Source organism: Centroberyx affinis, unplaced genomic scaffold (genome assembly GCF_046629955.1).
Source record: "Centroberyx affinis isolate AG114_WGS23_722 - 3 ecotype Tasmania unplaced genomic scaffold, CSIRO-AGI_Caff_v1 ptg000378l_1, whole genome shotgun sequence".
Taxonomy (NCBI): Eukaryota; Metazoa; Chordata; class Actinopteri; order Beryciformes; family Berycidae; genus Centroberyx; species Centroberyx affinis.
In genome coordinates this window covers 1-72,089 of record NW_027279047.1, presented here as the reverse complement: position 1 = coordinate 72,089, position 72,089 = coordinate 1, and the positions used below count along the sequence as shown (strand labels likewise).

Sequence of the window (72,089 nt, the reverse complement as noted above, 5' to 3'; positions counted from 1 at the left end):
TGACTGAGTCAGTTGTGGCTGATGTGCTGTCATGACAGAAAGCCTTCATAGCCAGGAAGGAGTCTTTCACACTGCAAGAAGTATGACAATTAATCCATCAATCTATACATCAATCAATCCTATCATCCTTCCCTCTATCCATCAATCAAGCACCTGTCCAACCATTTGCTTTGTCTGCTAACACACACACAGACACACACACTTACTGAGAGCTGGTGGCGTAGGAGTCCTCCAGGTGGCTCATGGTGAGGAAGGGATGCTGCAGAGCGTCGCCGGGCGTGGCTCTCCGCTCAGCATCAACCTCCATCATCCATTCCATGAGGCCTGCGAACGCCCACACATCCTTACCCTCAACTGCCTCGTCTGGGTAGAGCTGGATTTAGAAACAAAGTCAATGACAGTTCAGCCAAATTCACTTCACAACTCACGGAAACAAAGCAAATAAAGTCTATTAAGTAGTGCTATTATCTATCTATCTATTGATCTATCTAATTGGTAATGATAGCAAATGTTACAAGACTTGTCAAGTTCCAAATGAAAGGAAGGAAGGAAATCTTTTTTATACAAGAAAACAGGGACCACCTACGTGTAGCAATTCACCCAGCCGATCGAAGATGTTCGTCCTGTTCTCTGTGGACTCAATGCCCATCTCACAGGTGAACATCTCTGGTGTCTAAAGAAACACAGAATATATATGAGATACTTCTTCACACATGTTTTAACAATTTTAAAAGGATTGTTGGATCTTCTGGAAAAACAAACACCCTGTCCAGACAGAGCCAAAGCAGGAGGATGTCACAATACCTTCAGCCTCCAGACCCCTCCACGGCCACGTCTGAAGAACCAGCGGGTGTAGAGACCAGCATCCAGCAGGTGCTGGTCTGGGAGTCCCTGTGCCTCTACAATGAATCTGATCTGGAAAGACAATACAGCATCACATTAGCCTACATTCTACATCACATCTTCACATGGGTGTGGAGACTTGTCTGTGGTGGAAACCACCTTAGAGTTACTGTAGAGTAAATCAAATGTAGGTATATTATATTACTTACTGCGTCATATTCATTGTTAGACATGTACAGGTCATGACCCAGGAACATGTAGGCCATGATGCACCCGAGGGCCCACATGTCAATAGCCTCGGTGGCTCGGAGGCCCAAGAGGACCTCTGGAGCCCTGAGGGTGGAAGACAAGAGCCAAACATAAGAAATGTTACTGAGATTTGAAGACCAAGAATACAACATCTGACATGGTACCAATCCAGACACAGGACCACACTATATCAGCACTAAACGTCACACCAACTGTGAATTACAGTCAAATTCAACATTTTTCCTAGAAGCTACAGAGGAATGACGGAACCTCAGCTATTCATTTACAGTATAGGAAACTCTCAGTAGAACATACCTGTACCACAGAGACTGGAAGATCTCTCCAGGCCTCACTGTGGAGGCAGGAGTGGCCAGACCAAAGTCAATGAGTTTGACTCTGAAGGGCTGATCCACACAGTTCACCAGCATGATGTTGTCTGGCTTGAGGTCTGCGTGGATCAGCCCTATTGACTTTAAGCCTGCAAAAGCCTGGGCCAGCTGCTTCAGGACCGGTCTGATTTCAACGAGAGACAGGGGCTGGTTTCTCTCCTCCATGAAGGCCTCGAGGCTCTTGTCCAGCATCTCAAACACTAGACAGGGGTGTCCTCGGTGCAGGAAACACTCGTGCCACTGCACCAAGTGACACTTGTCTGCATCCAAGATGCGGATTGTTTCCAGCATGGCTCGCTGGGGAGAAAAGATGAGAAGTTAGCCAGGTTCATTGGCTAGGTATAAACATTTCATGATACACATTTTAATAGACCAAGCAAAATTTGAAACATGCTATCCAAAACTTTCATGAGCGTTATCCTCAAAAAGAATAAAAGCATCTCGAACACTAGACAGGGGTGTCCTCGGTGCAGGAAACACTCGTGCCACTGCACCAAGTGACACTTGTCTGCATCCAAGATGCGGATTGTTTCCAGCATGGCCCGCTGGGGAGAGAAGATGAGAAGTTAGCCAGGTTCATTGGCTAGGTATAAACACTTCATGATACACATTTTAATAGACCAAGCAAAATTTGAAACATGTTACCCAAAACTTTCATGAGCGTTATCATCAAAAAGAATAAAATGATCTACCTCTTCGTTGAAGTCCTGCAGGGCTTCGGCCCCCCTCCTGAGGACCTTCACAGCCACTGTTGTGGCCGTGTCCGTCTTCAGGCACTGGGCCACTTTGCCGAAACACCCCTCTCCCCTGAACACCTGAACCAGGTAGTCACATGAAGCGCTAGACAGCACTTCACCCTGGACTACCTGGAATTCCTCAGGTGCCGGGAGGAGAGGGGGGGTCTGGAAGTTCCCAGGAGCCAGAGAGGAAGGTGTCAGGAGTGTCTCCCGTGGGAGAACTGGTGAACCCGGGGGGAATATTTGTAAAAAGCAGTCGTTACATTCAGAGTCATGCAGTCAACACAACACATACAAACACACAACTAAACCATTAATTATGTGAATTTAAATACTTGCTTATCAGTCTAAGACTATATGAAGTAGACACATGTATCAACTGCAGAAGATACTCTGAGCATTTTAATGAGGAGCATTCCCAAAGAATAATACAAGAGGCAACGGAAGCTGAACAAGAAAATACAGTCTTGGTACTTCTGTACACCATCAAACAATTGTAAGAATATTTATATATAGACTGTGGTGTGTGTGTGTGTGTGTGTGTGTGCGCGCGTCTGTATGTATGTCCATTTGTCCGTATGTGTGTGTGTGTGTTTGTCTCTGTGTGTGTATGAACATGTCTGTGTATGTTTACAATTCCCCATTTGGCAGATGTTAAGTCTCACTCACCTGTCCTGCTCCGGTCTTCCGAGTCCTGCTGGATTCCATGTGGATTCCACATGGTCCGTGTGTTGTTGTCAACAGTGTTTGTACCGACATCCATACGTGAAGTTTCCATGTTTGTTGGTCTTCATGTGTTGGTGGAATAACACGTTTCCAACTCAGTGTCCACTTATCCAGGAGTCTGTTGTTGTGACTTCATAGTGAGATATAGAACATTAGCAGCTCCATCCTCAAAGGGCCTACAGACTGATTCTTGTCCTCAGTGATGTCATCATCTTGCCCTTTCCTATCTAAAATAATTTCTCTATGGGGAAAATGAATGGGGTTTTCATAAATTTGTGCCTGTCACAGTCTGATTTTTAAACTTGGACATTTTCACCAACATACATTTATGTTTCTAATGGCACTGGATCCATTGAATTGTGTAACTGTTTTTTAGTGTGTGTGTGTGTGTGTGTGTGTGACACTCCCTGTCATTGGATTGGATTGAAATATATTTTTGTGAACTAAAGTTACTTAGAGGAAGTTGAAACTATGTAAAAGATGTAAAAAGATCAGTTTACATCACTCCTACATGTTCAGTCAGACTCCTGTCTGCCAGAGACTAGTCTGGACCTAAAGCCCAGGTTGCTCAGCAGTGTGAGAATCAGGTTTTATCCAGGAAGTGGAGTTACCAATGTACAAAAGCACAAGCAGGATATTGAGCGGCTGAACGCAATGTGAGTGTGTTCTGCAGGAAGCCTTCACAGTGGTCAGAATGAAGGAATAAACAAATAAAAAAATACATTGATCTCTTTTATAGTCACAATATTGTAGTTGTGTGTTGCAGTAGTTTACAGAGTCTTAGAGTCCTACTTCGGTCTCAAGTGAGATTTTGAACAGTTGAAGACTGAAACATTTTATGAAGGAACAATCAGTAATATTTTACTGGCTGGTTGTACAAATTGAACATAATATATCAGCAGTGTTGTTGATCAGTGCCAGTCACTCCACTGTTACCTCAATGGCTGCTGAGATTTCAAGCTTTCTAAACAAGCAGTCAGGTCCGTTCTCTCTGTTTTGGTGGAAATTCTCCACACACACCCTGAAAGAAGTTCTCTTTCAGGTTCATGTGCACAACCATGGAAGAATGAACCGCAGTGAAGCCTAAAAATTCCACAATGACAAAGTCCGCTCCAAAACCCGAGTGAACATTGCTGTAGCCTCCAAAGCCTCATCTTTTTTACTGTTGTCCTTGTAGACACAATGCTGACATCTCACTGTACTTTTCCACATCAGGAATTAACTTTATATCTTCAGTCTTCTTCACTTTCTCCCTTTCTTCACAGACTCACATATCAAAGCAGTCACGTTTATTTGTTTAGGATTTTTCTCAGCCAGAGTCGTGACTGGTCAGGCAATCATTAGGAAAGCCTATGGGACCTAATTGTCTTTTTCTTTCTCTCTCTATCTCTCTCTCCATTTAAATAAGAACATAGGCCTAAATTAATTAAGTGGCCTATAAATATAAACATGTATCCTTGTTTATTTTTGTGGCAATTCAATGACACACACAATTTTCAAAGTCAAGTGATAATTCAAAACCAGATAAGATCATCATCCTACAATGTGTTGCATTTAAAACTTGCATCAGTGCACAACTTGCATCATGCTCATGAATCAAAAACAACAGTGAAGACACTGGTAAGTGCTTCTGTGGTGATATAAGGTGATATAATGCAGATACTGTATGTCCATCTACAGTGTGTTTTCATGGTGCTTTCCTGTGAAATACGCATGCGCTGCACAGAGAACATAGACTAGATGCCAAAACTGGTGCTGCAGGTTGCGAGGTGTGAACAGTCTGACTCATTAACATGGGCAGCCAAAGGAAACGCTTCGGTGCCGTTCCGCCTCCAGTCTGAACCAGGCCTACCAGCTCCGCGGGACTGCATTTTGTTGAAGCGTCCCTGCCAGGAATCTAACTCGGGTGTCCCAATTGAAAGTCTGCAATCTAACTCCCACGTGGCCAAAAGTGGTGAACAGAGCAACCGGCCAACCAAACAATGCGATCATAAAGCCCCTGCTGTCTAAAACCAGCATTCTTTCTACCCGATATCATCATCAATGGGCTAGAAACCCAGGGCTTGTTTCTAGGATAGATTGTCATCTTTTTAATTGAATTCATCAAGTCTTCGCAAAACGATAAATAACAGCACAGGCTATCTCTGAGCTCCCCATCACTAATCAATTGATTCCTGAAACAGAGCCAACTGCGCATTCATTTGCATCGCTGCAATGCCAGGGAGCTGTCACCGGTCCGGACCATAATCTGCCACACTGTAGGCTTCCCCCTCTAGAGCAACAGATGGGGAGCAGATGTAATGTTGTGGTCCAATGACCCAAATGAGGCTCTAGCCACCAATTCATAATCTCCCTTGATAGAGCCATTACAAAGGTCCCATGTCGTGAAGGGCAAGTGACAGGCCAAAACTGGATTGGAAAAAAAAAAAGAATTGGAAAACTGAAACTTTTTCAACGTCACGCAGCCATTACACTGTTCCCGGTGTCAGGAAGACAGTTCGCTGTTTCTGAATCACTGAAATTTTAGTTGGCAGCAGTCTCGGCATCAGCTTTAGGCTGAATGTAAACAATAGTGACAAATAACTGAGGGAATTCCCCGGGGGGAATAATGGTGCTGGTAGTGAATGGAGCTAAATGTCAGGAAGACAAACCGGCTCACGCTCCGTTACATGGCTGAACCGTCTGCGATTAAGATGCTGCCGTTGCGTTGAAGCAAACGCCAAATGTCGTTTTTGTTGGGTGTCTATCTCCAAAATGTCAACTTTTCAGCAAGTAAGAAAAACAGCTTTATTTTTAGCTTAATGACCATGCAGTTTTGAAGCTAATGGCTTTTGAAAGGGTTTCATTCGCCCAAGAGGTTGGAGAATCTTCTCAACCGGTAGAGGAGCATGTAATCCTTCACTTGTGGTGACAATCTGAAAATCACAAAGTTGGTATTACGAGGTTTTCACATGACAACAGCGATATGCAAAAGCCTCGCACCATGTATTTATGGTTTTGAATCATGACTCACGACCTTCATCGCATCTCCCACAGTGTCTCCCATCTTATTACCTCTCCACCGTCCATTGTTTATTACACCGAAATGCCATAAAAATATAATAATAAATAATATTATTAAAAGCATCCATGGATAAAGGCTATTAAAGGGACGCTACAAACACAGCCTGTCTTGCTGATATAATTAAAATTTCATAAAGGTGCAGTGACTGAAGCCAAGTGAATTACATTAATCAAAAGCTTTCAGTGGATTTATGGAAATGCATTGTGCCCGGTGACAGTTTCCTCTGTGACTAATGTAGTACTTATCTATGCAGACATTTCCTGAGAGGAGGCCATCTGCTGTCAGGTGAAAACCACAGGCCTCCAGTTTTGCTCATTTTTATGTTTGTATTGGAATTGGAGGAAAATATATGACCCGTGGGTTTATGGCGCCGCTTCAGCAGCACCGCTATATGGTGATTTGTTGCTTTGTTTGTGCCGTGCGCCCTGCTTAGGGGAATTACGGTATGCACTCATACACAGAGGTGTAAAGTAACGAAGTACAAGTACTCTCGTTACTGTACTTGAGTAGTTTTTTTGAGGGTTTGTACTTTTTAAAGTATTTTTATAATGCTCTACTTTTACTCGAGTAATTTAAATAATAGATATTCTACTTCGCTACTTTTAAATGTACATTCTGTTACTGAGTAAATTCAGATTTTTGTTTTGCACACCGCACTATGAAAACATTGGGACTGCTCGCTAACAGGTCCAGAATCACTTAGGGCGCCCAAACTGGTGGCTCGTTAGTGCAGTGGCCAATGAAATTAAATCGCGCTCAAGATTGGCCAATTGAATTAGACAGGCGTAGACGATCCACAAAATTGTAATGATCCCCATCGTAACATTAGTTCAGAAATCTCAGTTGCATTTGACACTGCTGGTAACGTGCTGGATGTGTGAAATGTAATGATTAGGGTAAATAATTAAAATATAAAACATTTTTAAAGTAACGCAAATGTACTTTTACTTTTTACTTTTAAATAGGCTACTTTTTTACTCTTACTTGAGTCATTTCCTGGACTAGTAATTTTACTTGTACTTGAGTTAATTTTCACTAAAGTAACACTTGTACTTCAGTAGGATTTGTCAGTACTCTTTCCACCTCTGCTCATACACCAGAAAGTACGGTAGAAGTCAAACAAACAAGGATTGCGGGCTCTTCTAAGACGGCTATTCCCAAAGTGGGGTACGCGTACCCCCAGGGGTACTCGCAGTTGCGTCGGGGGTACGCCAAAAAAAAATCTGTAGTACCCACACTTTAAAAAAACCACTTCAGTCACAGTAATTAACAGTCGGCAGTCGCATGATCTTTAGCAGTGTTTTTTTTTCCCACCCACATTCTGTGAAGACCCGCCCCTACTCTGCCTCTGATTGGCTCTGACCCTGATCCATCTCACTCCTCATGCCTAAACCTAACCAACCAAATATGAGAGGGCTTTTTACAAGGCTGAATAAAGAGCAAAATTGTTAATAACACTGTCATGTCTTCATATAGGCCTACTTTATGTTTGTTATACCGTAAAACTTCAATTAAAAGCTGAGTCCCAATTAAACGCTGAGTCCCTTTTACTGGCCGGGTGTGGCTGCACGTTTTGACAAATAAAGGCCAGTCTCAATTAGAAGCCGGTTGCCATTGACGCTGCAAAGCAGTTTTTTTTTTTTTTTACTTGCACTCAAACGTCAGTCACATTTGTTGATCGCCATGGCGGCACAGAGAAAAAAGTAGGCTACGATCTGAAATTCAAGCTGTCAGTTGTCAAATTTGCTGAACAAAACTCAGGAGAAGCAGCGGCAAGACATTCCTCTTCGGCTTTCATCCTTTCTAGGCTACCGGTATTTTGATACGGGGCTCTCTCTCTCTCTCTCTCTCTGCTCTCTGTGCTTTAGAACATAACTGCTGTGAAACAATCAGAAAATAACATTTCATTTCTCTGATTCACCTGCTTTCTCGCTACTACTGCTCCCTCTCTTTCTAGCTCGCTCGACCACCGCTTCTCTCTCTTTCTCTCTCTCTCTCTCTCTCTATCTCTCTCTCTCTCGGAGTGATATCAAATGAATGATTCATAATTAATATGTTATTCGATAGCCTAATTTTTATACAAGTAATATTCATACCGGTTTAAATAAACAATTTGATAGTATTTCCCATCTTTGCTGAGCAAGAGGTTTGTGCAAAAGGAATTAAAGGCCTGTCCCAAATATAGGTCGGTTGAGTTCAGTGTTTGAAGCAAATAAAAGCCCGGGCTATTAATTGAAGTTTTATGGTACTTCCTTTTTGTAGCAGGCTTACAAACATGGCAAAATGTATGAGAGTTGGCCGTCTGTGGGGATAGAGGGGGTACACAGCAGGAGGTTGAATGTTTGAGGGGGTACAGGACTTTAAAAAGTTTGGGAACCACTGTTCTAAGACAACCCTGGGTAACTTGTGAGTCACTCTGCAAGTACTGTACAGTGCTGTTTCCTTGTGGCATATACAGTATGTGTCAAATACAGACAGGCTGCCCTCACTGTGCCCTCTGTTCCAAACCCTTATGGGCACTGCCAGACTTCTAAACAGGGGGAAAAAAGGGAGAAATTTTGATTATACATACAACAAAGCTGAAACATTGAAAGACAAAGAGATGAGTCATGTTTCTGTGCTTTCTTTCTAACGCTGGGTCCACAGAAGTCTGTAGACCTAACCATGTGGCTGGGTAATATGTGACATTCCCATCTAAACAAATGTGCGTTTTGCTGCTCTCTATCACTGATTGATATAACACAATAGGGATTCAACCTACAGCCAGTTCATGAAAGCTTTTACATTTGTTGTTCTAAACAGCCGGTGTCTGGTAGGACCTCTGATGATGCGTTTTATGCTTCCAGTTTGTTTGGAATAAACAGAATAAGAAGAACTGGGTAGTTAGCATGAGCAGTGATAGCCACCATGGCTGAACAGGCAAAGAAAAGAGAAACTCAAACAGAAAATCCAAGGAACAAGACGTTACAGTGCTGGACACACTGTTTGATTGACAGGTGATCTCCGGGAAGAGCAGTGCAGAAACACCACAGCGATGAGCGCTGAGCAACAAAGATGGAGACAAAATAAAATAGAGGATCTAAGTGGTTTTGTTGTTCTGCCACCACTTCCCTGAGCACCGCTAGACTTTAATGTCTGACTATCACTGGCTTGAAACCTGGATTTTATTATTTCATGGAAAGCAGGAATCCACATTCCTACAGTATTCTCTCTTTATTGCCATGTCTTAACACTACAAGAAAATCAATATGTATCTTGAGAGCTACATTGCTTTTATTTGACCAGGGGGACATATTGGTTGATGTTGATGTTGACTCGGCTTGCCTTCATCACGTTGAAAAGTTGGCCGTAGCTTAAAGGACTGCACCGACTTTTTGGGAGTTTAGTCCATTATTGGTCACCTTACCCAATATCTGATGAGGGTCGTGTAGTTCTTTAACTGTTGGATGATGTCACCTGTCAGCAGTCTATCACATATTATAGGCATTGATAAAAAATATTGCATTGCTGCAACAGGAGTTAGACAGCAGGAGTCAGACAGCAGAGAAATAGAGGAGAGACAGGGGAAACAGCAGCAAAGGATATATCAGACCTCAAGGCCAGACAGTAACTCTGCTTTTTTTGGAGGTGACTAAACCAGCCTTGGCTGGTTTAGTCATGGCTAAACTCCTCGCTCATCCCTTTGGTATCTTTGGTATAAAGCATCACGGAGCGGCCGGGTTGGTAAACATGAGCGTGCTGTGAGCAGTTTACTGATGTCACCTCAAGGGGATTTCTGGGTATTGAAGTTCTCCTTCAAACAGTCGGGGCCACCAACGTACAAAGCCGCCTAGTCCATCTTGAAATTGCGATGCTCGTTTCCATTATCTGCGTTTTCGCTCCACTGCTCATGTATTGCACACCTGTTCAGGTAATGGGAGATGAATGACTTCGACTTTATTGAAAGATAATCCGAGTCCTGCCATCTCCTACCTATGCACCTCGACTCTATTATGCACAAATTGAGGCGGGAGAGGTAGTCAGTGGACCAGCCAAGGCTTCATCAGTCATCTCACACAGTGTCCCTCACTACATTTCTCTCATTCTTTTTGCATTATGCTGCCAGAACAGATGATTTGTCAGCCAGGCTAAAGTGTCAAACAAATAGAAATTTTTTAATCTCCTGTTATAAATATTTCTAAGTCGGCCTTGGTCCTGGCAAGGCCCACACTACTACATTAGTGTTGATTTGACAAGCATTTGGCCCTGCTGTGGAAAATGCGCTACTGTGAGCAGGGAGTAAAACAGCAGTAAATATCCAGACTTAAATCAAGAAGTAATTGTAAATGGGTTTTTTTGTTGGTTTGTTTTATGCTGCGTAGATGCAAGAGGGGTGGGGTTTAACACATAGGCAGGGATGTTTATTTTCAACCTGCCATCATTTCATAGCATACATCAAAGTAAGTATCAAACTAGTGGTATCAAGCTGTAAGTTATATGTCAGGTTCTTTTAATGAAAAATAAATGAAATACTCCTATGGTTGTTTGCCTTATTAACTGGAGGTCATAATTTACCAACCTTTTTTATTTACCACTACATCATTTAGTACGCTTTTCTAGTAGATTGTCATCTCACCTGACACCATGTGACTTGCCCCCATGTGCTAAGCCCACCCTTGTTGCACATATGCCATGCAAACTAAACCAAATAAATGTTTTGCAAATACTTCTTTACCCCCCGATTCCATTTGGAAATATCACTAGAGCAGCATGCAGCCAGGCTTTGGCAGAGAGTGTGTGTTTTCAGAGATGACAGCGCTGGCGCCGTCCTCTAAACTCTGCTGTGGGGGGGGGGGGCAAGTATTGAGAAGACAGAGGGAGAGACGCAAGGAGAGCAAAGGCACACAGCGGCCGACTTCTGCATGTCGCACATCCTCCTGTCATCTCCGCGTCTTCCTCGCATCCCTCCGTCCTCCTCCTCCTCCTCCTCCTCCTCTTCTTCTCCGCTACAAGCTCAGATTAAATAATAAAAGCAGCGATGCACTCAGCCTGCAGCGGCTGCCCGGCCTGACGTGACAGATGCAATTGCCCGTTGTTGTCTGAGACCACAGAATAATAAAGCACCACCCCTGTCACTGGGACTCGTCTCTTTTTTGGCCTTCCTTCTAACTCTCCTTGATGACAAACTCCCCGTGGCTCAATTCATCCTCATTGTCTCTTTATTTTATTCCTTTCTTTCTTCCATTCTTTCTCTGCCTTTTGTTTGCAGTTATCTGACCCGCTTTTCCGCGCTGGCTTTCTGCGTGTCTCCACCATTTTAGAATTCAAAGAGCGTCCGATGGAGGCATGGGCGTCTCGCTACAGAGCAAAGTCAAAGGTCCCCCGGCAGGCTTATCAAAACACACGCTTTTATTGTTTCTCGTCATCGTAGTTTCCTAGGTAGCAGTTGCCAGTGATTTCTCCAGAGGAGCGGCTGGCTGCAAATGCCAACATCAACATCACGGACACAGAATTTGTATGAAAAAGGGCCAAGAAACAACCACATTCATTCCACAGAACATCAGAGTGTACAGGGGCACGATACTAGCATTGCCGTGATGTCACATGCATTTCCAGTATTATGGTGCTTTATATACACAGATCACTGGATGCAGCTGTCTGCAGAATATTGTGATTGGATCAACCATTTCAAACAAATGTCTAAATGGTGATTTCCCAAGTTGAGATAGAAGAGTATGCAAGTCATGCACACACATTCATCCACGTGTAAAATAAGCATTAGGGGGGTTGAATGAAGATATACTGACAGATAATTGGATCCATGTAGTGTGTATTTTTTTCCTTTCCAAATGAATACAATGGTTAATTATTCATACATAATTTACACCGCATTGATTATTCAAATAGTCCTTGCACACAAGGGAGTTGCAGGCTTATTTTCCACTTATGATGAACTTCCAGTAACTGTGACTGATAACTGTATTATAAGTCCAACAACATGTGTTGGGGAAACGTACAAGACATCATTTCCTGTGCGTTCCTTGGCCGATTTCTCCATTACCACACAAACAAGGCAGATAAATAAAAAACAATTTGTGAGGAGATGATTACCATTTTCCATCTCGTATTTGATTACAAGTCCACACCGGTAGCTAACTTCCAACTGGGCTTCCTCCAATTATCTCCTGGCCAACCTGCCAGCTCATTACAACGGGGCTCCAATTGGACATCATCCCAAGACAATACCCCGGGCAGGAAGTAAAGAAAATTTGGGTTTGATTGGGTTTTTGGAGGCCGATACCGATACTGATATTTTTGGATTGAGGTAGCCAATAGATGATATTTTGTATTTTGACCATTTTAAGTTTAACTTTATTTATTTATATAGCATCATGCATACATAGAATGTAACTCAAAGTGTTTTACATAGAATGCATGGAAGGCAATGTTAATTAAAAGCTAAGTTAAAAAGGTAGGTTTTGAGCTCACTCAACTCGCCTGTTTGATATCTATTGATAGAGCATTCCACAAGCATAACTAAAGAAAGCTGCTACCCTGATCTTTTTATGAGTGCGGTTGTGAACGGTCAACAAGCCAACATTTGAGGACATGAGGGCTCATGCAGGGATGTAAGGTATAGTCCGGGCCTAAGCCTTTAAAGGCTTTGTAATCAATTAAAAGGACTTTAAAGTCGATCCTAAAAGCCACAGGGAGCCAGTGTAGTGTAGCTAGAACTGGAGTGATGTGCTCTCTCTTTGTTTTAAGAGCCTAGCAGCAGAGTTCTGAATCAGCTGTAGTCTGTCAATTGACAGTAAAAAGCGCATTGCAATGATCAAGTCTGCTTAATATATAGCCATGGATAAGTTTTTCAGCATCTTGCCAGGTTAGGAATGACCGTACTCTGGCAATATTTCTGAGATGCAAGAATGCTGTCTTTGTCACCTTGTTTATGTGGCACGCAAAACTTCTTATCTTAGTCAGAGTCTAAGATAACACCCAGGCCTGTTACTTCCAGCTTGACCTGGGAAGTCAAATTTCCAAGTCTACTAAATTTATTGATTGCAAATAGGCAGGAGGTCAGGGAACTTAAAGCATCTGCATCTGACAGCTCGACAGAGACGTACAATTGCGTGTCATCGGCATAAGGGAAGCATATATAGTGAGAAGAGTAGCGGACCAAGGCAGCTTCCTTGTGCAACACCAAAGGATATGTCATACCTGTCTGCCCCAAGACAAACAAAGAATTTCCCTCCTGTAATATATGAACGGAACCAATTTAGAACACAATCAAAAAAACCTACCCAGTGCTCTAGGTGATTTATGAGAATATTGTTAACCCTGTTAAAAACCTTCTTAGAAATGATAGTTGGAAGGGGATCAAGATGGCAGGAGGAGGAATTGCTCTGAGCTACTATCTTATAATCTATCTTTTGTTCTGTGTCAAACAAAAAAAGCCTCTGAAACAGCATCTGGTTCATGAGACACTAAAATTCTCAGTTGAAAATTCATTTAGGTGGGTTAGCTGTTTCTTAAGGGGAAAAAAACACCCTCGGATACTCTTACGCTCTTAGATCAATCTGTGATGTTCAGTGCATTCCAGGAGTCGTTTTGTGAAGTGCTGTAATTTACCTTTTTGGTGTACCCACTTTCCCTCAACCTGCTTCCTCTGCTTTTACTTCAGTGAGTGATCTCCTGCGTTGGGGACTGACTTTTAGCAACCCCCCAGAGAAGGAACGTGAACGTTTCTGTCAATCAAAGGTCCGCGTATGGCAGGAGTATTCAGAGAGGGCCGAGAATCTGCAGGTTTTCGTTCCAACCAAAGACTACAGCAGGTGGTTTCCTGAGTAGTTCCTCCTCTTTGGTTGAAGGTGTACGAATCAATGAAATAACCTGCTCTCATCCTTGGTTGGAATGGAAACCTGCAGCCGTCTATGACACACGGCTGAATCCCCCTGGCTTATGGGCGTATAAAGCCGACTAGTTCGGGAACAGTGGGGCATGGCTGTGATTGTGATTGGTCCATTGAGTCTATGGGCAGTGGAGAAATTGGTCTCTGCCTCTTCTGTGATGGATTTCTCCCTGTGTGATTGTTGAACATCTAACTCTCACGGTTCAATTCATCCTAATTTTTTTGGAGAGCCTCTTTCTTTCTTTCTTTCTTTCTTTCTTTCTTTCTTTCTTTATTTCTTTCTTTCTTTCTCTGCCTTTTTGTTTGCAGTATCTGCCCTACTATTCCGCACTCGCTTTTTGCATGTCTCCACCATTTTAGAATTCAAAGAGCGTACTGATGGAGGCATGGGTGTCTCGCTGCAGAGCAAGTCAAAGGTTTTCTCCCTTGTATGATTGTTGAACGTCGGTGCAAAATGTTGAGTCTAGAAAGAAGCCCTTGCTCTTTGATTCTAAGGGACTGACACCAAAAGCTGACATTTACTAGCTGAAAAATAGGTCCAGAAATGCATTGGGTTGCTCCTTTGCAGGGTGAGGCACGTTTCACTGCAGGTTTTACAGACTGACATCTCTGAAGCTGTTGAGTAAAATCCTATCACACCACACTGGAATGATTCCTCTGGTCAGACACCTGACATAGAATAATAATAAAAAAACATGAATGCATTGTGTGAAATTGGATCAAAATGGCACGTTGGAATTAGGGTTCGACCATCATATCGACTTGGACTAGCCGTGGTCACAGATGAACCTCCATCATATCAGAGGTGGACGACACTGACTGGCCACTATATGATTTTTATTAAAAGGCCAGTATCGGCAGACCGATATATGCTGATATGGCGATATATGTGGTATTTGAAGAAGTGCGTATGCTGATGAGGGTAAGTAGAATAATATGACCCTAATTGGTACTTGGGCTGATAGGTGGGTAGACAGTAAATTCCCAGAAAAAGAAGGGTGTGTACTCCTAATTGTGTATGCCCTATTGGTGAACTCAATGAGATTTGAAATCTATTAAATAAAACAAGGCGTGTATTTTGTTGAAAGATGGGAAGGTATTAAAGGCAGAAGGTTGAAGACAGACAATCAGAGTAATCAGACAGATAATAAGCATGCCTTATCTCTCTCTCTGTTGCTCATTCTTTCCTCCTCTAACAATGCAAAAATGTCCATCATAATGAGTCATGTAATCTTATTTTTGAATTTTCTGGAATCAAGATTCATTTTCTTGATACTGGTGGAGTGGTTCTTCTCATCGCGTTGGCAGATATTTGGGGAAATTTTGATTTTATGACTGAATATGAGACCAAATGATGGACTTTTTTTCCCCCAGCAAATGACTTTCAGGATTTTTTTTTCGGAGATTGACGTTTGTAGTCAAAACAAAAGATCACTGTTTTGCAGATGAGCAGATTTAACAGATATATATGATATTCAGCGTTATATGTGTGAATGGACGGATGCAACCAGCCGTCTCCCTTGCGTTCTTGCTGTAAATGAGAATGTGTTCTTCCACCTGCCAAATCAAATAAGAGTTAATCATTTTGGAGTCACTGAAATGCCTTTTGTCTGTGTGCTTGTCTGTTCTTGCCATCTTATCATCCATACACCACCTACTGTTTTGCTTCATCACACACACATCACTTCATCAGAGAAATGAGGCTGGGGGTTTTGTTCCTTGCGTAAAAACTCAGCAAGATCAAACCTCGAGAAATCGGAAATAGTCTTAAAGGAGGGGCACGGATTATTAAATTGATGGACCTGGATGGATTCAATTGATTTGGCATCCCGGAGAAGTGAAAAGTGCTTTCCAGGTTGTCAATTTTAATCACACACAAATGAGATATAAACAGAGCTAATAAATCATATTCCCCCCTTTATTGATTACTGAACTGACAAAAACAGATCAGACACCTGGAGGACGCGTACGCCGGTGGTAAATGGAGTCTAAATTGTGCTTCACTTATCATCCACGCCTCTTTCTTCTCTCCCAGGAAATCTCTTCAAATGAGTCAAGAAAGACAATTAAAAGAGTGTCTCACTGGTGCTTAGAAACAATTTATTTAGGCAATCAAGCTGTTTTCCTGTGAGTGGAATTGAGCGAGGGCGTTCCTCCATCCTCAACCCGCTCATTTTTACCATTCGGAAAAAAGTTAAATCATGGTGGTGGAAATCTGTTCCTCCCTCACCACATGCATTACGTTAAGTGAGAATAAGAGGTGGAGATCAGCAGCAGAGGAGACATCGCCTATTTACATATTCAAACAAACAGACCATCTTCTGCAAATGCATACTAAGGATTGTATACCAGCATTGGATGATTGTGTATATGCGATTGAATGGCTTTCACTCCCTCATTCACACAGATGGGGAAAAAAAATTACCAGCAATTTACTCTCTCTCTCTCTCTCTCTCTCTCTCTCTCTCTCTCTCTCTCTCTCAAACAACTAATGCAATGTATTGTAATCCATACAAAGCGAAAGAGCTCTCTCCCCTCCTGGAGCCACCTTTCCGGAGAAATAAACATTTCATAATAATCATCTCCAATCTGTCACCCAGCGCCTATTAGTTCAATAATGTCAGTGTGTGTTTTATCTGCTGCAGAGAACACAGCCGATCTACTGCTGGCAAGTTAAAATCTGCAAAAAGAAATATTTTTCAGGAAAGGCATACTCTGTTTCTTCACTGACAATCATTTTTGTATGGTAATGCTGCTCTTGGGGAAGAAATAGTGTATTTAATGCATTTTTCACGCTACCCTACTATTAGTCTATTGTACACAGGGTACACAGTCCTGTGGTCATCTACAGCAGTGGTCCTCAAAGTGGGGCCCCAGGGGTCCTTGAAGGCATTCCAGGGGGTCCCAACAAAATTAATAATAGTTTAAGAAGAATAATTTTATTTCACTATTATTTAATTCACTAGAAATATCCCAATTACAGGATATATAAAACTGACTGTCTTCCAGTATGGGTCCCTGTGACAAAATCTCATCAAATGGGGGTCTGTGGCCCTACTATGGCCCTATTATGTGTCTATTTAGGGGTCCATAGCATGGAAATGTATGAGAGCCCTGATCTACTGGTGATTAAAGCCCTACACTTGTTGTGTTGCGTCCCTCCAGCCTCCTCCTCTGTGGTTTCTGTCATGGGGACGTTTTCGTGGCCCCTGAACCCCAGAGTGTACCAAAGAGTAATACTAGGGTGGCATATATGTATACAGTACAGTATTCCTGCCCCAAAAGCAGCATTGCCAACATTTCTCCATACAATGGACTGGGGAACATGTTATTCACCTACAGTACACTCTAGGTGTATATACAGTATTCATTGGCATCTCTGGACCAATCATAATTCTTTCTGCCGTCAGAACACTTTTGAGTAAGTAAAACTCTTATGAGCTACAAGAGCTATACTGAGTTAATGATATTTCATTTTTACAAAGTGCAAATCTGCATAGTAGTGTGTGGCTTTGATACGTAATTGATGATCAATCATGAACAAGATATAATCAATCAATCAAATAATCAATATTTTAGGACACACAGGCTAATACATAACAACTGGGGCTGGAATTTTAAAAAAGTTTATTCCTGTATCCCTCAGAGAGTTTTAACTTCCCACGCTGCACAACAAGTACAGGCAACAATCAAATAGTAATTTCGCACCACTTTGCTGTGATTGTGAATCCTGCTGAGTCAGAGATTTATACCAATTATGCGTATAATTAATGCCATTACAGGCTTATTGTTTCCTAATCCAGAGCAGATGTTACAAGCCTCCAACAGCTGAGACCATTCAGTAAGACTTAAACGGCAAACTTCAGAGAACCACATTGCAAAAAAAAAAAAAAAAAGTGACCAAATCTGTTTAAAACCTTTATTTTGCACAGTGAAAGTCGACTCTTTTCCAGCAATGCCCTGCTTCAAATTCATCCGTTTCCACACATTCACACAACCACAGTCTTCTTCTGCTGTTCTGTCTTCTTCTGAGCTGCTCCACCGGTGCAGTTGGGGGTTCAATGCCTTGCTCGAGGACACCGAACCATGGAAATACCTCTTGAGAAATGGATGAAATGAATGTCACTCATTCACTTTCCCAACCCACATTTTCCCAGCTAGTCTGGGGGATTCGAAGTCTGTTTCTCCAACCGCTGGGCTAATTGTTTTACTTGGCAAGACATTTCGTGACAGCATCAAAGTGACAATATCACTCCGCTTGTTCCAAGATAATGCGACTTGATTCAAGGAAATGAGTTGATTCGCGTGGAAACAAGTGAAATTATCTCCCCCCATTGTCAGATTTATTTATCATGTGTAAGTTAAAATAACACGTTAAGAATCAGTGCCAGATTGACTCATTAGGGTGTTTTCACAGTGCAGGTGCGGATGAGGTGCTGCAAACAACCGTGAGGGATTTCTGAACGCCTCCACTATAGACTTATTCAACAGGAGACAAACAAAAACCCTCTATTGTGCAGCTCAAATGAACAACAGCGCAGGAAAGGCTTCAATTTGCCAGGACAGGAGAGTCACATCCTGACTGATCAGGTGCGTTTCAGACAGGACGCCCCAAACCTGAGCAGCAACCAACCACAACGTGGAGAGAAAAAATGGTTCACTTTCTGACCAAAACTGCTATATCTTCCAAAACTGAACATAGATTTTTTTCCATTTTAAAGTCGAGATGAAATGAAAAATGCATTTTTAACCCTTTTAGATCACATCCCCGGTCATATTGTGCACCTATTTAACAATATATGCAAAAAAAAAATCAATTTCTTTGTATTCTTATATCAAAATCCAATCATGTTTTCTTCCTGTAAAACAAAATATGCCGTGTATTTACGTAAGCATGAACCAACCAATTGCAACCAATAATATCATGACATCCACCCATCAATCATTCTTCAACCTCTAGCTAGCCACACCGGTCATATAAAACCGCAGTTCACCGTTTCTGGGTCGTAGCTGACAGAGCAATATGGAGAGAGAGAGGAAGAGATGTGTGTTTGGATATCAGTGGGCAAAAACTTTGATTTCATTTGCAAAACAATGTCGCTGAGGTCTAATTCATTCATCTGTCCCTTGTCCTCCTCCTGATCTAACAACAGGTGAGGGAAGTGTGTGTGGAGCAAGGAGGTTCTATATTGGAGCCAACAGTCCTCTGTAGCTCCATTTCTCTCTGTAGCTCCGTATCGTGCTAAACTCTAAGCCCCGCCCACTGGTTAGCGGTCCAATCAAATGCGAAGGATTTGATTTAAATCCCTCTTGTAACTGTACACAGCTAAAATATTCCGTTTCACTGGGAAATATGTCACAGTACAGAAGCTAAAGACGCTCTAACTTCCGTTTCAGTGGGACTTTAACGTGATGTAATGTTGTCTAAATTTGGCCAGTAATCCACGGGAATAAGAAAAATTGACCACCAAACAATAAAATGGACCCAGGAATGCGAGGAATGCTGTTTTTTAACAGTGTTAAAGTGTTTTAGGGCGGATTTGTCTTTTAACTCGAGGGTTCAGAGCTAAGTCTATGCAATTTTAATGAGTAAAGAGTATCTGTAACTAAGAAGTTCCAGAAGAATCAACATGAAAAACCCAATAGCAGCAGGTTCGAAAATATAGCGACTTTCTCCCGCTTCACCGAGCTGCAACCAACTCCGCAAGCAACAGCCGGTAATCAGCCCTCTCCCGGCTATTTCTGTTTCCAGCCAATAGGCCCCTTTGTAATCAGGAATTGTACTTAATTATCCACATTCACATTCATCATTGTCAGCGGAGTGGCAGCCGGCCAGGGAGCACTCCTTCCCGTTATGGTGTATTAACAACCGAGCGCTCTGTTTTAAAGTCATTTCCCCCCCGGTATGAATCATGCTTGTCTTTGGCTTGAATGAGGTGCTGCAGGGCAGGATCCTGATCAGCCGTCTTCAGCATCGCCCCCCGCCCCCCCCCCCCCACTCTCTCAAGACCTCTTGAATTATGAATCACACAGTTGGGGGAAATAAAAAATAAACGAAGGAGCATGGCAGGCGAGTCTCTGAGGGAGCATCAAAAAGGGCTGTGTGCGAGTGTGTGTGTGTGGGTGTGTGTGTGTGTGTTTGGGCGCTGATACGGCTGTAGCTGCGGGTCCTATCCAATACACCCCGGGTTTCGGTTTTATCTCGGCCCCGCACGTCTCCGGCAGGCTCGGGACCGCGTCACGGCTTGTACGGTCTGTGTTGCTGCGCTCATCTCGTGCCTCATCCAAATAATGCGGACTGACACTGAATTGTGGCCCGTTTGCAGCACGCTGGAAAACCTCTTTCAACCCCTTGTCACTGGCCTGATTGACAGCAGTTGGCGAGTTGCAACTGTAAATGCATGAAATCAGTATAGTTAACTGTCATGACACAAGTATTGTTGGCGACAGAAGCGTCGTAGAAGAAGAAGTTTCTGCATACTATCACTTCATTGAACACTAGGTTGAGAAAAAAAAAGTGGATAATAGGCTATATCAATCATAGTCCTATAGGGTGTCAGCTAAATTGGGCCACTTATTGGTAAATTGATTGACACTATCAGTAGAGTGATGCCTTACATCTAATTGTGTTCTCATGAGTCATTTAAATATTTTAGTGTTGGATTGAGATCTACTTTTGGTTCCTTGACCTTTGACCTTAATGGTTGTATAGGCCTAAATGTATCAGAGTTCAAGGTGCTGACCATTACACATCCTAGTTAAAGTACAACAGAAATGGTAGGACACTGTTTCCCCCAGTGCAGATTTAATCCACACTGTATCATGATGTCATTTACATATTGAGCCTACTTGTCATACATATGGGATGGTCAAGCTGTTCCAGGCAAAAGCCTATTAGGCTGTGCTACAGTCAAAGTGAACACATATAATTTTCTAGATATACTAGTCTGCTGACAGACTGTGCTTTTTGAATGTATGTGCTAATTTGCCTTTGGGATTCATATGCTGGATAAACCAGACAATCAAGACACTTCAACATTTCTTTTTTTTTTTTTTTTTGTAAGTGGTTGTGTCTCTTGGCAAGGTCCTGCAACAAGAAGAGGAAATGCATGACTTGAGTAATATGGTCACTGAATGAAAAAACTAATGCACTAAAGCTTTTCACAGAAATCAATAACAAGCTAAACAACAAACCAACAATTACCCTGCTCTTTTGGCAATATGATGGACATGGAAATGGAGGGCCGCGCGTAGGACATTTCTGCTAATTGCAGTTTCTTCCTCAGGTGTGTGTGAGAGGGGGGGGGGGGGTTGTCTGTGCCTCCACCTGTTTTGCCCATGGATGCTTCCAGAAGGGCACCTCTCTTCTTGGCCAGACTTGACAGATCCTGACATTGTTTCCTAAAACCAGTTTTCTGGACCTTTCAATTGCCGCCGCATTGCCTTTCACATCTCAATTGCGTATTTTCAAGTTTTTGACAAATGTGCACTCTCTGTCACCCAAATCCTCCCCAAGACCTTCCTCTGCTGTGTTGTGATTGGTTATCAGCTGCACAACACAGGATTGAAGCGTAAAGAAATGGAACGCGGCCAAAGATGTACTTTTAAGGTACGATGCTCTTACCTTAAGTGCTGTTCTGTGCAACACATGTAAAAACCTACTTCTTAAAATTAGGAAGCCTTCATGACCACTAAAATCAATCGTTATTGGGAAACGCAGCTCAGGCCAATCAGCTCCATATATCAGTCTAACCCTATAGTTTCATGTTTTAGTCTTCTGCCCCAAGACTTTTCAGACACCCTGTAGGCCACAAACAAAAACTCTGTGTGTGTGTTTGTCCACCTTATAGTGAGTAAGAGAAACCCCCCCCGCTCCCCTCTGCAGCCTTGCCGGGTCACTGCAGGACAGGTCAGAGCTGGTTAAACTCAGCCTAAAACGGTGCTGGAGGGCAGAGCGCCCCCCCCACCCCACCCCACCCCCCCATTCCCCTTCGCGGCGGTGAATGGAAAACAGCACGCCGCTGCCCCACGCTGTGCCACGCCACATAACTATCAGCTCCAGTGATATTATCATGGTGGGGATGATTCTCCGTGGCATCGACTGAACCGGTGATTATCGCTGTTAGGGGCTGCTGGTTAGCGCATTATGTGGGGCGGGTTGGACGGTGGACAACACCCCCCCTCACACACACACATACACACACACTACCCTGCCCCCACGCCCCCCCGACTCGAGATGTCACGGCAGCAACGCCGGTCATTATCAGTCAGCGTGTTGGAGTTAATTGCCCCGGCTCTGCGGGCCCCCCGCTTAATGAGAGGAGGTTCTGCGGGCCCACATGGAGCGCCTGGTCAGGCGGCCGGCCGGAGGTAAAGCCTATTACACACACTGATGGAGGAGGGGAAAGAGGGGGTGGTAGTGGGGTGATGGTCGGTTCATACATTTTTCAGAGCCGTGTCTAAACATATATGGATTTGCTGTGTATGTGTGTGTGTGAGTGTGTGTGTGTGTGTGTGTGTGTGTGTGTGTGGAGTGGGGGGACAATCCCAAGGTCCATGCATAGATAAAAGGCTAAAGTCATCTGTTTAATTAACGCATATGTGCCCAGATTTTTAAAAGTGTGTCATATAGATATGTTCTCCATTTACTACTAGAAATCCTTTGAATTTGCAGCAAATAGTTGCAAAAATGCTATAAGGACTGTTGAATAGGCCCTTTCTAAATTGCCACAGGAAGCACTGGTTGCTTAACGGGGAAGCTGTTACCATGACGACATGAAAAGGGCCTATAGGAGGACAAAAAGCATGCTACGTCTTTCAAATGAACTGCTTTCAATAAGTCAGACACATAATTTTTGTGTAACAAGAAAAAGTGCAAGGTCATTTATTGACTCTGAAGAACTGCCTCTGCCTTATTCTACTTAATATAAAATCTGATTGCATGTACTTGAATTCATGCACTTCCATATGGAGGACCAAAATAGTCACAATTAAATAAATAAATATGTGCCAGTGAAATAAATAATGACATAAATACATAAAGAAATTAATAATTGATTGATTGTTTTCCTTTTTATCAAAGGGCTTTTATTCTCAGTTACATGATGATATTATTCAGAATTACATTTTTCAAAGTGGTTCTTTTATTTCCCTTTTTCTTTTTTCATTGCTCCTCTTTTTATTTCATAACATTTCATAATGTCACTTTTCATAATGTCTCAGCCGTCTGTCAATCAAAGTCAATGGGGCAGGATTTGCTGATTTGGGTAATCCTTTGCAAACAATTATTTTTCCAGGCTCTGAGGCTGGTCTTGCAATTTCAATTTCAGAGATCAATAAAAAAAATAGAATGAAATTTATTTTATACAATAACTTTTGCTCATTTTCATGAAGGGTTCTGGAGTTGACTGTATATGTATATGTATCATGCAATTCTTGTTTCTGAATTTTACAATGCATCAATTCACAGTGACTGACATGGACTGATTGCAATGCAACACTGAATTTATTTTTTGCAGTGGGGTTTCAGTCCCTCTCTGTTTTCCTCAGTGTTTGGAACAGAGGAACCACAGAAGCTTCAGTATGGATGCTCAGAGGAACCAGAGGAGCTTCAGTTGGGAGGCTCAGAGGAACCAGAGGAGCTTCAGTAGGGAGGTTCAGAGAAACCAGAGGAGCTTCAATAGGGAGGATCACAGGAACCACAGGAGCTTCAGTTGGGAGGCTCAGAGGAACCACAGGCGCTTCAGTTGGGAGGCTCAGAGGAACCAGAGGAGCTTCAGTAGGGAGGCTCACAGATTGTTTTGGTTCAGCTGTTCAGGCAGAGATGACCAAATACATGTCTGGGCAAATATGATGATCAAGATCGATCAATAAGTTGCCTTTACATTTTTTAGTCAATCACACAGTCTTTTTGCAAGTCAAAAAATAGATGTTAATCCTGTGTTATGACTTGGTTAGTTGGTTGGTATTGGGAGTGTAGCCTACATTGCCCTAAAAAACTGCCAGGTGTATCAACACTTTTATATCCTTGATACGCACACTGTGTAACATTTTGGTCAACATTACAGGATTACACAGCCCAAGTAGATGGATAAACACTCTCACATTGTCTTCATGGCAACTTCTAATGCTGTGGTATTATGCTGCAAGTCTGACTTCAGTTCCTGTTGACCGACACGTTGCCTTGTCATCTTCTTCACAAGCTTTAGGTCCAAGATGCACGAGCAACATTTTGAAGCTGTGGAGAAGGGAAGTATCGCTTACAACAGGAATGGGATTGGCAAGCAGGACAAAATCAATGTAACCACACTGGCTATAGGAGAATAATGAAAAAATACTTACATTCTTTACATTGCTTCACAACACTTCCCATGTATCATGGCCCTTATTCCTCCCTCTAACTCATTACACTGAATTGATTTATTACTTACTTTCTGACTTCCCATGTACCGTTTTTAGCCTTCAAACCGGAAGTCATTGGCTCCAATAGTATGCTAAAAACCTTTAAATACAGCTCACAAGGACATAGTTTCAATTTAAAAAATCGCTAACTGTTACCACGAAAAGTCAGGCTATTGTAGCAGGGTTTCCCATACATAGACAACTTTGTGGCGGCCCGCCACAATATCAGCACTGACCGCCACAAATTCGCCACAAATTATTATTATTTTTTATCACTATTTCATGCACTTTTAAAATGATGGAACAAAGTATTTATTAACAGACAGACAGATAGACAGACGGTAAGTAGCCTACCAAAAAACTGGATGAGAGCAAATGATAGAAAACAACAGAAAATGAGAGAAGGAGAGCGATATTGGCATGGATTGTCAATGGAGAAACAGCAAGGGGTTTGTGTATCAGTAAAATGTCAGACTAACCTGCCGAACAAGCTAAGGATCTGACTGGATTGTAATAATAGGCACTCAGCCTAGGCTAGATTAAACTAGGTTTTACATTTCTTTCTTGCTATCTTCCTATCCTTTCTTCTTTCCCTCTAATAACTCTCAGTACTATGTGACATTAGTAGGAGGCAGATGAGGGCAGAAGTCAGAAGTGGGGTATAACTGCTGCGAGGTAATGTGTGACGTTAGTTGTCAGTACCTCTCTATCCCATTACTCATGGTCAGTAGTGATGAAGTGGTGTAGAAAAAGGGGGGAGAACTGGGATTTTCAGGATAACACCGAAGGTAAACACCCATTTATACAAAAAAACTGTATATTTTATATTTGGAGCACTGGAGCTGATATATTTGCAACACATAGATGAGCAGTTTCTGTGGATGTGTTCACTCTGGTCCAATCACACAAAGCGTAATGTCATATTGCTATGACAACGAAGTGTCACTGTCAAATGGCAGGTGGCCACTCATGTGCTCACCATGTTTGGTTCCACATATCGATGTGAGATGTGAACACTGTGAGAAACTCCTACTGCAGCAGTTTGACCAATGAACATTTGGGTCAGTGCCTCCGCCTGGCAATCACACCTTCTGTCCCCTGGTTCAAGGCATTGGTTACAGGCAAACAGTCATTTCTCCACTGATCCACCATACCGTATTATTGAATGTGTGTAGCCTACTTTAAGTTATGTTATGGACAGGTTATGGACGTTGATTTATGTTGGTGCTTTTTACTGGCATTATTCCGGACCACTGCACTTGTGTAAAATTCATAAGTGGACCTGCAATAAAAAAGTTTGTGTACCCCTGACTTAAAGGTTAGACCAAGGGGACCGTCTCCCAGTGAGTGTGGAGAGGAGCTGGCCAGCATTTCTATTATCGTCCAAAACCTCACTGAATCTAAATTTTTTGTAAGAGGAAATGGAACTTCTTTATCACGACGAGTGTCAGAGGTGTGTGTGTGTGTGTGTGTGTGTGTGTGTGAATGCATAAGAAGAGGCAAAATCTCTGTGACACGGTGTTCAACAAGAGCACAAGAGCCAAATAGAAGAAATTCATTTTCCTCAGATATCTCCAAAATTAATATCCAGTCAAAACCCTCCACTGGATAATTGGATCGTTGCGTGCGTGCGTGCGTGCGTGTGTGTGTGTGTGTGCAGTTGTGAGTGTGTGTTTATGATACTGCCAAAATGAATATGTGTGGGGTAAAGGGGGTGAAGCCAAAACTGAGAATATTAATTCCATCTTCAACATTAAAAGCCATTTCCAAAACACCGACAAGGGATGCAGCACTCAGTCCTTTGCAAGTTTTCCATTTCAACATGAAAGACAGACCCATGGGATGCCGGATTTATCTTCTACTTAAAAAAAATGTCCTTCAAAATAAATGTTTTGATCTTGTATTTAATCTCAAATACATACTTGTAGGTTTTTGCTGTCCCATAGCACAAAATGAGTATAATATATCTGCTGGGGATTAATAGGGTTGTTGATCAAAACCAATGACTCAGCGATTACTTCATCAGGTGCTGAGATTTATGGCTTTTCACAATTCAGACCCCCCTCCAAAATAAGATATGGATCTCAAAGTTTGATAGAAGATAGATATCAAGATATCATAATAAGACAGAACACTCCACTTGTTTCAAGATAGTCACTTGATTTAAGAAAATTCTTGAAAAAGCAATCTAGTGAAATGAACTCACCCATTGGCAGATTTTCCATTCAAAACCTAAGATTTAAAAAAATGATGACAATGATAAATGACTTGCCAATATCTACACTTTTTGCAGTGTAGTGATGATGAGAGGGTCATGTAGGCCACGAAACGTTAATTACATCTGCACTGACCCGAGGCAAGACCGCACCGCGAACGAGCGCCGGAAAAGTCAATGCAATTGACCCGAGGTCTAGTGGCTGACATGAGCTGAGCTGATGGAGAGCCGCAGCTCATCTAAAGTGGTGGTGGGGACGGATTTGGGGGTTTTGTTTCGGTGAATCCGGGGACCGGCACGCTGCAAAAAATATCCTTTTAGTCTAGTTCAAATAAAAATGTGAGAATTCTTCTGTATGTGGAGGTATTTGTTGAGTAAGTGCTCTTTGGCTTTGGCCTTTTTTTTTTTTTTTGCTCTCAATGAAAAAGAAGCAGTTCCAAGGCACGCACCTTCACGCACAAGGTAATTTAAGGAGCTTTTATTGCATGGCTAGTTCAAATAACCCTATTCAAGTGTCCAGGCCACAGCGAATGGGAAGGCCACAGCACGGGCCTTGGAACTCTTTCTGTTTCATTTAGTCTAGTATTGACTCTTAAAACAAGTGTAAACGGGGTGGGAGGATCTCTCTTGTTTCCAATGCAAATCAACTTGTTTCAAGAGATTTACTGAATCAAGTGTTATTTTCTTGATACTAGCTGAGTCACCGTATTTCAAGATATTCTTGTATGAACAAAATGATCAAAACAGGTGAAACCGAATTGGAAGCGAGCAGAATTATCTCACCCCATTGGCTGATTTCTTCACTTGTTTTAAGGAAATGAAGGTTTTAAGACTTAACTAAAATTTGTTAGGATGGATATTTTTTGCAGTGCGGAGTCATGATGTGGCTGAAGGCCTCTTCAGCTGAGGAGAGAGGAGCTGGACGGCTGTCAGAGGGCTGGACGGACGCTCAAGGACCCGCTGATTGAACGCTGCTTAATGCGAGTCAGCGTTCCGGACTTGGATGGAGTCGCTTTCGGTGACAAGAACATCTTCGAGCCTCTGAGTCCCCTGAGGAGGAGCTGCACAAGGTTGTGCTGCTGTGAAGGATGGATTCATTACATAAGAAACGCACACGTTCTACCTACAACAGAGACCCATGTAAAACCAGCTCTGCAAAAAATCTCCATCTTTAGTCATTCAGTCTCATATTCAGCCTTGAAATCAGATTTTTCTTCAGGACTAAAGAAACAAGGGTCAATATCTTAATGAAAATTCTTGAAACAAATTGATTTGCATGGGAGGCAGCAAATGTCTTTATTTGTTTTAAGAAAAATACAATTTTAAGATTGAGTAGTACATTAAATTACTTTAAAAGATGGACATTTTTTTGCAGTACAGTAATCTCAGCTACCCTTGCCCACTTAAGCAAACAGGGAGATCTTATTTAGTGTTGAGTCTTAGAAACTTGTTTTTCTTCAAACAAACAAAAGTAAAAACATAAAAGGAGAGACATAATTTCACTCAGTTTGACTTTAACTGACTTTATTTTGAAAGATGTCGCTCCATCTGCCATACTGTATTTCAGGATATTATCACCTGTTGCAAGAAAGTTGTGGATACAAGTACAACTGCATTGGAAAACAAGTGAAATGATCTGAAATGAAAGTAATGAAATGAGTAAAATGATATGATTTTGAGAGTGACAGATTAACAGAAAACATTTTTTTCAAACAACTTCTGTATCTCTATCTGTGGCAGCGCGGATCTTTTCGTTGTCTTGCTTCAATCTCCGAGTCTCAGGTGATCTGTCTGGCTTGGCCCGCTCTGAGGGAGAGGGAGAGAGGGAGGGGAGTAAAAGAGAGACGGGGGAGGCTGGGTAATTAGTTTTGTCAGATTCAGCTGACACACAGCGTTAACATCTATCTCCATCAGCCTTGCCTGTCCGTCTTCCCCTCTGTCTTGTCTGTCTGTCTCGTCATCCCTCAGCATCACCGGCGGAGCGATGGAGTGGTCGGGATACGGCTGGTCTAGCATGAGTAACAGTGTCAGATTAGCTCATCATGCTCAATTAATGTGTTTACTTAATGAGTGTTGTGAGATTTTCTGTGTGATATTAGTAGCTCGATAATGAATATTTTGGACGATTCATCATATCTCCTCGGCATTTAGTGAGCACCATAAAAAACACTTGCTTGTCAAAGAAAACAAAACAGTGCATACGGGGTTCAACCGATGTGGGTTTTTGAAGGCATTATACTGATATGTTCAGATTGGTGCCAATAGTCAATACTTTTTTTCATGCCAAAACAAAAATTACAGAATTGCATTCTTGTCGGTGTGGAAAAGCCTCTGAAACAGCTTTTAGACCATCATGGGACACTAAAACTCTCCACTGAAACCCAGACTAATAAAATTCTTTAGGTAGTTTAGCAGCTCCTTAAGCCAGGGTGAGACAGGTTTCACTGCAGGTTTTACAGACTGACACCCCTAAAGAGTAAAAAAAAGGAGGAATCTGCATCATATCGGAAGTGGATGACAGGCCGATTTTTAATAAAAGGCCTGATATATCTGCAAACTGACGTATCGGTGTAACCCTACACAGGCTTTCATGCCCTGAGCTGATCAGCCACCAACAGCAGCGAAGCAATAACATGATGCTCCATCAGGCAAAAAGAAAAGACACTCTTTAATCTCACGGCGGGAGGCAGAAACCTCGCCTATAACTCAAGAGTCGGAGGACACGAGGAGATGACTCCACTGCAACCCGAGCATGAAAGAGACACTGAGATAAAGAAGGGTCTTGGACGGATGAAGGGTACGCAGACTAAAAGGGTAGGGAGGGAGGGAAGGGGGGCTTGATGGATGACGACTTCTCTTTCACAAAGCCCGCTTAAATGTCAGGAGGACGGGTGGCAATATTCTCCGATTAATAACCGGAGCGCGATGCGTGTCTGAAAAACAGCATGATAAATGCAGGGTTGGGGTAGCGGAGAGGAAGAGGATAAAGAGGAAAGAGGCAGAGGGAAAAAAAATATGGACAAGGGCAGAAGTGAGAGGAGGAGGAGGAGGAGGAGGAGGAAGGGGGGAGGAAAAATGAACGGAAACAAGAGGGGACAAATTATTATTTCACAATTATATAACCGGTCAGGTCGACTCGGAGGACATTTTTATTCACGCTAACAACTTTTTAAGGCGTCGTGGCAAGGGGGGGGGGGGGGGGGGGAGGGTTCCACACATGCCGACAGAGCAGCTCCTCACCCCCCCCCCCACCCCCCCCACCCCAAGGTTTGCCGGGGGATTCAAACTGGCCGCCTTCCAGCGTCGCGCTTGCCGCTCTAACCTTTAGCCCATCGCTGCCATTTAGGAAAGGACAGCGTGAAGGGGATTTGAAACGGAGCTGCGGATAATCTCCAAGTGCTTTTGCTCGGTCCGTGATTCGCGATTCTCATGAGATGTCGATGCCGATGTTTTTGTGACAATATTTTGCGGGAAAAGCCTCTGAAACGGCATTTACACCCATCATGGGACACTGAAACTCCCTCAGTGAATCCCAGACTAATGAAATTCTGTTAGGATGAGCAGCTCCTTAAGGCAGTGTGACCCCTCAACACCTATTTAATGATAGGGGAAACTCTGGAATATATGAATTAAAGGCCAGTATCGAGCTTATGTATTCATCTAACCCTGATGTCAACACTTTAAAGGTGAAGGAAAGAAGCATCCAAATCAAGTTTTTGCTCTCTGGATATTTTGTGTGTGTACGCCTCAATCCTGCAGATTGGCCCTACAAATTTTGATGAATATATATCCTGATTGGCAGCTTGTGAATCCGCCGCTCTGTCTTATTGATTATTCACCTTCCTTCAGTCTCCTGGTCATCCACTGACTGACAGTCCTGTGTAGAACAGCCCGATACAAAAAGCGAGGCTCCGCTATCGAAACACAAAAGCGGGTCATGCCTTCACTCCAGCCTGTGATCACTCCACTTGTTTCGAGATCTCGAGCTGATTGGCGGCTGACGGGCCTGGCCGGCGTTAACAGCCACATGATTATTGGGGGGGGGGGAGGTGGAGAAAGCCAGATCCCAGATCAGCCCCTCTCGCACTCTGTAATCAAAGAGCATTGGAAAGTCTCCCCTCGGCCATCACGGGGGGAAAGCAAAGCGAGCCGAGGAGCGAGGGAAGAGCAGGTGAATATTTCAGCGAGCTTGCCGCAGTTCGCCAACTGTCTCCTCCTCCTCCTCCTCCTACTGAGCCTTGTAATCAATTGGGAGAGAGTGATTGACACAAATTATGCCCTGCTGCAAGCGGAGGGAGAACGAGAGACGCATAATTTTTCTCTGCCCCCCCCCTGCGAGGAGCGTATAGCACAATTATCAACATTTCACCCATTTACACGCGGAGCACATTCGAAAAGTGTGACGCGGCCGCCTGCGCTTTATTTTGAAGGAAGACAGTTTTGCAATTATCCTAACAGAAATACAATAGGAACTCAGTGAACGGTTACAACCGGGGTAATAACGCATTCAGCACACGCGCGCGCAAATCTTCTCTCACCTCTGACTCAGCGTTTTCATCTTTGACAGTGGAATTGAAACTGAAGGAGGCGATATGATAATGCCTCTTTGAGCCTATTGAAATCTTGGCCTGAGGGGAGAGGCCTCAGAGGAGCCTCACACAAAGTTTAGACTATTTAAAAGTCAGTTTAGTATGCTTCTGACCGACAAATTATCGATTATGTGAATTGTTCTGCTGCTGTCAACCCAATTCGTTGGGTGCTCTAAGTCAGTGGTTCTCAACATGGGGTCCGGGGACCACCAGGGGTCCTTGAGGGGGTCCCCAGCAAATTGATTGAATCGTTAAACTTCATTTACAAGAAGTTAACACAATTAGAGAATGTAGAAGAATGACTGGTTTGATCATAGTTTCTCTATTATCTCTCTACCTACAATACAGATAGTCATGGAATTCTGGACAAAATCATATCTAACAATAAAAATATTCTCAGATTTGGGTCCGAGAGACAAAATCTCAATGGTGGACTGTCCAAATGGGGGTCCGTGGCTCTAATGTGGACTAAATTTGGGGTCCTTGATACGGAAAAGGTTGAGAATCACTGCTCTAAGTAGTTTGAAACAACCAAGAAATATTTGCAAATCCTGGTCTGGTTGTCTGGTTGCAGACGACATGATGAACTAACTGAGCTGTCTACTAACTGACTGACTTACTAGAAAGAGCCAGAGAGATTTGTTGGAACACGGAGAAGGAAAGAACACTGACAGATCAATGGCTATGTTCACACTGAAGGCCTTAGTTTTCAATTCAGATTTTTTTTTTACCTGACTGTTCACATTCATTTTAGAAAGTGGCCCTTAGAAAATGGATATTTTCACTCTAGTTTTCTTTGAATGGAGGCTTCACCCCAAATACAAATTAACCCTACACAGGATTAATTATGTTTTTCCGGTCTAATGGACACAGAGTTTCGACGACAATGTTCTGTCCCATGGAGAGAGACGACCAAACCACATGAATTCCCCTCTGACAGTTCAGACAGCGGGTGCTGGTTGCATGGCCACAGATCAGATATGGATCTGAATGTGGTCCACATCAGAAATGAAAAGATCAGAGTCCATGTGGGGTTTTTCTATTCACACTGCACTAAAAACCTCAGATCACATAGGGGAAAAAAACTGAATTAGAACACTTGCAGCTGCAGTGTGAACGTAGCCAAGGACTACCTTTCAATTTTGTATAGAGTGAATGCAGTCTGAATTCTAATGTGGAGGGTGGACACACATGCCTGTATATACAACACACACACACACACACACACACTGCAATTATACTTAGTGCAACTCGTCTCACTTTAGTGACAAGTCATCCTTGTGATTTGGAATGAAGCATGCATTTTGCACACAAACGTATTATTTTGTTTATTTCTTTATTTTCGTTTATTTTGCTCTAGCCGTTATCATCGCTTTGGAAAGGACTAGATTGTCTATCATTGTCAAATGATAGATACTGCTGCAGCATGAAAACCTATTGCCACGCATTTTTCACATGTAAATCCGACTGAGGCCCCATGCAGTTTCATTCTTTTCCCGCATGGATGTAAACTTCATCTTTTCCCTTGAGGACGCCAACCGTGAATAACAATATACAGTTCGATCTTTTGCCGCCACTCACTGAATGCAAATCCCATGTGAATATTGTAAAGGCGGGCCTCCTCTGCACTCCTCTGTTACACCACAAACATCCCTTGTTACCTTGAACGTAATGCCCTGTCACGCTGATAACAAGGCCACAAAACCACGCCTGGCTCTCCATTGGCGCTCCTCTGATCTCTGCCGTTTTTGATTTATTCCCCTTTTTTCTCCCGCTGCTATCTTACTCGTTCCCCTCCTCCTCTCTCTCCCCCTTGCCGGCTTGTTTGTTCGCCTGTTCTCTCTCCGAAATCTTATCTGACCTAAAATGCCATGTCAAACATCCAGCCTGCTGCCTGAAGAGACCGGCAGATTAGCACACTGCATCGCTGAGGGACACACGGGGAGACACTGGAACACTCTCATGAATGCTTTTCTTAATCAACAGACTAGACTTTTTTTTTTTTTTTTTTTTTTGTGCTTCATGTGCTAAGTACCCATCTTTTAATTAAAGGGACTTCACCACAGGGTTGCCCCGTCCCTCAGGGCCAAGTCGTGCAGTAGAAGATGAATAGGGGCGGGAAACAATGCGCGAAGGTCCCGCCGCGATCACAACCGCTCCCTGTGGTGAGAAAGTGGGACGTGGTCTCTCTCTCTCTCTCTCTCTCTCTCTCTCTCTCTTTCTTTCTTTGTCTCTTTCTGTCTACCCAGACGTTGGCCTTGGGGCTCCTCTTTACCCTCCTCCTCTGTTGTGAAATGACGTTCCATCACAGACTCATGCACTCGGGATTGCATTTCTTTATCTGGCTACGTTGCCTGTGGACTGAAACTGCCCTCCGTCGGATGATGCGTTGAGGGAAGACTTCTAAATCGGAAAGTGCATTAATGTACGTTTACATTTTACACTTGAGGCATTTACCTGAATGTCATCTTCAAGGAACCAGCAGCAGCGGAATGAGCTCGAATTCCTGTCTGACGGCAACGTACATTTCCTGAAAATGTAATCATCATGGACAGAAGGTTACGTCTGGTTTCTGTCAGATCGCCCCGAAGAAATGAAAAATCACATCTGCTGCGGATGATAGGCAGCGTCGGCCCTCGGATTTAAAATGTTTTAGGATGCACACAGACATGTTATTGATTCCAGTTGCGTGTCCGTCATAAAAATCGACAGCGCTGACATTCTGACGGCGGGGCCCATGTGATCAGCCGCAGGCGAGTCCATAAACCTGGAGCCGCCGGGTCGGGCGGTAAATAAGCTCCACGTCAGTCTTGCTAATCACAGTTTTTACCCTTAATCAATAGATCGAGAAATGGAATCAATATTACGGAGTTCCCGCCCCACCTGCTTTCTCGATATGAGCCATCAGTATTCATGGAATCACTTGGGGGTTTCTCAGATGTAGGTGAGGCAGCAGCGGGGGCCATTAGGGAGCGTCCTCGATTTGACTTCCCTTTGGTAGACGGCTACATGTATGAAAGGATGTTATGCATTAGGTATAAGTGACTTAATTTCTCATGGATTAGGGTGGCCTCCCAAGTAAACACTTCATAAATACTAATGTGGAAATATATTGCGCTGAAAACCCACACTGTGTGCATGTGTGTGTGTGTGTGTGTGTGAGTCCTTATATATGTGTGTGTGTGTGTGTTTGTGAGAGAGAGAGAGAGGCATGCTGGCTCCAAAAATGAGTTTTCCTGTGTCACCCTTGTCTCCATCTCCCCAGGTCAACCAACCTCCTCGGTGGGTTATTAGACAATCCCGGGCCGCAGCTGGTTCCGACTGAAAAAGTGACAAAATAGAAGACACTGACACAGTGGAGGTCAGGGGAATTAGCATTAACACTACACCTCTCTCCCTGAGGGCCAGCCGCTTTCATGGGAGCTTCAGCTGCTCCTGCCACAACAACGATTCACTTCAAAATGGGAAAACAGCAAGAAGGCCGCAGCGGGCTTCAAAGACACAATCTGAAATTCTTTGACCATCTATATTTTAGATTTAATCCTATTGAGGAATTAGACCCATTATTAGGCCTGCTAGAATTACAGGTTTTACACAAACGTCAAAGTTATGCCACAAAACAGCCACATAGAACTAGCTAGAAAGTAGCTAAAAAAGGGAGATTGTTGGTCAATACAGTAAGTAAAAGTCTGATAAGTAGATTTGTTTCCAAAGTTAGGTTACTGTGATACAGAAAATCATCTTGTCTTTAGCTGTTGACCCTCTGTCTCTAAAAGCTTTCTGAGTTGTAAAAGAGTCAGCTCAGTTAACATGAACAAACAGTTGGTTTTGGCTTTGTTATCTATAGCTAACTAGCCCTCAGTTTTTGGCAACACAACTGATGTTAAAGCACTGAAATGAAAAACTTTTTCAACTTTTTAGCTAATTCTATCATACCAAATATCTATCTGACAATTTATGCCAAAAAAGGACAACATTTTTATTTTCTTGTATTTTTATATCAAGTCTTTAGTGGTGAGTTATATTGTGTACCAGGTGGCGTACATAAAAAACCATCACAGATTTTTAAAGTCCATCCCTCGCATCAAATAAAACTTCCTTTCTCTCTCTGGTATGGTTTACACTTTTGAATGATCCCTCCCTGCATTATGGCCCACCCATAACACATCACATTAAGGAAGCAAGATGCTTTCAAAATGCCATACTGCCACTATTAATGTGCATTTCAAATGTGTTTACAAGACTGTGATGATTAATATACCAGCTACTAGGTTTGCTAGCTAACAAGCTGACATTATCGCAACACAAAATCAATCAGACATATCAGTGGGGAAATGATCCATTCCCAGTCAAAAACAGAGCAAACATTAAACATCTCTATTTAGTTCTGTTGAGACCGAGGAGGATTTATTCACCAAGTTTTTAGAAACACAATCAGCGGTTCACAGTTATTGCCAGAGGGTGCGTTCCATCACCTGAAAGCCTTTTATATTACAAATGTAAATATTGCAAATCTCCATTGGGATTTTTTTCACTTATCCTCAAAGACACGCTCTCTTCCTGGCCCTTTCCATTTGATGTTCCCAGCATGTTAAAACAAACAGCAAAGACTATCTGTCCTTGCTTTAACTATCCTGTACTATATCCAGGCACAGTGTTTGTATCCCTGGGCTTTCACCAGCCTTGTAATTTCATTAAAAGGATTGGAGCAGTGCAATACATATATCTCCCTCCTTGTTGGCTTGGACTAGAGCCTGTCCTCGCCTCTAGCTGCCAGGCAGATGAAGTGGCGCCACAGCACAGCGAAGGCCTTTCTTGTGCTGCGTATTCTTTGACTTTGCTCAAAGTTAACTGTCCCTTTTACGCCGAGCAGGAGCACAGTTTCACCGGGTTATGTGGTTGTGTGGAGCGCTTGCCGAATTACGGGCTTTGATTCCCACCGGAGCCAACCGCATTTGAAATGCCTGCTCTTAACTTGTAAGGCTTGCGAGGCTAATGCTGTGGATAAAAAAAAACGTCCATCAAAGAGTGCGTGGTATGATACGGAAAATCCTAATAAAGCGGGCGCGTGCATGTGTGAAAGGGGCTTAAACTCCACCTGGGCACAGGTGGCGTTTAAGCCCCTTTCACACATGCACAAAAGATTTAAAGAGTTAAAGATACCCTATAGGCTGTTAAAGATACCCTATAGGCTGAGAGTATTCAGTGTTATAAAATAAAGCCCTGAATGAGGAAGTGGGGACGCAGAGATGCACAGAGGGCACAGAAAAGTGGAGGCATTTAATAATCGGTGTTATTTCCCATCGATGACCAGCTAGGGAAAATCAATTAAATGGCCTTGGCTGATTCAAACAAGCCGGAGAGATAAATGCTTTCTATTTTTTAGGCACTGCGGTGTGTTTGTGTGCATGCGTGTACATACGTGTGGTTTAAATATAGTGCATGCATGCACTCACTCTCTCTCTCTCTCTCTCTCACTCTCGAGGTTCATTTCAGTTTTAATGCCATAACCATATATCACAGTGAAGTGCTTCTCTTTGGGTGCATTAGAGAGATTATACAGCACTCCACACACACACACACACACACAGGGAATCTGGCATGCCTTGTAGTCAAGACCACCGCAGTAGAGACGAAGACACAACCAGGACCAAGAGTCCAAGAGAGTCTTTTTTGTCTAAAAACCAAAAAGATGAATTAGGTGTAAATCTGTTGGAATTGCTGTATTAACAGTATAGTAGAATGGCAATGGCTTAGTGCTCTTTCTGTTTGGAATATATACACAGTGCAGGTTAGCCCAGGGTCAGAGGAAAAATGATGTTTGGGTTTGTTCATCCTCTCAAGAGCAACAACACTAGAGCCTGGTCAAAGATTTCACACAAATGTCCTCGTCTCTGGTCTAGTGTGATGCTTTGTGTGAAGTCAGCATCAAAGTAAAAGAAGTTTTGGCAAGCAGAGCACAGGCTATGAGCCATGCAGGGATGGAGACTGGAGTCACATGAAGTCATAATTTATGCTTTACTAAGTGGGTAGTGTGGGCGCATGAAGGGAATCCTTTAGCAAACCTGTGAGTGTGGGCATAGCCTAAGGGGATATAACAGAAGGTTTTAAAAAAAAAAAACACAAAGGGTTTCAAATTTAAACACATTCATTATGCCACTGAATAAGTTGACTTGCTCAATGCATGGAGATATTACTTATACACTTATACAATGATGAGAGAAAGACTTGAAAGTGTTGAAAAAGGAGGAAGGCTGCTTGAACACTATGTAGCGAGTTCATGTCGAGAAATGTAGATCCAGAGACTTCCATATGGCAAAAAAAAAAAAAAATTGAAATAAGTGTACAAGCATAGGTCTATTCAATGAGGACATACCCGATTGGCTGTCATGTTAAAGCAGGAAAAATTTACACTCCTCAGACTTGAAAACACACTATGAAAAACACTTGCCTTTACAAAAAAAATATAGTAATCCTATGATACATTTTAGATGGATACTACACAAATTTCACAGGACAACATACAGAGACAAAAAAGAGGCAATCCAGGAGGAAAAACACACTGTGGAGTTTGGCCTGAAGAATAGGAACCAATCATTAATTCACAAGAAACAGGGAAAATGCAACATAAAGAGTCTTCCCGTAATGTCAAACCAGTGCTGCAGCCGTAAACCTGCCTGCAATTTGGACCCTTATTCTTCGCTGCCATCTAGTGAGCAGCCTAGTGTGATTTTCATTGTCGTCGGCTCCTCTTCTGTCTATGCAAATTTCACTGTGTAGTATTTTAGCCGGGGAAATGTGAGGGTAGAGGTGAGGGATTCCAAAAAGGAGGGAGGTGGGGGACATAATGTTGACATTTAGACATTTGGCACCAAAAGAGATTTGAGTTGCACTTCATTTATACATTTGCAAACCAAATTAGGGGTTAAACAGTGACAGCCATGTCAGTAGGTAAGTGTTATAGGCCTGTGATGAGATTGATATCTTCCCCACTTTGCATAATATTCTTCTACATGGTTCATGGGCCTGAAAGAGAGGATTGATATCTTCCCCACTTTGCATAATATTCTTCTACATGGTTCATGGGCCTGAAAGAGAGGTTTCTATTGGATGTGGGATGTCGTAGTGCCCAGTTATGAGAAACATACACTAGCTGGGATCAGATTTAAGATTTACGTTACTTGATAAGAAGGTATTTACCCATTGTAATAGCTGTGTGAAGTGAGTCTACTAAGGTGCAGGGAAGCCCCTGGACAGTAGGTCACCCTATAGGCCTACATGTAGTCTAGGGATACATGGGATGTCTTGACCAACTGCAAGCTTGATATTCTCATGACAGAACGGTAATTCCTATAAAATTATTACTGTCTTAACCTCAAATGAGTCAGATAATACTGAAATTGTCCATCCAAAAGGAGCAGACTGGAAAATAACGTAAAGAATCCACAGGCAGCAAAACATGGGCGTGGCTCAGCGTCGTGACGTATACCGGCGTTACGTAAACCGTTCGGCGCAAAAATTCAAAAGGTGAACAGGAAGAAGAACTTCAGCCTGATCTGGTCACATCATCTACCAATTTACAGAGATCAAAAATAAACGGATTTCAAGACATTTAAAGGTAAGTTGTGTCGGCCGAGCACATTGTGCAGCTGGTTTGCAACGCTCCGGATTTATACGAGTCAGCTACGTAGTGTAGTTAACGTTAGCGAGATAGCGTTAATGTTAGCTAATGCTAGCCTCTTGTCTTGTTAGGATACATGTAAACTAGCTAACAACAGCAACTTAAATTCGCAGAGCTGTAGCAAAGGTGCTTTTGTGTGTTTCTAACCTGATCAGACAAGCAATAGTGCTGTTTTAATATAGCACTTGCTGTCTAAATGACTCATTACATTATCTATTGCAGTTAAACTTGAATCCTTTTGTTTACATGTGGCCAACTGTGTCATCTTGTGTGCTCACGACATTAGATCGGTACGTGCCGTTCTCTTCTAAGATAAAGATAAGATAAGATATCACTTTATTAACCTTTATCTTGGAAAATGGTACAATGGAAAATATGTCTCGAGACCTTTTCTGAAACGTCAGGATCCACTCTTCAATTCGGCACAGATATAATCCACTAAGCAGCACTTACTTCAACATGGGTCATTCTGCTTGCTATATTTTGGTGGAAACATTGTGGAAATCTATTTAATGTATGCCGAAATGAAGAGTGACATCCAATGGTTCAGGGAAAAAATGGAGTCATATTTTATGAGGAATGCAACTTTGCCGAAAAGCAAGGTAACATTTAATTGACAGATTATTTTAACGGAGTTTAGCGTGACAGTCAAGAGAGAACTGACCTATAGGGACAAAACTAAATTTAAACTTAAATTTGCTTTTGTTTGCGTCAAACAGCTTATTTATTTTCATGTAGCTGTCTCTGTGAATTACTCGTATTAAGTCATCATTTCAACTAGATGCCTTTTGTTTACATGTGGTCAACTAATAAGTTAGCTCTGTCATCTTGACGATTTGTAAAATGGGTCGCCCGGAGGACTGTGTATGTAGTCGATTATATATACTGGGTATTGAAAATTAATTAAAAAAAACATGTTCAGCAAATATATTTGTACATGTAGACACATATGTACTATATCCAAAATATATTTTGGCCATTAAAAATATGTTCAAATATATCATCTTTCATGTAGGTACTATTTTGGAATATTTTGAAACATATCTCTAAACTATTCTGAAGCACAGTTATGTGTCCTTGTATGGGTTGACTTCTGTCGGTTACTGACAGTAAAAGCTATCTAAAAAAATTTGTTTTTTGTTTGTTTGTTTTGTTAACATTGAAACATAATCCCAGCCATTTTTCTTGAAGGTGAAACTCGGGTGTATGTCAAAATAGATTTGATAATATGTGTTTCTGTCTCTGTCTCCAGCTAAGATGAGTGCAGCCTCCACACCCATCTCCAGGGTGCGTCCTGGGTGGGGGTCCTCGTCCTTGAAGAACAAGGGCCTGTCCCCCGCAGCCTGCAGCACCCCGCTGCTGGCGGCCTTCCCCGGCAACGACGACGAGCAGGAGAGGCGTCAGCGGCGGAGGTCCAGGGTCATAGACCTCCAAACCGCCACCGACTCCTCCTTCAACGAGTCTGCCTCTCATAGGTAGGCTTCAGGGATAAGGGAGCACACTCAGCCTATATCCTGCTTTGTGGAGGTGGATTAGACTCGCCTATAGCTTCAGGGGGTGGTAGTCTGTTGAGAAAGTATGCAGGGGAATTTTGTTTTCTTTGTATATTTTATTACTTCATCCCAGAGTTTCTATATCACTGGAAAATTGGAGCTGCTAATCCGAAAAGAATTTCATTCATCTGGGTTTCAGCGGAGACTTTTAGTGTCCCAAGATGGTCTAAATGCTGTTTCAGAGATTTTTCTGCCTTGACACAGATAGAATTTTGTGATAAGGACTGGATACTTATTATACATATTTTTTTGATCAAATTTAAAGATTTGACACTGACCCCATATCTGTCAAACCCTATTGTATACCTTGACAGCCTGTATATTGATGTTGAGAGCTCACAGACAATCCCCTGTGTGTGTATGCAGTGCCGCCGGGACTCCTGCTGCTGTGCCCAAGTTGTCAAATGCGCAGATCTCAGAGCATTACTCCACTTGCATCAAACTCTCCACTGAGAATGTAAGTATACATGTATCATGTGCATGTATATACACAGTGTTTGAAATCACTCACCGCTTCACTGAATGTACTCAACATGACCACCGCCAACTTCTTTGTGTATGATAAAGCACAAATGGATCGTATGTCATGATTTTTCCTCTTTGTTTATTACATTTGAACTGTGTTTGAAATAGAGAGATATGTACTGGAAGGAAAAAACAAAGACTAATGATTTTCCCCCCTCCTTTTTTGTAGAAAATTACCACTAAAAATGCCTTCGGTCTGCATCTGATTGATTACATGGCCGATATTCTGAAACAGAAGGATTCTGAGCTCACAAACTTCAAGGTATGAGTTTATCTTTTTTTTCATCCTCTCTTATGAACCATTGGTATCTTCCTTGGTGCTGCAAACCTCTCAGTATTTGACGTTTCCATTTGTTTTATGCACTTGAATCAAATATATGGTCACTATGTCTTCAGGTTCTGTTTACCTGTTTGACCTTTTAATCATGGAAAACTTTGAAATATCATGGAATTTGAAAATTCTTAGTAAAAAATCACTATTCACTAATCGCTATCACTATTTTCTTCAGTGTTGAACGTCAAGCTTGACTGCTGATAATTTACTTTGAAGAAAATAATGATCCAAATAAATACCCTGGTTAGTCTGCATGGTCCAGGAAAAGTCTTAAAATGGCTTAAAAGGTCTCAGATATTAAGTCTTAAATTCAGTTTTAGAGGACTTAAAAATATGGCAGTTTCTTAGGGTGCCGTTTTCCTGGTGAGGAATCCACCCAGTAACCTATTGGGATAGGGTCTACATTTTTCACGTTTATTACAATTGAAAATTGTTCTTGTATTTCATCTTTAAAGGTATTAACAAGTCTTAAATGTCTTTAACTTGATAAAAGTTTGTTACAAAAGTCCTAGGGGATAGTTGTGGCTGTTGTAACACCAGACATTAGACTCTGACATATGTTGTTCATGGAAAGTGCGGCATATGCCATAGAATAATCATGGGATTTGATTCGCAAAAGCGGTGCAGAAACCCTGTGTGAATGATGGATACATCTCTCTCTCTTAATGCGTGTCTGTGTTTCCCTGAAGGTGGCAGCTGGCACTTTGGATGCCAGTACAAAGATTTATGCTGTCAGAGTGGATGCTGTTCACGCTGATGCCTACAGAGTGCTGGGCGGCCTGGGAGCCGAGACCAAACCTGGAGAGGGTGAGAGCCTCAGCAGTGTGACTCATTCACTGTCCCATTTGATTAATCGATTAATAATTTGGTCTATAAAATGTCAAACATAATGACAAATGCCCATTACAAGTTACAGAGCCCAAAGTGATTCTTCAATTTGCTTACTCAGTCTGACCAGCAGCCAAAAAATGTAAAGTATTAATTTAATAATGATATGAAACGGAGAAAAGAAGCAAATCTGAGCATTTGTGAATCTGTAACCAGCTAATATTTGGTATTTTTACTTGATAAATGACTTAAACGATTATTCAACTATCAAAATTATAATGTTTTAGTTTGTCAATCGACTAATCAAGTAATCATTTTGGCACTAGTCTCATGCATTGTTTGTTATTTATTCATTTATTAACAGTAGAGCAAGGATTGGGGTTTTGGGGGGTTTTTGCACAGGATGTCAGGCTTTGGCCACACAACTGCTATGTTTTTTGTCTTTTTAACCTTTACTCCAAGTTAAGTTTACTGATGAAGATGCCCATTTCCTTGCCCTACCCCCCATTATCTTCTGTGTGTGCGTACAGCGCACGGTCCAGAGCAGGAGGGAGACGCGGAGGGGAGCGCGGCGGGGGAGCTGGGCGCCAAGCAGCCGAAGAAGAAGAGGCCTCCTAAAAAGACGGTGGAGCAGAACCTGAGCAACATCAACAGCTCCGAGTCGGAGAGGAAGTGTGAGGTACAATGTCGTCTCCCGCTGGACAACATGGACTCACATATGGCTTCCACATAGATTTCTGGTCATTTTTGCTTAATCTTTGCTCTCTATTATGATAATTAAAAACTACTCTATTAAATTTAGGCAAGAAAAGATGAGTTCTACATCTTGCCATACCCAACTGAAAAGAAATGAACATAAATACAAGTCTCTCTACTTTGAAGTGTATTTCAGTGCATCATATAAGGATAATGGACCATAGAACTTGTAGTGGCTTCTTGTTTTTAACTGAAATTCCTTAGCCAGAGTAGAAAATGACTGGACATTCATCTTTTTCATACAAAAATGAAGACCATTTATTCCTCTTCTTTACAGATGCAAAATTCCAAAATAAAGTACCGTTCAAAAGTTGAAAAAGTAAAGCAGTTGCTGCACATAAAACCTATTTCAAACAACTAACAAATAATGAAGCACATGAGGCCTTATAGTTTTCTCAGCCTGCTGCAGGCAGAGAGAAAGCTCACAGCCATTAGCGCCCCCCCCCCCCACATACACACACAAATGTTTAGGGCGTTTTGGAGTGCTGTTAATGCCTGCGAACGCGGTCAAAGGTCCTTCCCGTCCCGCTCAGGTGGACCCCATGTTCCAGCGGATGGCCTCGTCCTTCGACGAGAGCAGCACGGCGGGCGTCTTCCTGTCGGTCCTCTTCAGCGAGGACAGCCGCTGCGAGCTGCTCTTCCCCTCCCACATGACCCTCCTGCAGTCCAGAGCCCCCTGCAGCCCCCCGCCCCCGCAGAGGGTCCCCGCATCGCCCTTCATGGGTAAAACCTTTGATATATATAACTAGGCCTGTATATTCACATAAATTCTTAAAAAAAAAAACTGAATTGAACAAGGTCTTTTCAGTTTTTCATTTTAACTCATTTGCACTGTGAATGCAGGTGTGTTTCAATGTTTCAGCATTCTTTAAACAATATTTGTAGATTTTGAATCCTACCTCGAAACATATTCTAAAATATATGGCATTCATTCATTAATTCATTCCAGTATGAGAAGTTACCAAGCTTAATGAAGTAGAAATTGGGCACACTTCACATCTCTTATTGCCCAAATTGATCGAGTTTATATAGAATCCATACAAACTTAGCCAATTGTAAACAAATGGATTATCACTCAATTGTAATAGGTGGTTCATTACAGGCTATTTAGAGAAGTGCTGTATGCTTGCGAGTAAGCATAGCTGTGTATTTGACAGAACAACACAAAAACAACTTTACTGCAACTCAGCAAATTTTAAATGCCATCATCAAACATTGCCAATGCAAGCCAACTTTTTACAGCCTCATAATAGATGTAGAAACTCATTCCCACAGTCAAATAGTCCTTGCATAAGCTCAGTCAATGTATTAAATGAATCAAAACCTCAACAAAACAAAGTACTGGGATGATAGGAGTCTAGTGGCACTGTACTGTAACTACAGACAGAGGGGTTTAACCTGTATAACATATTGGAAGAAGACAAAGTGAAAAGAATCTAGGCAAATGCTATACTTAGGGTGTGGGATGAGCATTTGTCTGACCTTTTAGTGCCATGTAACTAACTGCTCCCCAGTGGAAATGCTAATCCCCGTCCCCCTCTCTGTGTTCCTGCCAGGCGGTCTGCAGCGATCCCAGGAGAAAAGCTCCATCTGCCCCTCGCTGCAGGACTTCTCCTTCACTAGCTGGAACCCCGAGCAGGTCAGAACAACCACACAACCACCGAACCCCACCAGCACTTTCACCGTTTCCCTGGCTCTCCAAATGACAGCGGGTTGTAGTTGTTAGACTGATGTATCTGTTTGTCAATATATCCGGGCAGTTTTTGGCCTTTTTATTAAAAATTGATTTTACTCAACGGTCTGTAAAAGCTGTAATGAAACCTTCCTCATTCTGTCTGAAGAGCTGCCAACCCACCTGAAAACGATTTCATTCATCAGTGTTTCAATGGAGAGCTTTAGTCCCATGATGGTTTAAATGCTGTTTCAGAGGCTTTTCCACCCTGACAAGAATACAATTCTGGTGGAAAGACTTTTTTGGCCATGAAAATTGTGACATTTATTGATGTAGAATATCCATGCAAAATAGAGCTTCAACTCAAAGTATATCAGATCAGCAAAAGTAGTATTTACTTTCTGAGCCCGGCCTGGTGTCTGTCTGACTGCGTGTCTCTCCCCCGCAGACCATGAACCAGCTGCTGGAGAAGATGAAGCAGGGCGAGCACGTGTTTGACGTGAACGCCGCGCCGGAGCCCGAGCCCGAAGACGACGACGGCCAGGACCTCGGCCAGGACTTTGACGCCGACTACGAGGACGGGCAGGGGGACTGCGGGGACAAGGAGTACAAGGACGGCTGCGAGGCCTCCGGCTCCGGCAAAGGACGGTGAGAACACAGGCTGTCGGGAGGTTAAATGGTGATGGTAGCATAGAGATTATAGAAGTAAGCTTGTGACAGGAAGACTGGCAGTAGGGTTAGATCGATATAGGGGGCCGATATTAAAAAAATTGGTGGTGGACGTATAATTGATTCGTTTTTATCAGATTCCACACAACTATACATGAACATGTTTTATTGAGAATAAATGCTCAGCTAAGTCAAAGCTGAGAAAATGAGATGAGCCTTAAGTGACACTCGCACCTTTTCCAAGAGGCAGCGAACAAAGCCCCTTCTCACTTTTAACTTCTTTTAAGTCAGTAAAAAAGTGTGGCCTATGTTTTTGTTTTTTGCCATCCTAGGTGAAAAATATTTATCACAAAACAGTGCTCTCCCCAAAATGAGTGAAACATTAATGAGATGGAACCGCTCCGCCGACAGAAATCAGAGACGTTTGACTGGGCGATGTGACAATGTGTAAATGTTGGACCTCGAACAACCCCAGCAGCGAGTACACACACATTTATATGCAGCGACGTGTTCGACTGTGGTTCTGGCAAGTTTGCCTGCAAGTATACTACTGCCTTTAGAATGCACTAATCCCCCAGCTGCTCCAGTGGAGACCAGCAGCAGAAGACTGGTTTTACTGGGAAGCTTCTTCCCTCCTGCTGCAGCTCCTCCTCCAGGCATTTGCTTGTTAAATAAATGGTTAATTATACCAAGCAGAGACAATAGTTAGATGTCTGCCATACATGGAATTTCACCAAGAAGCTTTTGACTGATTGCTCGATTCATACATTCATTAATTTCCTCTACCCACTTCATCTTTAATCAGGGTCACAGGGGGCTGGAGCCTATCCCAGCATGCATTGGGCAGAAGTTCCTGATGCCGTTTCTCTTTCCTCTGTACAGTCTTGCACTACAACTCATTTCTTTCCTGGTGCTATTCGTCACGGTGCCACTTAATGAGTGCTCATTAACATAATCAGAGCCTCATGCTAGGATGAAAGAATGGAAACCATTAAGTCTCAATCAGAAAGGATCCTCTACTGCTGATGGCCTACTTATGCCGACAACTTTAAAATGCATGAGTTACTTAATTAGGGGGAAAAAGTAATTGGATTGCCCAGTATCACCAAGAGAGTTAGCAGTCAATTCATTAGAACATGCTGAATGGCTCAAAATCCAACTTTTTCAGTTTCATAAGGGAATTTAAGGGAAGTTTGCGTTTGTGTGGATGTTGGTTTGAACATTTCTCTCGTGGTTATGGGATGTTTGTCTAGGGATGTGATTCCCATCGGGGAGGGAGACATCGCCACCATGTGTCTGCAGCTGTCCTCTCAGCCCAGGGAATACTCCTACTTCAGCCCCAGGACCATGGCCACCTGGGCCGGACCCGGCTACTGGCAGTTCAAACCAAAGCACAAACGTGAGTGAAATCCATGGTAACGATGGGGGCGATGGTAGTGTAGAGGTTCCTGAAGCTGGCTTGCTATTGGCTTGCTTGAATGTAAACAGCAATTTTAAAATGTCATGTGCAAATAATCTAATTTCAGTGGTGAGCTCGTGAAATAGTTCTCATTTGTGATTACTGCAGCAGAATAAAATACAGCTAATATTGCGATTCATTTTTCTGACCCACCATACCTATTGTCACTTTTTTGTATTGCAATCCCTTAAAAAAAACAATGTTAAAAAATGAGGCAATTAATTATGTGTATAACTATTCCATGTAACTATTCTGATGATTACTTATCAGACTATATATACAGTGTTTCCTCTCTGTATAGCTTTATGCGATGCTTACCAGGGTTATTTTAGTTTTGGTCCACATCAGTCTCTTTTATTTTTGTACTGTTAATGCTGAAATGTGTGTCTTTGGATGCTTTATGATACTAAACAGCATAATGTCTACACATTAGGTTTATCCTTACTTTTGTTTTGAGGGATAATGGGATAAATTACCGCTTCACATTTTCTCTAGCAGCGGTGGCAATTTTCCAGCAGCGGTCCTGCACTGCTGAATGAAAGGAGAATAAACGCTATATCTGTCTGTTTTTGTACGGTTTATCTCCTCTAGTGGACCATTTGCCTGACAAGGAGACGCGTAAGAGGAAGCCCAAGAAGACCTTTGAAATAGACTTCAGCGATGACGTCAACTTCGACACCTACTTCCGCACCACAAGAGTAAAAAGCCTTTTTTTTTTATATCAAGGGTTTCATTCCAAAACACCATGCATCCATTTTAGCAGGGAACAAGTGTTACCTGATGTTCATTGCTCAATATTTATATAGCATTCTATAAGAAGCTACTGTTTTGTGTAGCTGAAGTGAACGGCTCAAGATGGCTAATATGATTATTGAAGGCTGATACTGATATGTTTTAAAAAGCTGATAGTCTGTGCCAATACAATTTTTTTTAATAAAATTTCAAGTATGATGTGTGGAAAAGCATCTGAAACAGTGTTTAGACCATGGGACACTAAAACTCTCCATTAAAACTAGGATAATAAAAAATGCTTATTTTTCTGGATCAAAAAGTCACATTTAGAATCGGTTTCTAAAGGGCTTCACATGGAAAACCAGTGTAGTACTGATCAATTCTATAATAATATATAATCAAACAAACTGCATCATATGGATGATACTCACTGGCTGATATCAGATTATTAATAAAAGGGCTGTATTGGCACGATATCAAACCAGTATCCATCTAACCATACTAATAACATGTTTGTTTTCATGAGTGACATTTATGTTTCATACCATCAGTCATTTTGTCAGCTAGCATCACATAGTCTAAATAGTGGATCTTTTATTTTGGAATGAAACTCTTGTGCATTGTTCAGTTAGGTCGACTGTCTTTATGTTGCTTCACGGTGCTTTGACACCCGACAACAGAGCCAGTGAGGTGTCCGTCTCAACATGCTTCATCTATTGAAATGTAAAAAAAAAAAGTAAAAAGCACTCAAGCTCTCGGGTGGTACTTTTTGGTGCCGTCGCTATGGCAACGTGGCATTCGGCACTTTGTGAATGATTTTTGATGCAGCTAATGCAGGTCCCTGGCTGTGGGAGCCTTTTATGCCCCAGTCTATCATGCAAGAAATTTGGCATGGGTTTATTTAGAGCTGCACTGATACGACTGCTTTATTAAATACAGCGCATGATTCATGTACTGATCCAAGTTTAACTCAATTTACAGTCATTCATGCCATCTAGTGTTGGCCCATTATAAAACAATTACAGGAACAAATGCATCTATTGCTTTTATTTACTCCTTTGAACAAATTATGGCCAGACCATTGTGTAGCAATCCCTAATCAAATAAAATAGATAATTATGATAATAAAATAGAAAATAGGCTTTATAACAGGCTAGAGGATGTACATTTTTTTTTTTTCACCCTAACTAATTCTGAATAAGCTGTTCTTATCTGTTAACATATTCTAAATAAATTTATATAAAAACAATTTATTTAGAATATGTCAACAGATAAGAACAGCGTATTCAACATAGCTGAACAGATAAGAACAGTGTGGTAGTTATGAATAATAAAACAGAATGGCGTTCAGCCTTCATAGCCAAGGCCTCTCTTCTAGGCAACGGCTGCTCTGCCTGTGAATTTCACAAATAGCTGCATTTCAGTTTTTTGACATATCAGGAGACATTTTTCCTCCTGCCATAAAATTTTTATATCCAAAGTGCATGTCATCAAAGTATCAATATCAGGACAGCTTCATTTGCTGATCTGAGTAAAGCTCTTGGCAGCTGGCTTGGTGCCGATCCCCACACTACAGATATTATCTGTGCACCTCTAGTTTTAGGAATCAAGTTCAGTGAAATATGACACAGGATCACCGAATAATTAAGTAACTCACTGAATCCAGGGATCAAACGCAGGTCTGGGAAGTCTAGAATATGACAAGTTTCACCAAAGGGCTGTAAAAGTATGGGAAAAATATTGTTGTTCAGTGTTGATACACTATGACTACATATTTTATGTAGTAGTAGCCCATACATCATTTCACACAAAACTAATCTTCAGTTGCACAGCGATATGGCCTAGTTGTCTGTAGGGACTTTGAACACTGACCAAAATCTCCAAATCCAGTAAAGAAAATATGAACGTGTGAAATGGAAAATGTGTAGAGCCTAGGCTTAATCTAATTGAATGTAAGTTTTATCTGACATTGCCGTTATCTGTGTCTCCCCCCCCAGGCCGCCACCACTAACAGCAAGTCTGCCCTAAGTGCCAGCAACAAGAAAACAACTCTACCAGCAGACTTCCAGTTCCCCCCCGAGACGCTGTCCCAGCTCAGCCTGAAACCCTCCAGCACGGTAATCCTGCACAGATTCCTTGATTTGTCGAGACTACTCGATTTGTAGCTGCTGGCGGATGCAGTGTACCAATCTGATCCATTACTTTTACTGATCAATAGAGACTTAGACTACCAGTTTGAGGTCATTGGACATAAATAAGTGAGACATTATAATTTTTTACATCCTTCTATGAGTGGAAAGACAGAAAATCAAATTGTTTTGCGTTCATTCATTCCAGGTTACATGGTTGATCTTTGTAGCAGATTTTAGTATCAGGGATCTTCTCTAATACAGATACCTTATTTTAGCCAGGTATTGGCTGATATTCAATATCAGTATGAATTAATTATTGGGCAATCACCACACAAACATATGAAAAAAACGGAGTCGACCAATGGCTTTTCATGACAAGCTTCATAATTCCTGGGCAAATCAACCGAAAACAACTTTCTGCTAAATGTGTTTGAATTTGCTCAAAGTCTCAAACATATCACAGTCACTCTATGATCTACCTGCATCAATAACTAAATATTCTTGATTGTACGGCTACTAGAGAGCAAAATCACGCCTTCATGCTCTCAGTAGTTCAGCCCAAATAAGTACAAATGTTTAAATATTGAAAGGAACGTACAATAGTTTGTTGGATTCTACACATTGAGTAATTTTGAATGATCAAACGCTTCCAATGCATACGGAGAATTAGCGTGGTTATAATTTTTGGTTTTGTCTATCCTAGTTGTGTCAAGAAGGCCAAAAGAGGCTGTCTGGAGAGCTGGGGGAAGGCATCGGAGACTACGACTACAACAACGCCAACGACACAGCCAACTTCTGTCCTGGTCTTCAGGTCTGGACCCCGCCCTTTTTATGTTACATTTTACGATTTCGCCACTTAGCTGACTTTCATGTCCAGCGTGACTTAGAATGAGTGAGCAGGTGGGGATGACAAATACCGGTCGTGGAACAACTCTTGGTCCATCTTCCTCTCCAGGGTGGCGACAGTGACGATGATGCTGAAGGGTTTGCCGGTTCAGACGACACCCAGCCCTCGGTCGACAGCATACCTGCCTCCTCGCAGGACCCAGAGGGAATCTCCACCTACGGGGAGGACGATCTGGTGCCTGAGCCACATAGGGTGAGAGACAGAAGATCTTAATGGAGATCATATATGCGATCATGCCTTTGTGCTTCCAGACTTCGCTGCTCTATGCTCATAGCTTCTGGTGGAGATTAATATGACTATGACATTTTAGCGGCCCCAAGTGGCAGCAGGAGATAACTGTTTTCGTTTTTGTAAAGTTTGAAGGATTTCATTACCCAGGAATCATGTAATGTTCACAGTCCTCAGACATACATTTCTCCTTGGTGTGTGGTGGGGTGGAGGTGGTGAAGGTGAGTCCTGCTTTCTCTGGGCGGAGCGCTCACTGCTGATTTAGAGAGAGTTTGGGATTTTGCTCTTAAGTTTTGATTCGTCATCGAAATCACATTTTTTATTTGTATTTTTTCCCCCGACAAAAGTTTCCGCAATATTCACCTGATCATTGGAAGGAAACATATGTGAACATATGCTCTGCCTAATATACTCGTGTACCTGCTGTTAATTAATTAACATGTTAATTAATGTGCCTGATGTTAATTATAAACAGCTTCTGAGCATACAGAGAATACGTTGCGCACATCTGAATACTAAACACCCTGCTTATCGTGGCATGGCCTGATTGGAATTGAATTTCAGCTCTTTTTTTATATATGTACTTAGGTTTTTTGCTGTGATTGTTCCTGTAGGTCAACAAGATTGAGATCAACTATGCTAAGATGGCCAAGAAAATGGACATGAAGAGACTCAAGAACAGCATGTGGACCCTTCTGACTGAAAGCCCACAAAAATCCACAGAGGTAAGTTTCAAATTCTCTATATAGACAGAATACATCCACATATCCTTTTTTGTATGCAGGCCACAGTGGCTGGTAACTTCACTTCCCAGTTGTGCTATTTTACCAGCCAACTAGGTTTTTAGGCTAAGATAGAATAATGGTTGGTCACTGTCCAAAACTGGCTGGCAGAGTACACAACCGTAACAGCCAGAGCCAGCGATTTAACAGCATTTTGCTGTTGTTAATTCCCCACCCGTGTGTGTTTCTGTGTCTAAGTCTATTTTATTATTCACCCATTCATGCTCCCTGCAGGAGGCAGAGACCGTGGAGACATCAGAGGTGCCTGGGGAGAAAGCGTTCAGTCAGACCACAAAGACGCTGCTTCAAAGGTACCAGCAGACTTCCTACCATGCCTACCTTGGCACAGCAGTAATGAGGAATAATAATAATGACTGAATATCTAATATAACAAAACTACAGTGTTGCAGGCAACTATATACCCAGGTCTGGAAATGTATGGGAAAAGTTCAGGAAAAAATTTAGTTTCACTGAAAACCAGGTTAGCAAACAGGACGAAGACTATTCTATAAACTGGGGGCCCCGACAGCAAAGGCTTGGTTTTTAATCTTGACCTTGGGATGGAGAGCAGCGTTAAGGAGGAAGATCTAAGAGGCCGTGTCTGTGTATGAGGCTTCAAAAGACTAAAGCATTAAGGGCTTTAAAAGTAATCAATTCAGAATTTTACTGTAGAGAAGCCAAAATGGGACAGATGTGATCCTTTTTTCTAGTTTTAGTCAATATTCGGACTGCTGCATTTTTAACCAGTTGTAGCCTGGAGAGGGCCTTGTTACTGAGGGTGGAGTACAGAGAATTACAGTAGTCCAGGTGGGAGGAGACAAAGGCATGAATAACTCTCTCGAGGTCTTGCAATGAGAAAAAAGATTTTTTAGATGTTTCTCAGCTGATAGAAACATGAGCGAACTACTCCCTGGATTTGCTTTTCAAAATTTAGGCCAGGATCAAACATGATTCCCAAAATTTTGGCAGAGGGCTTAACACTATTAGCAAGATCATCAAGGGATTCAATGATCTTTGGAGGATCCTTTGGAGGACCGAACACAATGACCTCAGATTTACCATCATAGTTTTCAGTCAAATAAAACTCTTGGATTGTGGTGATTGTCATTAATAAGCTGACAGAATAATTCCCCCTAGATGTCTTGACAGCAGCATTGTATGACACATGAGATCCTTGAGGTGTAGGTGATATTGACATTGAGTTTATCTTTTTTTCCAGTTACATTCAGCTTGCCTACACTTTCTTTTAATGGTGCGAGTGTGCTCATTTAGCCACCGAGAGACACAGTGGGTAGAGTTATTAGTAGTTTTTAAAGGGCGCAACGACATCTAAAACTGCATGGCTGATTGTATTAAATTTCTCTAATGGAGTACTCTGGAGTACTGGATTAAAAACGCACTCAAACTGCCTAACAGTAGTAGAGTCGATCAGACGAGTCTGATGAGAGCTAAAAGATGGTTTTGTCTGATGAGCAACAGTTCAACGCCTAGTTGGGAGTTATATTGCCCAGCCACTATACTTATTATACCAGTCAAGAAATGAAGGTTTGGAGGAAAAAAGTATGTCGATTTGAACCGGAGAATGCATAGGAACCCTGTGGTTTGTGTTAATGGGAACCAGTGTGGGTGGATGTGTCTTTGCCATTCATTAGCCTGGCAGCCATGCGTCATTGAAATCCCTGCTGCGAACCAAGCGAGCAGGAAAACTCCTACTCCTAAACATCTACTTCCTTAAAGGCACCAGGGTGTGACGGCATGAATTATAGACTATAAACCTCGCTCTCACTCTTCTGTAATCCTCCTCCTCTGTCGGTCCAGGCTGCCCAGCACGATGGCTCAGAACCTGTCGGTGCCGCTGGCGTTCGTCGCCCTGCTTCACCTCGCCAATGAAAAGGTGAGTGACGTTGATATCAAACCTCAAGTGTGTGTGTGTGTGTGTGTGTGTGTGTGTGTGTGTGTGTGTGTGGGGGGGGGGGGGGGGGGGGGGGGGGGGGGACTGCTTAGAAGAATCACACAGGATACGACTTTTCTGAAGCCATATTTGCATGACTCAAAATGCATGAAAAACTGGGAAAGTCACGGTGAAAGGCCTGGAAAAAGTAATGGAAAATTTTAAATACACAGAAGGTTTTGGAAATGTCATGGAAATTTGTTTTATCGTTTACTCCTTAATCGGTAAAATGTTTAACTTTGAGCTTGCCAAGGAGTAATAATCCCAGTCCCTTCATCACAAATCCCACTAAAACACATAGGACATTTAAATTAGTAAAAACAAAATTGCATTTCAACATAGACATTGACAAATACTGGTAATTGAAATTGTACAATATGTCATGTTACTTGTCCATCTACATATGATCACCATGTTACGGTTGGGTGGAATACAGAATCAGCAGTATACCCCAGGGTTTCCCAGCTTTGGGTTTGGGTCCCTCTGGAGGGTCCTCGGATATTAAAATGGTTGGAAAAATTGTCTCCAAACAAAGGAAAACATGATTTTAAATGGCCTGAATTTTCTCTAAGCAGCTTTCAAAGGCATCTGGAAAAAGTATAGAAAATGAATTGGATCATTTCTAGGTCTTGAATTGTTTTGGAATTGGTCAAAAAGAATCCAGGGGCAAAAATCGGTTATTCAGTGCTGATATACAATAACTCATAGTATTATAATGTTATGTTATTGTAATGTGATATGTCATATGTGATATTATAGAGTGGAGTGTCCTAGTTGACTGTCATATTTCCCAGCCAGCACATCACATTAAACACCAACCAAAATCAACATAAAATTAAGGTCTTTTGAAGTGGAAAATGTATATGGTCATCTACCAAAAATGAATATCTGGCTTGTCCATTTATTATAGTGAGTAGAATATGTACAGTACAATATTGTGTTTTCTTTCTTTAAACAGAATTTGGAGCTGGTGAAGGTTGATGACATGTCAGATATCATCATCAAACAAGGCCACTGAAGAGAGATGCATGATGGGATGTATGGAGAGTGACTGTTATTCTCTTCACTTTACTTATTCTCTCCCTTTCACTGTGTATAATAAATAATGTTTTTCTGGGTCACTCATGTCAGACTCAGTCTTATTTAGCTTTTGCAAACAATGTAACAGGATTTTTTGGTTTTAGAACATATGTTAATAAGTGACTCTTTTCATGTCCAAACCGTCTTTTATTCTGTGAAGTGTTTTTAAACCTTGAACTTTCCTTTTACTCTACACTTTTGCTGCTTCTTCTTTGTGTAGATAATTTAACTGCTCCACCTCCTTCTCTCAGCAAATGTACATTATCAAAAGAAATAAAGGTTTTTCTACATAATTTGTGTATGTTTATGTGTGTATATAGAAATACTGTCTAGGTGAACAGATTCATTCCAAAATAGACTGATATATCATGCTGATATTGGCCTTTTATTAAAAATCAGGACCAATTTTACACTGGTTGTCTATGGGAAGCCCTTAACCTGAATTGATTCTAATGAGACATTTTGATCAGATTCCACACAAGTATGCATAAATGTTTTATTATCATCATCTTGGGTTTTAGATAGATTAGATTTCATTTCACATGATCTGTTTCAGAGGTTTTTCCACCCTGACAACATGAATAATCCAGTAGAAATTATGTTTTGTTTTGTTTATTTGGCATAAAATGGTCTAATTTAAAGATCTTGAATATCAGCCATTGGTATCTTCAGTCCATCAGTATGGGCCTTCAGTATCAGTCAAACATAATATCCACCATCTAAAACACATCATCTACTTTTACAAAATGACTGCATCAAAGTTTTCATTCACAATGGAACAAGTCAGTAGCTATCATCAGGTCTTTTTGTTCCTAAATAACTGCAATTTATAAGGACGCAACTGGCTGTATTTATGAAACACTCTTTTATTATGCTTTTATTATAACAACTGTTTACCAAAATGGACACGCTAATGGCTTCAGTTATTTTTAGCTGCATGTGATTCCGAGCAGCCTGCAGCACATTACAGAGCAGAATACCTGAGTACTGCATACCTTTTTTTTTTTTTTTTTTTTTTTTCCTTCTTCCTTGATAGACGTGAAACCGGTTGGTCAGGGCCGGTGCTGCTGGCTGGGTGGGACTCAGTCTGTGTGACCTGAGTACAGCAGCAGCTGCTGGGCAGGGAGGAGTCACTCATTCAGCTGAGAGACACACAGTTCCAGCAGTCCTATGGTCTAGTGCAGTGGTTCTCAAAGTGGGGTCTGGGGGCCTCTGGGGGGTCCCCATCAAAATGAAGACTAGTTTGTTGTCACTATTATTTAATTCACTGGAAATTATCCCATTGAGAGAACGGATAAGAATGACTATCTTAAACATTTCACTTTCACCACTATCAGTATCAGTATTGCATTCACAGTGGGCTACTTTCATATTGTTGCAGAAGTGCTTTCTCAATAAACTTCATTTGCAGTATTTTACTGGATGTGAAAACCATTTATTTGTAGAGTGCAGAATTTATAATGGAATGACAAGCCATTATAAAATGGATGGTTAGTTCTGATTGGCTGAGTCTTGTTGAAAGCCAATGTAAAACATCCAATAAACACAACCATGATCACATAACAGTTAATGAATCATTAATTTAATATAAATTTATAATATATAAACCCATTCCTGTGGCTGCATAACAGTTAATTTAAATATGAATGTAGTAACCTTAGCAACAACTTTGTTTAGCTGCGGTTCAAGAAGAATATTGTTTGATGGAAGAATTATATTTAATAGGGTTATTTGTGATTATTATTGTTATTATTGTTGTCGTTATTATTGAATTAGCATTGATTAAAAGTGAAAGGTTCATTAAACATTTGAATAGCTTTTATTACAAATGTGTGTTGATGTCATTATATGACAGAAATAAGCCACTTGATGCAGTGTTTGGCAGTGATTTGTGTTATATTAGCTCCTTAGCATTTGTTTGTAGGCTAAGTCATACAGTTGTTAGCATGTTGATATTGGTTTTGTTAGCATTTGTTTGTTTGTAGTATGTTTGTTAGCATGTTGATACATTTGCTTGTTAGCATTTGTTTGCTAGTAGTATGCTTGCTATAGTAGTTTGTTAGTATGTTAGTATAATTGATTTAATAGCATATTGGTTTCTTAGCATAACCCTTTGCTTAACCCTTTGTTTGTGCACTGGGGCATGTGAAAAGATGTCATAACACCTAGCTCACAACACAAAAGCCCTCAGTTCAAGAAGAAAACAAAAATGTTATGAAATTGTTTGACAAGTTTATCTCAATGATTCATTAAGGCAGACAGCCAGCAGCGGGAAACGCCTTGGTATGACGCCATCCTGAGGATAAAACAGGGAGCGGACCGAAGCTGCGTCGAGCTGCCAGAGTTTACTACGGTGAGACCGGAACTCAGGCGACTTTTGCCTTCAAAATAAAACGTAATGTTTGTCCCATTAAAAGAAAGGAATAAGAAAGTATTGGGGTGTACAGAACAAAATGGTATCAAAATACTCAGTGGAAACATTAGATAAAATATGGAGTGAAACTTAAGGTAAAGTAAGTAAGCGCAGGGCATTTCAGCAGCGGCTTTGTCTTGCTGACTTGACACCAAGTACACTTCTGTTGGTTAAGTGTGCTGTTTCAAGGTGGTGGAGGTTTTGGGATTGAGTCTTTCTTTGTGTATTTTTGGCCCTCTGTGTAGGCCTATAGCATCTTGCATATATGAAGGACAATCTGGGGAAAGCAATTGAATTGTCATTTACTACAGATTCCTTGTTAAATATATTCTTTATTTTCAAAAGTTGCAACATCAATACAGGTTTTAATTTGGAAAACAATGACCGGAAAATGAAGCCTTTATTCTGGGTAATTTGACACTTGAAGCGAAGGAATTTAGTTTGAAGGAAAAAAACAACCAGGAAGTTAAACAGAGGAGGAAACGTAGTCGCTTTCGTGCAGCATCAACTCTGTAGTCCATAAAGAGGTTTTAAAAGGTTTCAGATATCATCTTCAACTTAAAAGAAAGTTTATCCATCGCTTCGTGATCAAGGGGCATTGTTTCCACAAAATGGACAGGGATCCGGTAGGTGATAATGGTTGCTGGTGTTTTTGTTGTTTATACAGCCCCTCCACCGTCTCCATGCTCAGAGATGAAATGCAACAGGTGTATTTCCTGATAGATTAAGTTCGATTTTTACTTCTGTTTTTCTTTAAGCGACTGTTTTCCATGCCTGGCTATTGCATAATTGAGCGCATGAACTTTTTATCTTAGAGAGAGGAAGTTACTCAGACCCAGAGTAGCCTAACAAAATGGCCTGTTTTCAGCCATTGTTGAAACAGTCTTAACGTTTTCAACTCAGTCTAACTGATATTCACATGCCAGGCGTTTAAACATTACTGTAACTGTCATTACTATCCAATATCCATGTTTTCTACATTTTCCCAAAAACTAGATTGTCTATCTAATCTTTAATGGGAAAGATACGAAAGCCTACCAGATAGAACATGATTAAAGACACTGCACTGAATCTTCAAGAGCCACTCTTCAATTCGGCATACATATTATCAACCGAGCAGTACTTATTTAAATAAAATTTCAACTTTTACAATTTGTGCTCACTGCTCACTAACGTCCTCCACGGTATAATTTGCTGGAAAACTGCGGGAAGAACGGGCGAACCGGTTCTTAAAGTTGACATGTTATTGAAATAAGTGCTTCTTGGTCAATTATGTGTATGCCGAATTGAAGAGTGGCTCCTAAAGCTTGAGTGAAGGTGTTAAAGCATGTTCTACCGGGTACAGTATGTACTGTATGTACCTTTTCCTATTGCCAAGGCAATATGGAATTGCCCTATTTCTTTTCTTTTTTTTAGTAGAGTTGGGGTTATCTTCTCTGCATACAAGAGAGAACGGCACGTGCCAGGGCTAAAAGGTTCTTGAAAGGGTCCCAGAGAGTTCTCAGCAAAATTGAAGATAGTTTAATTTCACCTTTACTATTAATTAATTCTAAGTTATTACAATGTGAGAATATGTAAGAATGACGACTTTGATTATGAGCATCTTTCTCCTCACTGATATCTCTCCTACTGTAATGTAAACAGCTAAAATCATATGTAACAAAGATCCTCTCAAATGGGGTGTCCTAGGATCAAAATCCAATGGGGTTCCATGGGGCCTAATGTGTATCTGTTTGAGGGTCCTAGGGAACAGTCTAATTCATGTGACAGCGCTTGCTCTGCTGAACTGTTATGAGCCATGACCTCAGTGGTTTGGGAATATTCCCTTTCCTACTCTACGGCGGTCCAGGCAAAAGTTGAAGGGAGGACTAAACCAACAAACAAAAACAGTTTTCCTGTAGCCTGCAGCGTTTATCACCGTCATATTTAGGTCAGCTTTTATTTGAATGGCTTTGATGAAACGGGACTTAACTTCGCACAATGAAATCTCACCGCCTGCCAGATGTCTGTATGCGTTATACTCAATCTTTGTTATGGATACTCACAGAGTATGGTAATGTCTTATTTTACTAGATTAGGACTTGAGGTTTGCTGCGGCCTGCCAAGTCAAATAAAATCAATCCTTTGCATTTACAGTTTGCCCATTGCAAGTCAAGCATTTTATCAAGAAATATATGATTCATCTCTGTTCCATTTTAGAGAGCGCTTCCTCATGTGCGTCAGCTAAATATTTGCAGGGTCTAGTATCTGTGTAAGGCATCTTTTGGTGAGTTGTCATGCTTTACTGGACGACTGCACTTCTCAACGTCCCTTTACTTGATCAGCCGGGTAACACTGTATGGGATTGATTCCTCTACGAGGCTTACAACAGTTCAAATATTTGAATATGATACTATATGTAGCTAGCTGTCAGTGCATTGAGTTCTTGTGTTGGGCATGTTTCTCTCTCCCTCTCTGTCTGTGGGGAGTTGATATCTGATAGCTGTCAGCCATTCAGTGGGCCTCATAGAGCGACTGGTGCCAGTAGAGAGGGAGTAGAAAGACGGTATAAACTTTACAGCGCTTATCTAAAAGCAGAGTTTACAAAGGGCTTTACAGCAAGGCATAACACAAGAATTGTAAAGTGATAAAAGGGAGTGATAAAAATTGGAAAACACATTCAAGAGAGAATGGGTGTAAAGAAGAATCAATGATATGTAAAATGAGATAGATATATAAGAAACAACACAAGATTGTGCAAGATCAACAACAATTACATAGAAGCAAGTCTTTAAAAAAGTCTGTTTTAAGAAGTGAGTTAAGAGATGATATTGAAGAGAGGAAGGAAGGAAGGAAAGTAGAGAAAAAGAAAGGAACGGATAAAGGAGGGAAGAAAGATGTAAAGGAAGGAAGGAAAAAAAGCTGGGATGGAAGGAAGAAAGAGAGAGGCAGGTTAGGAGGGAAGGGAGGTGGGTGGTGACGCAGCGAAAGCTGTCCGTTTCCTGGAGACTGTTTTGTTTACGGTCTGGTGGTGCCCCCATGGGACTTGGAAGTTATGTACACACACACACACACACACACACACACACACACACACACACACACACACACTGCATATAACATTAGCACAAAGACCAACTCCATCCTACACTTTGAATTCAAAGCTACGACTTTGCCAGCGGCCTCCACATCATTCACAGCTTATCTTCTTGGTTAAGTGCAAACACACAGTAGTAGGCGTTGACTGAACACGTTTCCCAGCCATGTAAAAGACAATAGTTTGAAAGGCAACAGGTTGTGCTGTCACATGCAGCAGCCTGAGGGACTGAAGTGACGTCAGCTGCCATGCAGACTGTCAGCTGGAAATATGTGCCTGATAATATAGACTATCATTTGATTTCATCCTTGGATACTGGTGGCATGCAGACCTGCCCAGGTTTTAGACCGATAAGAGATTGTCTCTGTAGAAAAAAAAAACATCCTAAATGTATTAATCTTATATAAAGGTTAAGGCATATGGTTAAGATTTACTTTGTCTCCCAAAGGAGGATTTGTTGAGCCACTGTATAGTATAAAAAAACACACCTTCATACACCACAATTCATATAAATGGCATAAGTGAGTAAATATGAGAGTAAACTGACGTCAACTGACTAAACCCTAGAAATGGTAAAGTCCCTGCAGCTAACGTCATTTACCACCAACGCTAACCCACTTATATCTGCAAAATTCCTGACTGATGATGACGTATTAGATGTAGGTCACCAAACTGTCATCTTAGAGGGATTTTTTGCTTCATGTTTTCTCTCGATTGTACTGATAAAATCTACAAGATGAAATGTGAGTTCACTTATGTACGTCTCATTGGTGTAAAATCATCTCACTCAATCCCCTCTCTCTCTCTCTCTCTCCCTCCCTCCTACTCCCTGCCATGCTCTCTCCACCTTCCCCCCCCCCCCCCCCCCCCCCCCCAGGAGCGGGGTGAACCAGAGGCGGTGCCGCAGGACAAGGTGCAGACCTTGAGGGAGCAGGTAGATGGGGTCAAAGACATCATGACGCACAACGTGGACCGGATCCTGGCCCGAGGAGAGAGGCTGGACGACCTCATGGGCAAGTCAGAAGACCTGCAAGCGGGGGTCAGTCTCACCGTGTGATCCGCAACACCATGCCGGGTTCATCCGGCATCCAAACCCATAGACTAGCACCTGAACTGCAGAACACATCGTACAGTATTGCACTTGCACCATGAAGTAGTTTGCTGTTTGGCTGTCACATAAGAACAGCAATGACTGAATGAACAAGGAAGTCTCAGCTTGTGACTATGTTGTGAATGTGGTTGATTATGCCCGTGTTGGAGAGTAGCCAGTCAGCACTGAAGATATTTCCAAGGTAGGCAGGTATTGTTTTTGAACTCGTTTTGTGTTTGCGAGCTTGTCGGCTTGTTTAGAACCTGCAGAGAGAGTCCAACCACTGATACTGACCGATTTGAAATTCCAGTTAAGTTCTGTCGGCAAACAGATGCAACTCATATCGTTTAAAAGAATGACTGATACACGAATTGACCATCACTACTTACATCTATATAATTTAGTTGGTACTACCTACAGTACTATGATGTGTACTATGAATTTGCATCATGGAGGCCACTGCAACTAATTACAGTTCTCGTTTAAAGTTCACACACGCATTGCTTTTTAGAGAGTGACAGCCACAAGTGACAGCCACAGTTCCCCCAGGTGTTGCGTTACGCCTCTGCCTTTTAGCTTCCTTGCGAAGATACCACTAACGACTTCCAACTTGAGACCTCACACTTCATGCAAAAGTGCGCGATACAGTGTTTATATGTCCCAGTATCCCAGCTGATATCAGTCGATCCCAGCGATCATATTTGCGTTTCTCAAAATCGGGATAAGGGTCTATCTGGGTGCAAATATATGATATATAAACGGATAGGATATTTGCGCCGACACAAAAACAAGATACTCCAAAAACCCAAATATGAATGGGATGTTGGTGTGAAGTATGTAAAGTCAGTCATTGTTCATTTGAAAAAAAAATGGTGGATAGTAGAGGGCTGTTGTGGTCGGAGCGGGAGACAAAATCATTCGGTTTCAGGTTGGTAGGAAGAAAGAGAATACAACACTGCTGTCGGTGGCTGTTTATCAAAACTTGTCGGATAAACTGACGCCTCCGGCTACCAGTGTTGTCAAGTGAATTGAAAATACTGACTATAGCAGCCATATTGGTTTGAAGCTACAGATGTCATTTACAGCCATCGGGGGAGTGACTTCCTTTGCCTGTACTTACATAATGGAATTCACTCTCATTCATAAATACAATAGTCACTCCCCAAAACTGACAGTGTGTGCACCATGGCCAAAGATTCATGTTCAGCTAAAAAGGTATACCAAGTTTAGGTGGGTTTACCCTCCACTACAGGACCCAGTTCCATCTCTTTGTGTGTGTTTTATATTAGATTAGGAAGTCATGGAATGAATCCTCCTCCTCATTAAAATCTCTGTCCCTCCAGGCTTGTTTGCAGTTGAGGGATAAGCATTGTTATGTGAAACCATGATGGGGTGATGGTAATGGAGCAGAGGAGTCACGTGGTTGTCCTGCTTCCAGAAGGATTTTGGCCGTTCATTTGTAGTGTGCAGAATTTTTAATGGAATGGCATGCCATTATTATACGAATAGTTGCTGTTCAGATTTTGTCTGGCTGAGTATGAGTATATATACTATAAGTAAGTACGAAGACTGACCTTTTTGGTAATAAAACATTGCTAGTGGTTTTTATTATATGGCCTGTAAATTCCTACATTTTACAAAAAGGTTTATTTTTGGAACTATTTCATCAACCACGTATTCATCCGCTGCACAGCGATTTTATAGCTGTACAAAGTCTCCCATCACCTTCACTTCCTTGGGAAACAGGGAAACAGTCCCTGCTAGTTCGAGCACCATATTATTTTTGCTATCATATTTTGTATAACTTTTTACTAATATCCCAGGCTTAGCTGCATATCATTTAAGATTACTTACCATTTAGCTTTAGAGCTGCTACAAATCTCATTTTCTGGAGTCAGTGATCTACCAGGGACACATGGATAACTTTGGTGTCTATATTCTCATCGTCTAATGGGGAAGTTGACCAACGGGCCAAACTCCCATAAGCTTGGTGTATTCCTTTAACGGAGCGTCCCGTCTCCCACCCCCCCCACCCCACCCCCCCACCCCCAGGCTCAGCACTTCAAGCAGACGTCCCAGAAAGTGGCTCGCTCCTACTGGTGGAAGAACGTCAAGCTGGTGGTGGTCATCGTGGTCATCGTCCTCATCATCATCCTCATCATCATCCTGCTGGCCACCGGAGTCATCCCTGTCAGCGCCCCCGTGCCTGCTATCACCCCCACCAAAAAGCCGTAAACACACACACACACACACACACACACACACATAGAGAGACTCATATACACTCATACACACAATCAAACACATTCCTATTCAACAGGACACAAAATGATACATAGACTCACTGCTGTCAGGTGAAACCTCCATAACTTCCAAGTTGATTCCTACCAGTGAATTTCACACTTTCCCACACAGGATTTCATAGCTTTGGGTTGAGAAAATTTGATGACACACGGGCTTATGAAAACCCTTTCAAAACACGTATGAGTTCGGCTGCCATCTAAGCATAAACCGGCTGTTCTTAATACTTGTGAAGTGCACGTTTCGGAGGTCCGGGGTGTTCACCCGACAGCAGCACACACACACACACACACACACACTGTAACTCCTCTCACAGGACGGTTCATACCACCGCCGTCAGCCCTCGCTCGTTTTAACCACCAACGGTCACTTCTTCATGACAAAGAGGAAGTCTGCGGCCAATTTTAACCTGATGTACAGCTGCACACAGTTGCACTAAATGTATTTGAATAATGTATAGATGGAAATGGTGAAAGTGGATTCTTCTTAGATACTCCGGGTGTCTTGAATGTTATCGTTTATTTGCACATTTACAAAGGTAAGGACAGTAACTGTTGCTAACTTGTACGGTTTAAAAAAAAAAGTGAAATGCAGTGTCAACAGCGTCAAAAACAACATGGTGGCGCTTCGCAGTCACAAGTCACTTTTTTTTTTTTTCACACTAGACAATCTGTCAATTTGGAAACCCCCCTTGCATTAAAAATGTCACACAAAAAAACCCTACAATCTGTCACTGATATATTAGTTTCAATGAAAGGCTGAACTCTGTATTGAAGTCACCATTTGTGGCCTATTCCTTTCAATGTGCTTGTAGAGTTTCAGAATGGTTTGCTGCCAGTTACTTTGTAGTCAGACAATCTAGAATAATCTGTAACATTCTATTGAAATATATATATATATGATTTTCCTCACATTGTTTATTGGATGTATTCAGTTAGCACTACCTTAGTTCTTTCTAAAATGTTGTAATCGGCTCCTTAATCGGTATTGAGGGGTTTACTCCTCTGTGAAGCAAAAGAGGCACAAAATATCAGTTGTGGGACAAAAAATCACGTAATTGTAAGTTATTTTTAGGAATGAAAAAAAGCATGCTTATTTCCTCATTGATGCCCATCTATTTTTTTGAAAATGTACAACAGGATTTTATCTGCTTTTGAAGACCCAAAGGTCATGAAACTCGCTCAGCTCATAAATGATGGGGGAAAAAAAGATACTGAAATTGCAGTTTTTTCTACAACAACGGTGGCAATGCGATCCTTTCATGGGAATATATCACATATATCTCAACAGAATTGCAGATTTGTATATTTGTGCTGTGCAGTGTGTCATCGCCAAATCATCAGCAGTCTTTTAAACTGTTTCGTTCTTTTTCTCGCTGTCTGAATTTGTTTTAACGGAGACGGTTTCCAGAAATATGAGTGTATGTGAATTCCTCCGCTCAGTGTTCCTGCTGTTTCTGTTTTGTTGTTACATTAAAGTGAAGCGGCGGAGGTCACGACAGGGCAGAGCGAAGGTATTGACAGTATAGGGGGGGGGGGGTACAAGAGTTTCAGACCTCAACGTATGGCCTCGATACTTTGATTCAATAAACAGACCGGCCCTCGGTGAGCCGGTAACGTCGGTTCCCAGGCTTCTAGTGTTGGAGGCTCAGGCTCTTCCAGCCAACCAGCTGAGAGAGATCATTTACAGTCCCATGTCGACCAATAGGCCCGGGCTCTGAGGCTCCAACTGGAACATTCACTTCCAAAACCGCTTTATATCTATTTTGGAGGGGGAAGAAAAGTCAACACCTGATGCTCATTCTTCACTATGTCTAAAATGTAGAAGAACCAGTCTGTAAAGTCATCTACTGTCCTTCAACAACAGACTAGACACTTTTTTCAAATGGTGGATATGATTTTGTAATCTTCAACTCCTGTGTCCTCTCATCTTTTCTTATTTGTGGCAGTCAAACCTTCTCCCTGGGGCATTTTCTTTTTAAAAACCAGATTTTGTTGTTTCTCACATTGATTAATAAACAGCTGTGTTCTGTCTAGACGAATCCATAACCCCCTTTTCTGCTGTTACAACACCAGTTTAGCTTCGAAAAGGTTCAAATAGTTAACATTATACGGCTTGTATATAGTCAACACCATTCCCATCTGTTTGTATATTTGCAACAGCCTTTAACCACTGTATTAATGAAAGCATATATTATTTAGAGGCTATTTATTTAAACGTCTTTGTTTTTCATGTGCTTAATCTTTGTTTTGTTTTTTTGTTTTGCAAAAATCAAAAGTGGACGGATGAAGGAGTATGTGATTTCCTTAAATAAACAGATCATCATAATGAATGAATCATCAAATGGTACAGTTCACCAAGTTGCCTTGTGTCCGATCGCCCTGCTATTAATCATTTTGTAAAAGTACTTATCGCATTTGTTGTCTTCTTCTCTCTTCATATATTATTATTATTATTTTTTAATCTGCTTCTGGGGCGCAGCAGCCTACATCTAATTCCCTTTTCACACACCCGTGCTGAGCTGATCCACGCTGTGCCAGGCCGAGATCGCTTTCTGTTACCAGCAGCTCCAGCTGTGGTGGATCTGCTGGCTTTTGTTTTCTTTTCCCCATTGTCCTTACTCTTGTCATTTTGAATCCACATTCCTAACAAGGATGACATTCCCACATCCACAACCAGATTACCACACATAATGTGATGTCCCAAGCTGTTCAGATGTGAAACCCAATCCTGAATCCCAGCATGTGTCGTAATCTCACAATGAGATGTGTTTTTGATCAGCGGGATTCACAACGGTTCTTATTTTTGATGATTTATGGTGTTTAATGGCTTCATCTGATATACAATAAATAGTATTTACTTACACTCTGTTGTTATGGTGTTTCTTCCTCGGCTGTTTGTTTTCACGGTCACAAGGTGGCGACAGAGAGCGAGGATGATGGGAGACATGAGGAAGTGGAGCAGAGGGGATTCCCCTGCTGTCACTCTGGTGCTTCAGCTAATGGTGAAACTGCCCAGGGCAAACAGGGACTTTGCATTTCATCATTTGAGAATTCTCCCAGGATATGATTTTTGGTTTCTGTTTAATCTCCTGCACAGGCCTTTGTGCTACCAGCAGTGCAAGTCATCCCCTTTAAAAAAACAAGTTAAGAAAGCAGTTCTGATCTGAAAGTCCACTCATATTCCCACCATCTCCATTGATTTGTCACATCTCAGTTGACACATCTGAACACTTGTAGGTGGTAAACACAGTCTGATGAACAGGTCATGACCAGACTGGCCTCTTAGTCATGTTGACTCAACAACACAATCAACCTCTGCATCCCATCCGTGTTGAATGTGCTGTTTTGTCAACAAAGTGTGACTAAAGCCACATATTGAGATTGTGTTCACATGACAAAAGTCCTGATGAGCTCCGGGGACAACGGCCGCTCACACACACAAAACACAAGCACTGAGAGCCCATTTATTACTGACAGGAAATCAGGCTGCACTCAGATTGTCGTAGTCATGCGGATGTGAGTCTGCCATCCATGGACGAGTATTAGGCGATAATGGAGAGGGAGGGCTGGTTAGCGGGGTGAATATGGCCTTTGTGCTTGCTCAGCTCTGCCCAGAAGAAGCCTTTTGTTGGTCGGGTCTTTGAGCCTGGCAGCTCTGACCTGGCAGACTCACATGAGGCCTGGTTTAAAAAAACGTTCTCACTTTACCCTAGATCACATTATACGCTCATTTCAGAGAATATGATCATAAAGTCAATGTGATGGATAATAGGAGTTGACTGATGCATGTTTTTCAAGGCCGATAGTTTTGGATTGAAGCTGCCGATATTTCCTGATATTCAAGATTCAAGAATATTCACTACTACTGTTACTGCCACCAAAGCTACTACTACTGCTACTACTACTACTACCACTACTACTACTACTACTACAACTACTACTGTTACTACTACCACTACTACTGCTACTACTACTACTACTGTTGCTACTACCACTACTACTACTACTACTACTACTACTACTGTTACTACTACCACTACTACTGCTACTACTACTGTTACTGCTACCAAAGCTACTACTACTACTACTACTACTACTACTACTACTGTTACTACTACCACTACTACTACTATTACTACTACTACTGTTACTGTTACTACCACTACTACTGCTACTACTACTACTACTGTTACTGCTACTACTACTACTACTGTTACTGTTACTACCACTACTACTGCTACTACTACTACTAGTGTTACTATTACCACTACTACTACTACTACTACTACTACTACTACTACTACTACTACTACTGTTACTACCACTACTACTACTAGTACTACTACTACTGCTGCTGCAGTCACTACTACTACTATCATTACTACAACTACTACAACTGCTACTACTACTAGTAGTAGTAGTAACAATAATAATAATGATAAAACATTCATGCATACTCAGTTATACTATAAGTATGTAATCAAACAACCTGTATCATATCAGAGGTGGACGATACTGACTGGCTCATATCAGATTTTTAATAAAAGGCGGGCAATATCGGCCCCATATATTGGTCTGATACTAATGCATATAGCATTCATACCTGGGTAATGATAGCTTTGTTTTAGCTTCAGATATACCAGAGATAATTAAAATCAATTTCATCACAACTTTGTCTTGGATGTGGTTCTGTCTGGTACCCGGAACCAGCCGCAGGCCCGGGGTGTTCCTGGTCTGACAGAGGAAGCTAATTAGTGTTGTTTTATTCACCGTTATCATTAGGTCAATGGTGACAGAAGGTGGGTTCTGGGTGGTGGATTCACATGGCCGTGTCGCCTCCTCAGCAGCCATTTCACCCTTCAAAGCTGATATATGTTTTTTTACTCATGATCTCAAACACATCTCAGAACAGCAAACAGTCACGTGCAGCTCTGTTTGCTCAGTGTGATGATGCAGGTGAATCCGGCCCAAAACCTCAGAGAGGGATACTGTTGGGAAATAATATGGAGGGAATAGAGATTAAAGTAAAATTCCCACCAAATATCGTGTGATGGTGAAAATCTTTATGCGGAATTCAGTTACACACAAGGGAAAAATCTTACACAATACATACACATACTTCTCATTCTATGGCACTAGTGTTCTAGCATTGTAACTATAAGTTATGTTGTGTTTAATAGCCCTCATTTGCTCTATTCTCATGTATATACCATTTTTCTCTGATGTATCCTGTCACTATTACTGCCTGCAATGTCCCGATTTCTTGATGGGGATCAAGCTTCACCTTAAAATAGTTTAACCAAATTATCTGTTAACTACTTTAATACAAAGTAATTCATACAAAATCTTTAAAATCTGAGTGATGTAAGATCATGATGATGAAATTGACAATGCCACTTAACATCCAACATACAAACTGTGGCTTCCATTTACATCCGAGAGATTCATGTCACCATAGCCGATAATTCAGATTCAGAGGGCCACAGCAATAGCTGATAAATCTCAACCAATGTTTTCATTCAACCAACTGACTGAATATTCTACAAAGGTCTTTGAACTGTTAGAAAGGAGTGCGTGAATAACCCCTCTTCCTCTTTCCGATATTTCTTTACTTTCAAGCCTCAGGTTTCTTATGGGTGGTTCAGATCCTCTATTCCTCTATTGCATCCTCTTTTTGCAATCGTTCGAAAGTGAAAGTCAACTGAACTGTGACCTGACATGACGTGTTATGATGTTGGCGCGCAGTGTTGACCTTCTCTGTAAGCAGAGGCGGTGATGAAGTCTGGATGGAGTAGTGTGTTATTTTAGCAAATAGAAGCACGCTGAATACACAGCTGAAGATGGTCGGAAAGAATTTTAATTGTGCGCCTGAGTGACGCAGGGGAGCTACAATGGAGTTGTGTATACTGCTTGTCGGCTCCTTATCAGAGGCACACAACAGGGGCACACACACACATACATGCATATATAACAACACACATGATTAAGAGCCCATAGTCTTCAGTGAGCCAACAGACTTGTATGTTAAACTATAAAGGACCTACACTACTGCAAGACAAGGACACTATTGTAGTAACTGTAGTAATCCTATGATAATTTTTTGGACACTGTCACAGCAAAACTATTATGTCCAAAAATTAGACCACAAAAATCCTATTGCAGGACGGAGAAAACTACCATAAAGTTCAACAAGGTTACTGTAAACCCACTACTGAGTACAGACACACTGGAAGTCCCTGTGGGAATATTATATGAGTATTATACAGATTTTTCATCAGGGTGGAACAGCAGCCACCTTCTTAAAAAAATGTTGCATAGCCTGTAAGTAGGCAACACCCATCAGTGGCCACACAGCACACAATGTTCTGCAGTTAAGTTTTGCATAGGCCAGGCTGGAAATGGGCCATGTTTCAATAGCCGTGTTTGAAAAGTAGAGTAGAAGAAGAGTCGGACACCGCCAGCTTCTCGCCAAAATAGACTTTCTGAAGTGTGAAATGATATGAGTATGTTCATAATTTTTTTTTTTTTATTGTGTAGTGTGTTTTTTATGGGTTTCCCTGCCTGCCAAAAGGAGATAATAGAATGTCACTGTACAGTCAGACCAGTGCTGCCTTCAGGTGCTCCTCGTAAGTTCCTGTGTCAATATTGAGGACGTAAATGCAACTTATTGTGCATTTAAGTGCTTTTGGTTGGATATAATGACAAAATAGACCCTGTAACAATAGTAGGTTTTGGTGGCTGTTGTTTTATTTAAGAAAATCATTACGTTTTAGGCTAATTAATTGATTAGCCACAAGTTGTGTACAGTTTCCATGCGCTTCAAAGGGAAATCCCAGCAAAATAAGGAACCGTTTACTTCCACTATTATTTCATTTACTAGAACTGAACTCAACGATAAAAAGTATCAGAATGACTCTTTTGATCACAGATTTCACCATCGCCATCGATTTCTCCAATCAATACAGCAGCTGATTTCACTTGATTAGTTGCTCCTCTATGGTGGAAGGTGTGTTAATCAGTGAAATCAGCCGCTGTAGTGTTTGATCTTTGCTCTCGATTATGATTAAATCTACAAGGTCAAATTTGGACTCACTTAGGCTAAGTGCCATAAAATAAACTAAGATGAAACTTTATTTATCCCTGTTGGGAAATGAAGCTGTTGCAGCATAAGTACTATATTCCGCAGGGGAGGAAAGACAACTAGCATATAATAAATATAAAATAAGTAATAAAAACTAGAAAACAATAAAAGAGAATATAAACAAGTGTGGGGTTATAGAAAATAGAAACATATGCTCCTGAGAATTTAAACGCATGGTAAGTAGATTGTATTGGTGATAAATATGGGTATGGAAGGACTATGGATTACTAACATGTATGGTTTACAGTTGGTACATACAGATAACTTGCCATACCCACTTGACACCCTTTGATATGAAAAACTTTGGGAACCGCTGTCATAGAAAATTCTAACTTCCCAAATCGCAGCCTAGATAACACCTTTGTGGGATGATCACGGTCATGCAGTTGAGAAATTTGCGACGGTACCCTGAACGCAGCATAATGAGGTCTGGTGACTGCAGATAAGGAGGTGGGAGTCTTCGGCAGCCCACAACCACCGACTGCAGCACAGAAGTGAAAGTGAGAGAAGAGAACAAGTACAAAGAGGAAAGAGCAGAAGGTAGAAGCTAAAGAAAGCCGCAACACTTTCGCACAGGAAGCTAGGTGGGACATAAAAAGAGAGTTCAAATCAGTTTAATAAGGTTTTCCCGTAAGAAGCAGTTGGTTAAAGTCGTGCTGCAAATGCATCGGATCCGGTGACAGGCTCGACAGAAACACAGCGATACGTGACAGACATGGTGAGTGAATTTCAGCTTCTTCTATATTACTTGGATGTGGAAGCAGCCTTAAAGAGAAAGGTTTGTCTTGGCAATAGAAGAACTGCTTTCACCACTCGTAACAGACTAACTTTAGGCTCTGTTAGACGCCTTCAGTGTCAGTGGGCAAAGTCCTCTAAGTGGGTAAAGCGGACACCAAAGATTACCTAGGTGTAACGTTACACCTATACTGCAAAAGTAGAATGCATGAAATGTATTAAAATGCATCTTTGTTCAAATAACAAATATATAGTCAGAAAATGAATTAAAGTAAGTTAATGTATCAGTTAATGTATCTAATTAGAACACATGGTTGTAAAAAATGAAGAAAAAGCTACTCTCCTATATTGCAAAAAAACCCAAAAACAAACATATATCATATAATAATATATAAGATTTTGGGCACTTTGAATCAATTTCAGATGAATGTTGTCTATATGTACCAATATATTTCATCTCACATGTCAATTTTCAAATATATTCAAAATGTATTTTTTTTGCTGTATGGAAAATGTTATATCAACAGTTTGGGCTACATCCTTTCTTAATGGCATTAATAACCACCATGGATGCTCTTATTAAAATACAATTACCCACTGAACTCCACACTAAGGTGCTAAAACACCTGAAAATCCAAGCCATCATTATTAAATAACAACATAAATACAGAGCACATGTTTTCTGCTGATAAAATAAGGTGAAACACTCAGAGAATACATGCTTATAGCTGACTCTTTCACCTGAGGTCCAATTTTCTAAAGAAAATACACATCCTATAATATGATGTGACTGGGGTTTCCCTAGAAAAATGCCAGGTACACTCATCCAGGCAGGAGGGAGGGAGTGAAGGAAGGAAGGAAGCAAGGAGGGGAACTGGAATGGGCAGCAGTTCCTGTGTTAAGACGTCGCCGGTTGAATTTTAAACACAGACTATTGTTCA

The 72,089-nt window shown here is 41.6% G+C and overlaps 2 protein-coding genes across 3 annotated transcripts; both read left to right on the top strand.

Moving 5' to 3' along the window:
* Nucleotides 1–38,632: 38,632 nt before the first annotated feature.
* Nucleotides 38,633–54,634, top strand: ncaph (non-SMC condensin I complex, subunit H). The gene is made up of 18 exons (XM_071515898.1): nucleotides 38,633–38,719; nucleotides 40,035–40,257; nucleotides 40,702–40,792; nucleotides 41,030–41,122; nucleotides 41,884–42,001; nucleotides 42,553–42,701; nucleotides 43,312–43,501; nucleotides 44,335–44,417; nucleotides 44,899–45,098; nucleotides 46,373–46,518; nucleotides 47,170–47,276; nucleotides 49,308–49,427; nucleotides 50,146–50,253; nucleotides 50,398–50,541; nucleotides 51,192–51,302; nucleotides 51,594–51,670; nucleotides 53,178–53,253; nucleotides 54,269–54,634. The coding sequence occupies exons 2-18, from the start codon at nucleotides 40,040–40,042 to the stop codon at nucleotides 54,326–54,328; spliced, it is 2,091 nt and encodes a 696-aa protein (XP_071371999.1). The 5' UTR covers nucleotides 38,633–38,719; nucleotides 40,035–40,039; the 3' UTR covers nucleotides 54,329–54,634.
* Nucleotides 53,462–66,135, top strand: vamp8 (vesicle-associated membrane protein 8 (endobrevin)). Of its 2 annotated transcripts, none has more exons than XM_071515900.1 (3): nucleotides 53,462–53,497; nucleotides 60,787–60,918; nucleotides 63,022–66,135. In XM_071515900.1, the coding sequence occupies exons 1-3, from the start codon at nucleotides 53,462–53,464 to the stop codon at nucleotides 63,202–63,204; spliced, it is 351 nt and encodes a 116-aa protein (XP_071372001.1). In that variant the 3' UTR covers nucleotides 63,205–66,135. The 2 variants fall into 2 exon arrangements, with proteins under 2 accessions (XP_071372001.1, XP_071372000.1); XM_071515899.1 differs by lacking the exon at nucleotides 53,462–53,497 and adding an exon at nucleotides 57,249–57,429 and having other exon boundaries at nucleotides 60,757–60,918.
* Nucleotides 66,136–72,089: the final 5,954 nt, after the last annotated feature.

What these genes read in the sequence shown, in the direction of transcription:
- ncaph (XM_071515898.1), top strand. Translation starts at nt 40,040, where the DNA reads ATGAGTGCAGCCTCCACACCCATCTCCAGGGTGCGTCCTGGGTGGGGG. An exon ending in GTTCAAACCAAAGCACAAAC is followed by an intron (nt 46,519 to 47,169) that starts GTGAGTGAAATC and finishes TATCTCCTCTAG; the next exon opens with TGGACCATTTGCCTGACAAG. An exon ending in ACAAAGACGCTGCTTCAAAG is followed by an intron (nt 51,671 to 53,177) that starts GTACCAGCAGAC and finishes CTGTCGGTCCAG; the next exon opens with GCTGCCCAGCACGATGGCTC.
- vamp8 (XM_071515899.1), top strand. An exon ending in CAGAAGACCTGCAAGCGGGG is followed by an intron (nt 60,919 to 63,021) that starts GTCAGTCTCACC and finishes CCCCACCCCCAG; the next exon opens with GCTCAGCACTTCAAGCAGAC.